The sequence below is a fragment of the Phoenix dactylifera genome, unplaced genomic scaffold (assembly GCF_009389715.1).
Source record: "Phoenix dactylifera cultivar Barhee BC4 unplaced genomic scaffold, palm_55x_up_171113_PBpolish2nd_filt_p 001465F, whole genome shotgun sequence".
NCBI lineage: Eukaryota > Viridiplantae > Streptophyta > Magnoliopsida > Arecales > Arecaceae > Phoenix > Phoenix dactylifera.
The window spans coordinates 5,022-77,110 of NW_024068779.1; the positions used below are offsets into that span (position 1 = coordinate 5,022).

Here is a 72,089-nt window from a genome sequence, read left to right on the forward strand (position 1 = left end):
CAAGGATGGCGTTATAGGCCGAGGGCAAGCGCACCACGAGGAAACCCATCCTCACGGTACTCTCTTGGGGGGCCAGCCCGACCGTAACCAGGAGATCGACCTTGCCCTCCACTGGAACTGAGTCTCCAGTAAATCCGACCAGTGGGGCGTTCATCCTCCGTAACTGCTTTTCTGTCATCCCCACTCTAGAATAGGCATCAAAGTACAAAACATTCGCCGAACTTCCATTATCAACTAGGACGTGTTTTACATCAAACTTGTTTACGGCCATAGAGATGACCACAGCATCATCGTGGGGAGTTTCAACTCCCTTGAGGTCCTCATTCGAGAAAGAGATGACTTCAGAGGTGCGGGGGCGCTTTGGAAGAAGTCTTTCCCCAGCTGGTTCTCCGGCTGGGGCCCCCCGATCTATGGTGTTGATAGTGCCAGCAATGGGTTTGTTAGCATTTGAATCTCCATGCTGCACGACGTCCTCCACTGGTCTTTTTTCTTCACGCCGGTTCCGCACGAACCGGTTGAGCACTCCTCGGCGGATGAGTGCCTCGATCTCGTCCCGGAGCTGGAAGCAGTCCTTCGTATCATGACCGTGGTCCCGGTGGAAGCGGCAGTACTTCTTGAGGTTGTGCCAGGCCCCGGGGTCCCGCATCGGGGGCGGGGCCGGAAATAATTCCGACCCTCGATCTCCATGAGGATCTCAGTCCGAGGAACGTTAAGGGGAGTGTAATTTTCGTACCTCCCGTTGGATATACGAGGCCGCGGTGGAGATCTCGGACGAGGCGGGGATCTTGGTCGGAGCGGTCCCCGCAGCCGGGGTGGACTCTTCAGACAAGGCGGGTTCTTAGCTCGACGCGGAGACGGGCTTCTGGGACGGCCGCGCTCCTCACGACGCCTCTTTTGCTTTTTGGATGTTTGCTCGGCCCCACCCCGTCTAGAAGCGACGGCTTCCTCGGCTTTTGCGTACTTCCGCGCTCGGGCCAGCATCTCGGTGAAGTCAACTGAAAAATTCTTCTCGATGGAGAAGAGAAACCTTTAAGACCGAGCTCCAGTCTTGAGTGCCGATATGGCTATTGACTGGTCGAGCTCGCGGACCTCCCATGTTGCGGCAGTGAAACGGTCCAGATATTCCCTGAGCGACTCTCCCTCCCTTTGCTTTATATCGAGGAGGGAATCTGAAGTCCGCAGCTGGGGTCGGCTGGTAGCAAAGTTGGTGGCGAACTGCCTGCCGAGCTGTTCGAAAGAGGAGACCGTGCCGGGTTTCTGCCCGGCAAACTAAAGCCAAGCTGCTACTCGAAGCGTTGCTGGGAAGGCCTTGCAGAGCATGGCCTCCGAGGATCCTTGCAGCGCCATCAAGGCCCGGTAACTCTCCAGGTGATCGAGGGGGTCGGTCATATCGTTGTAGGGCTCCACCTGGGGCATCTTGAACCTCGGCGGGATCGGCCCATCCTCGATTTGTTGGGAGAAAGGGGACTTCGTGGTAAACTCGAAGTCGCCCTCGTGTCTCGCCCGCCTGCCGTGGAGCGCCTCGATCTGACGCTCCAGGTTCTCGACTTTCTTGTCGAGTTCGTCACTCTGGAGGATCGCCACGACGGTCTGTTCGGGTGCAGGTTGCCCTGGGACTGACTCGACCTCTGACGGTTGTGGCCAGTCGCCTGGACCCCTCACTGGGGGTTCTCTCCAAGAAGATGCTCGGGCGTAGAGATCTTGGCCTTAGGGGGCCGGTCCACTTGGAGGGGGGACCGGCTGGATCGGGGCCTGAGGGAACGGCGCTGTCGGGACGCCCCTAGGTTGCAGGCTTTGGACAGCAGCAGCCAGGGCCTGAACCTGCTGCACCAGGGCATCGAATTATTCCGGTCGAACTTGAGGAGTCGAATCGGCCGGAGGTGGTGAGTTCTGGACAGAGTGTCCAGGACTAGGTGGAAGACGTCGGGAGGCATTAGAGGCTCCCTTGCTTCTCAGCTTCATGGCCGCGACTCGGGCCCTTCCTCTAGCGCCAACTGTTGCTGGAATTTGGACCTGGGGGCGACCGTCGGCTGAGGAGAAGGGGAGCTCCGGCGAGAGTCGATGAACGGCGGTCCGGCTAGCGTGCGACGTCCTCCGGAAAACCTGCAAGAAGCCGGTGGCTGGGGTTTCCGGCGCCGGCCCTCCGATGCTTAAGTTAGAGGGGGCAAGTGTATGAACGGGAGTAGTCAATATTCAGAGTTTTCCCTCCTCTTCTTTAAAGAGGGGGAGTTTTCCTTTTATAGAGGGGGCTGGGTTACCTATGATGTGACGGGGCAAACGGTCTGTAGTACAATTGGGCATGCAGTAGAAATCAATGCTCGATCGTGTGAAGCAATGTCGTTACTGTAGGAGATTAGGCCGAAGCTCTCAAGTCATCATGGAGTCATACCATCATTCATAGCCAAGCAGGTTTTCCGTAAGAGGCTTGATGTCCGTAGACAATAGGAGCCATACGCTTTAATTGTTGAGTAAGCTGAGTACCTGCAGGAGCCATACGCTTTGATTGTTGAGTAAATTGGACGTCTGTAAGAGCCATATGCTTTGATTGTTGACGAAAGCAGGGCGTGGTTTTTTAGTCGCGCTGCGGGGGGATGCGACTACAGCGCGAGTCGGGCGTCTTTGGGTCAGTAGGGCTGCTCGGGCGCTTCCGGGTCAGGGGGTCTGCTCGGCGCCTCCAGGTCGGAGGGTCTCGCAGTCGTGACGACTTATATTTTTCCCCTGACACATGGCATTCACTACAAAACTATCAGAAATAAAGAAAATTTATAATTTTTAGCTTTACAATCTCAAGATTCACACAACGGAAGATTGTTCAAAACCTGAAATAATTTAGGTGACTTATTAGACTTCTATAAGGTGTCATATAATTTGTATTATCCCATTAAGTTGTGAGACCTTCTCAGACTCCACAATTTAAGGTTTTTTTGAGACATAGGTGGTGATCCTAGATCCATAAACTAGTGACTTTGCCCCACGAGTAGGGTCCAATCTACATTTACACCACCATGTCTAACCTAGCATCTGGGGGTCTCAATCACCCTTTTGATCTAACGATTAGTTACAACCTATACTAACAAAAGTATTTCGTAGAAAGATAGAGTTTTGTGATTACCTGAATGTGAAGGGGTCTATTCTAATCACACCTCCCACCTATTTGGGTTCTTGTTTCCTCCTGATTAGATTAGAATTTTTAGGTTAGATCTAACTAGTAATTAAAAGGTAATTAAGCTAAATGGAGGGGATTAGACTCGATCTAGGTTGACCAATGGGAGAAGGAGAGAGTGACTTGGTCTAGGTCCAATTGGGTTTTGGACCTAATATACTTGATAGCAAGGGGATATCATGATATTAGGTCCATGAGTCAGGGAAGAAGGTATATTAGATGAGGGAGAGAGAGAAAATTCATGGAAGAGATGTGGATTATGTGAAAACAAATGAGGGAAAAGATAAAAACAGAAGAAGATAATGACAGAACAGAAAGAGGAAAAGATGAAAGAGAAAAGGCTAGAGGAGGGGTTGATGGCAGCCAGACCGTGGCAGTGGTGGGTCAATGACTAGCTAGCGGCAGTCGACGAGGGTGATGTCAAGCGGAAATAGACAAAACAGAGGAAGAAAGAGGTGGCTAAACAAGGTTTCAGCTGAAATCAGAGGGATAGGACTCGACATAGAGGAGAAAAAGGAGGGTGATGAAGGGGGTTCGTCAGCGAGTAGCAAAGGCAACGAACCTTCGTTAGAGGTGGCAGTTCTATCAAGGTTGTGACACCAAAATGTAGAACAGAAAAACAAAGGAGGATTTGAGAGAGGAGGAACATGGTCGTGATTGTGGCTAGGTAGTGGTGCTCAGCTATGGTGGAATGGCGACTGCTAGAGAGGATGAAGCGAGGAGGAGGCGTCAGAGCTTGGTGGTGACTCGATTAGGTGAGAAAGAAGGAATTGACTAGAAAGGTTTCGAAAGGGAATAAGCATGGTGGTTTCGCAAACGCCCACGAATTTGCCAACACTTGGGAGCAGCCCCAATGGTTGGGTGGCTACTCCATACCAACCTCACGGAGTCCATACAGGCCACGGCCATTCTACAATGGTCGTAGCTTTATCTCCTCAGCTGAGGCTTGGGTAGAGAATTACAATCGTGATCCTTTGTTTGGGGCTCTAATTTTTTTTTGAAATTTAAAGAGAATCTAACAAACCATTTGTCGGTTTTTAGTTGAAGTCTGGCCCAAATAACAATTCTCATAATTAGAATGAATTTAAAAATAAACAAGTCCAAGTTCGTTGCTTATCCCTATTGGTAAAACTGTCAATCTAGCCCGACCAAATCGAATTTATAGGCCTATTGGATCGAGTTGCACTGTTGTGTCTGAGTCTAACTTATATATAAAAAATAATAATTTTTGAATTAGGAAATGTTCTTTCTTGATTTTATCTATCATTTTTTACTAAGAATATCTTTCTCTTTATCCTAAAAATCGATTAAAACAAGCATATAACCCATACGATCTAGAGTACAATTTTTTGCTTCTTTTTCCAAGTATTCTTGAAATGCAATATAACAATATAATACTTTATAATAAATAAAAGGTTTCAAAGACTAAATTTTTGTTATATATTAAAAATCAAATTTAATGATGGCTGAATAAAAACTTCTATCATTATCATTAATACTATCAGTATAAGTTCATAGAAAAACTATCAGTATACAAAATCTAATAGTATATATATATTTATCAATATGGTAAAATGATATATTATTATAAAATAATAAAACTATGATCCAACGTGTATATAATAAGAACTAGAAATGTAAGGTTATTAGTGGTTGTACTTTTATTTTGGAATAAGATTATGATTATAAAAATACAATATAAATTAATGAAAAATACTTTTCATTAAAATCAACATACATTAAGCAAATACGTTTATTAATTTTTTCATTAATTTTTATATTAATTTAGTAAACTAATAAATTCTTGATTTAGTATGGTTTAAGAAGATATTATATTGCTATATTTTGATAAAGAACTATATTAAATGAAAGCTATATTTATTATCCAAAATAAAAAGTTAATAATAGAATATATATAGATAATAGAATATAGGCATATGTATGTATGTATATTACATATATTAGATAATAGAATATATATAAATACATTTGGCTATGGTCAACTGAATATGGGATTGGATCCAGTTTCCTCCCCAACCATAGGATGAGCATGGATCTCAAAGCCATTGATATCCTTGGTATTGTTATTGTATAGGGTAGAGACATCGAGAAACAGTAGAGAAGAGAGTAGGGTTATGCTCCTTGGCTGCTTAAAGAATATCACTCCGCTAGTTTAAGGTTTCTTTTAAAGTTTTGGATGCAAGGTTAAAACAAATCAATTGCAAGAGAAAGAAGAAAAGAAAAATATATAAAAAGAAAGGAATAGAAGGGACAAGAGAAATTACAATATTAGCGACAGAAGATAACAAAGCAAAAACATGTATAAATCAACATGTTGGATAGTCATATTTTCTGTCTAAATTTTCTTTTTTGCTGAGAAAACTACAACTAAAAGTTTTAAGGGAAGGAGCTTACCTTTAAAAACATGGTTATTTTTGGTATTATTTAAAATTTTTCAAGATTTCAAAACTTTCTCGCCATCATCATTCTTGGCAACCATTGCCGGCGAGAGGGTGGAAGATCTTGGCTAAAAAAGGAGTTGGAGGAGGGGCGAAGCAGAAAATAAGAGGATAGAGAGAAAGGAATAAAGAAGAGAGAGGAGGTAGAACAGAGAGAGAGAGAGAGAGAGAGAGGGAAGAGAGTTAGCAAATTAGAGGTAGAACCTAGAGTGGAAGGAGAGAGAAGGAAAAAGGGAGGCACAGATCACCAAGAAATGATGCAGAGAGTGGTAGAGAGAGAAGAAAGTAGCAAAAGAGAAGAAAATAAAGCGGTTATCAAGAGCAAGAGGTAAGGTGGAGAGGGAGAGGCATGCTTTCTAAGATAATTGCTTTCTTTCTTCCTCGCTGTAGAGAAACAGAAAGGAAGAGGTATGTTTTCTGAAGTAACTGCTTTTCTTATTTTTCTCGCCATTGGGAAATGCTAAAAAAAATTAATGATAGGTTAACAAATTGAGATATATTCTTCATGGAAGAATAGATAAGGAAAATTCGTGGAAGAGATGTGGATTATGTGAAAAAAATAGATGACAAAAAAGATGAAAATAGAAGAATATAATGATAAAAGGAAAAGAGGAAAAGAGGGAAGAGAAGAGGTTAGAGGGGGGGTTGATGGCGGCTAGACCGTAGCGGTGGTGGGTTAGTGACGAGTTGGCGACAGCCAATGGGGGTGATGGCAAGTGGAAATAGACAAAATAGAGGGAGAGAGAGGTGGCTAAACAAGATCTCGACTGAAATCAGAGGGATAAGGCTCGACATAGAGGGAAAAAAGGAGTGTGGTAAAGGGGGCTTGTCAGCGAGTAGCAAAGGCAACGAACCTTAGTCAGAGTGGCGGTTCTACCAGGGTTGTGACGGCAAAATGCAAAACAGAAAAACAAAGGGGGTTTGAGAGATGAGGAACATGGTCGTGGTTGTGGGTAGGCAGTGGTGCTCAACTATGGTGGCATGGCGACCACTGGAGAGGAGGAAGGGAGGAGGAGGCATCGGAGCTTGGCGGTGGCTCAATTAGGTAGGAAGAAGGAATTGAATAGAAATGTTTTTGAAGGGGATAAGCACGGTAGTTTCACATCCGCCCATGAATTGGCCAGCAACTGGGAGCAACCCCAATAGCTCGGTGGCTACTCCATACCAGCCTCACGGAGACCGCACATGCCACGGTCATTCTGCAATGGTCACAGTCTTATCTCCTCAGCCGAGGCTTGGGCAGATGATCACGATCTCAATCCTTTGTTCGGGGCTCTAAATTTTTTCCTAAAATTTAAAAGAAATCTAATAAACTATTAGCCGATTTTTAATTGAAGTCTGGCTAAATTAACGGTACTCATAATTAGATTGAATTTAAATATAAACAAGTCCAAGTCCACTGATTATCACTATTGGATTTGTAAATAAAATTGTCAATCTAGTTTGACCAAATTAAATTTGTAGGGCTATTGGATTGAGTTACACTGTTGTGTCTGTGTCTAACTTATATAAAACAAAACATAATATTTGAATTAGAAAATGTTCTTTCTTGATTTATCTATCAATTTTTTTTATTAAGAATATCTCTTCTCTTTATCCTAAAAATAGATTAAAACTAGCATATAACCCATATGATATACAGAGTACAATTTTTTGCTTCTTTTTTCAGGTATTCTTGAAATGCAATATAACAATATAATACTATATAATAAATAAAAGGCTTCAATAACTAAATTTTTATTATATACTAAGAATCAACTTTAATAATGGTTGGGTAAAAAACTATACAAGTTCATAGAAAAACTATAAATATACAAAATTCTAATAGTATATGTATATTTATCAATATGGTAAAATGATATATTATTATAAAATAATAAAACTATGATCAAACGTGCATATAATAAGAAATAGAAAGGTATTGCATCTAGAGGGTATTTAAATGCAATATAGTAAGGTTATTAGTGATTATACTTCAATTTTTGAATAAGATTATGATTATAAAAATGCAATAAAAATTAATGAAAAATATTTTTCTTTAAAATCAGCATACATTAAGCAAATATATTTATTAATTATGTCATTAATTTCCATATTAATTTAGTAAACTAATAAATTCTTGATTTGATATGGTTTAATATGATATTATATTGTTATATTTTGATAAAGAGCTATATTAAATAAAAGCTATACTTATTATCCAAAATAAAGAGCTCAACTAATAAGGTTATTAATATAGGCATATGTATGTAATTATATGTATGTATATTACATATATTAGATAATAGAATATATATATATATACATTTGGCTATGGTCAACCAAATATAGGGTTGGATACCGTTTCCTCCCCAACCATAGGATGGGCATGGATCTCAAAGCCATCGATATTCTCGGTATTGCTTTTGGATAGGGTAGAGAGATCGAGAGACATCAGAGAAGAGAGTGGGATTATGCTCCTTGGCTTCTTGAAGAATGCTATTCCACTAGTTTAAGGTTTTCTTTAAAGTTTTGGATCCAAGGTTGAAGGAAATCAATTACAAGAGAAAGAAGAAGAGAAAAATATATAAGAAGAAGAAAAGAATAAAAGGCACAAGAGAAATAGTAATATTAGGGATCGACGATAACAAAGCAAAAAACATATAAATCAACATTTTGGATAGTCATATTTTCTCTCTCTCTCTCAAAAAAAAAAAAATTGCCGAGAAACCTCTAAGTTTTAAGGGAAGGAGCTTACCTTTGAAAACATGGTTATTTTTGGTATTATTCAGAATTTTTCAAGATTTCAAAACTTTCTCACCATCATCATTCTTGGCAATCCTTGCCGATGAGAGGGTTGAAGATCTTGGCTAAAAAAAGAGTGGGAGGAGGGGCAGAGTAGAAATGAGAACATAGAGAGAAAGGAGTGGAATAGAGGGAAGAGAGAGAGTTATTAACAAATTAGAGGTAGAACCTAGAGTGGGAGGAGAGAAAAGAGAAAAGGAGACACAGATCCCTAGGAAATGATCCAAAGAATGATAGAGAGAGAAGAAAGTAGCAAAAGAGAGAAGAAAAAAAAGTAGATATCAAGAGCGAGCAAAAAAGAAAGGGTTAAAGAGGTAAGGTGGAGAGGGGGAGGCATGCTTTCTAAGCCTTTTTTTTTCCGTTGGAAAATGCTAAAAAAAATTAATGATAGGTTAATGCATTGAGATCTATTCTTCATCATATGGCTTGAGATCTATTCTTCATCATATGGCTAGGAGGTGGCCAGATCAGGTCTCAAATATCGTTCACCCAGAAAGAGACATATGCTTGCCCATACGTATAAGTGCAAACTTTTATTGCCAAACTGTAAAACCATGTATAATTATATCTGGATGCACACATTGACACATATCCAAACTCTGGCCACAAATCTTTTTGAAGGCCGAGTTTTTAATACAATAATTTTAAATCTATCCATACCCAACATTTGCCGTACTGTATTCCTGTCGAATGCCGAATGAATTATTGTAGTCGGATCCCTTTCATAAATTTTTTTAAAAAATTAGGCTCTATCTTTTTCTCTATTTCGACTCATACAAATATTTGATTCTTGTTCTTTCTGCTCTCTCCCCCTTAGCCGTGCACGGCACATGCCCGGTTGCTAGTTTAAATAAGATTGAATCTCGATCAAGCAACGGAGAAAAAGAAAAATTAATTACTCCACGGGAACGTCATTTGATCAATCATTCAACCAGCACTGCAGGTAATGGCAAAAAAGTGTTCAAGTGGATACTGGGACTACAGTGGGTAGAATGAGATACAGGATTTGGTGGTCTTTTTTCTGCTACAACCGATCCTATCATATGACATGATAACAAAATCTTACACCTACCGGGCAAGTGGTGGTTGCCATCATCATTAGATCGTTCCCCCGGTCCCAAAAAAACCCATCAGGATCCAATCCCAACTCTCGCATTCCATCAAATCCCAATCCCGCCCCCAAAAAACCCATCAGGATCCAATCCCAACTCTCGCATTCCATCAAATCCCAATCCAGAAGCACAAACAGAGAAGGGAATCCACAGAAAGGGGAGCAAAGCTAAAATTTCATTTCATTATACGAGAGATCAGGAACAAGAAAAGGCCATTCATGGTCATCTCCTCACCATCAGGACGCAGAACAAAACGGAGAAGATGAAGGACCGAGCGACCGAGGTGGCGGCGTCGAAGACGGTGGCGAACCTCCGCTCTTGCAGCGCCCAGATCGTCCCCGCGTACATCCCCACTCTCTCCACCATCGCCACCAAAAGCCCCATCAGCCGACCCACACAGAAAATTCTAGGGGAGATGGAATTGGAATTTGGAGAAAGAGATAGGGGACAGAGCCAGCTCGGGGAATTTATTGTGGTCTCAGAAGAATTTGGTTTCTTTCGGTAAGGTTTCTTCCCACATCGATTCGTAAAGGAGTTTTTTTATTATTACTATTATAGGATCCACGTTCTTTCCCGTTTTTTGGTAAGTTTTCCTACTTTCATAGATGTCAGGGTGTCACAGAGGACCGGGCCAATGGGATGGCCGCGTCCAACTATCGAGGGCGATGCCTTCCACATTAGGGATTTTACGCAAACTGGTTGCGCGATGACGTGTGTTCTTTTGATTGGAACAGTTTTCGGCATTCGGATGCCACGTCATAGAGCAACGGAGGATGCGTGATATCCGTGAGCGGGGAGGGGATTTTCCCGGTGGGCGTCGCCGGGGAAACGTTGTTCACGCGAAGGCAACGCGGCAACCGAAGTTACCAGCGAGGAACCTGCGAAGAAAGTTACGCCTCTTTTTAACCGGACAATATTAGCCGGTATTTAAATCTTTTTGTACGTAGTCACGGAGGGAGACATAGTAACTTCTTGTGTCTTAATAAGCAGGGGCCAAACTTGGAGTAATTCCTTTGTTGGATTAAATTATAAGCTCTAAAGTCACCATAGCAGTTCAAAAAAAAAAAATCATAAATATTTCAACAGCTTATTTTTATTAAACAAATGCTGAAAGCAATGTCTAACTCGCTAAATGAGACTGTTACCGGCTACTTGTTGGAGTGGTTATCAGTGAGAAATCTAATAGGGAGATTACATGGCAGCAATGCAGCTTTTCTATTTGATTTTTTTGGTTACATGGCACTATCACTATTTATTACATATACAACGATTTGAGCAAATAATGTCATTATCTGTAACATTATATATTAACCCTTGTAGTAGTTACTAAGGTCATTGTGACTATTTTATTTGGCTCCCTTAAAATCTAGTCCATTGGTTGCGGCTCACACAATGTCGAGGTTTAATCCTCACCTTCTACCTATACTCATCCTATCCAGTAGGATCGAAGCGAGCGCCTACACAACTCAGAATGGAATCTTGTCCTCTTAACCGAGGGGTAAGAAATAATACCATCAAAGTAAGGACTTAGTAGTCAAATTCATCAAATCTTCATTAAGTAATGATGTAGAGATTGTTTTTTATACCGAGATATTACCATTATTAAAACCTTATTCTAGACATAGCAATAGTAATCTCTAAATTGCAAAAGTTTCTTGAACTATAGGTTGAACTTTCGTGTTGACGAACAACTCTACAAAATAATTCTTAGATGATTGAATAAATCGTCAATAAATCAGTATTCACAAATTTTATGACAAATTAGAAATTCTGCTAGTGATGTTACTAGTTATTGTTGTTAATGGCAATTGTACTGCTAGTCTATTGTTTGTTTGTTAATAAACATATACACACATTAATATTATCGAATTTTTGATTTGTAGTGATTTCACTATTTAAAATCATTTTCAAACTTCAGCAAACTCCCTGCACTTTGCTCAAATCCAAATATGAGCTCCTAGCCAAATTGTTCCTTGATGCTATACTTACCATTGGGCAAAAGCTTGGGAAAGAACTTTGCACTGCAAGTGCAACTTGATTTTCAGACAAACACAACATACGCTCGCATTTGAGATCAACATAGAGCGTCCATTTAAAACTGTTGAAGGTTAGCTTATTGCAGTTCTAGCTTTATTCAATTTTACTCTCATAAAATATATCCCAGGACCCCGGATTGCCGGGATCTGGATAGAAGTCCTTTAACATATCCTGTCACTAGCAACCAAACTAAGCATCAAATCAGGTTAAGGAAAAGAACTTCACCTAATTAGTTCAAAGTTCCTTTCGATAAGTCATGCAATAGTCAAACTATAATATGCATAAGAAAGAGCAAAGGATTTGAACAAGGAATCTATCAGATTGTTCACAAATCTATCTATCTCTCTCTCTCTCACACACACACACATACAAAAATCTTAAATGTGGATTTCTATGTGCCCATAAATTAGTGTCGAAGCATATCTAAACACTTGTACCGAAAAAAGGACATATCTAAACACTTTGACTAGGCTTATGCCAATCTAAGCTTAACAACCAAGTCCCTAATTTTCCCAGTATAAAACTGACAGTTTGCATAATATGACTATTAAGCACAGCCGCCTATGGGAACGTCTATCTTGGTTCATGCAGGTTTCTTAGAAAGTTCAAACGACATGCATACAGTCATTATGTACTACGAAAGTTATCTATTTAGTCAACTCATTAAACAACTCTCATGCCAGATTGCTATGAAAAGAAAAGCGGAAGCGGAAATCTAATGGAAGTAGAAATCTACACTAACTTGAAATCTACACCCCGGATAGCACTTTACAGTTTGTTGCAAAATTTGATCTTAAGGAGAGTCCAACCTCCCGGCCAGAAATCATGGACAAGATATCTTCCTGAGTAATTCACTTTCAGGTGCCCAGACCTGTAAATCCAAAAGGTTTAGTGCAGTTTAATAAATGGAGCCTTAACATTATGCACATTTGGATGTTTGAGACATCCACGCAGTGCAAAATTTCCCTCCAGTTCTCATCCTGTGCCACTGAATTTCATTCTTGTAAATAAGAAAATTGCTTCATTTCAGCAGGATGCTACATTAATCTATTACACATGAATCTACTAACAGGTAACCACTATGCCAGACCCGAGCCCCACCGGCAAAAGATGGGAATGTTTGAGGTTTGGTAAATGAAGCTCAAAGTATAAAATGAGTCAGCATACCTCCAACAGTGACACATTTATCAAATGGAAATCAGCATAGAATGATTCCTATACTCAATTAATCGATGCCAACTGCATTCAGGTAAAACTGAATGCACTTTTCGCTTCTGAAGATCTGATAGAATTCAATTCAGCTGCCAACTTCTGTCCTTCCCCATCCTCAGTGAGTTCAAGTTTTGCCCTGCAGCCCCACAAAAGCAAGGAATGAGTTTATTCATGGTCCATTTCTTAAACTTCAAGACATTATTTTAAATTACAGGGGCCACTTAACAGAGCTGACCTGCATTTCTCTTGCAATGGAAGGAAGCCATTTCTCTCCTCTGACCTTTTTCAGTTCCAAAACTCTTTCTTCCTCTTTCTTGGTTGCTGCCTTTGCTGCAGCTTCTTTAGCTTCAAATCTAGCCAAAGATCGCTGGCATGCCTCTCTCGCTGCATCCATAATATTATTGCCATCAACAACGACAGATTGAAGTTGGCATCTGAACTGCACCAAAGAAAGGATGACTAAAACCATTATGAATATCAAAACCACAATCAAACAGATAAGTGTGTGATAAGACGGAAAATGGCATACCTTCTTTGATTTCTCATCAATTTCCTCTCCTGGTAGAATTCTTGGTTTTTTTTTGTGGTTGTACATGTGTATCTGGCAACATGCATCAAGCTTGAATTCCTAGTTTATGTTAGAAGTTAATATGTTTTACTGACAATGACAAACTAATATGAGTAGAATTAGATGAAAAATCATACCAATGGGATCCAAAATTATGCCAGGAGGTGCTTTTCTGAATAACTGAATGCCACCACCATTTGATTGAGGAATGTCATTGGACAGAGGGATAGGATTTATCACCATCTCAAGACTCTTCTCTAACAGATCATCAAGAAGCTTTTGTGCCTGTCCATGATATGCTAAAACTTGAATTCTCATCTTCACCAAGAAATAGAATTGCACCACACTTATTTGATCTTGAAGATGGGGTTGGTGTTGACTATTTAGGCAGGAAAGGAGATGTTTATTTGTACCGAGAGCAGTAGAACGAATTCTTTTTGTTCAAGTTTGGATTAATGTAATATCTCAAAGGTACTTATAGAGCTTCTTGCCAGCACATACCAAACACATTCTTTGGGAATCACTTAGTCTTAAATGTTACATAATGGAGATAACTTGCAAAAAAAAAATGTCACGGGTATCCATTGGTTAATAGACCTCCACCCCTCATGTAATCCCCAGTAGACCAAATAAAAGGAAGGAATTATCTGGCAAGTAATGAAAATGTTGAACACAACCAAATGAACTTATTTGATGTCATTGGAGAATTGAATAGTATGAAAATGATGAACCACAACCAAGGGAACTTATTTGACGTCATTGGAGAATGGAATGGTAACTAACATGAGAACTTCCTGAAAAAGTACAGGAGATACTCTAGTTGCAGTGCATATGAATTAAGCCCAGGTTTTCGATTCCCTAACTCCCTAACACTGACTGCAAATGAATTTTTGCTAGCATTCCAGTAAAGATCCTCGGTGTATATTATTTGAAAATGGTCTAGCACTAGTTAACAAGCAAATTTGCAATAAACTCTAAATCAGATTGTGGAGGAATGTTCTGGTATAATCATTCGCATTTTGTTTTACATTTATACTCAGATAATCATGGGGCATGCTTAATTCGATCATCTATTTTAAGCCCATAGTACTGTTATTTGCTAGGTCTTCCAAGCAATTGTTGAATTAGTAATACAAAATGATATCTAATGCAATATGAGGTAGCATTATGCAGGTTATATTAACTGCCACAGGTTATTAATCCATGCAGAAGAAAATATTTAGCAATATTCTTGTTATTTGAATATTACTCAATTTCTTGTGCTAGTCTTATCGAATATAGGAGAGTCTGAAGTTTCATCTCTTAGTATCAGATGATCAGGTGGCTCTTTGAGTTAATGTTATAAATGAGATCTCAATACAGTGGTAGATAGCATTAGACAGGTAATAATATCACCTCTGCAAGAGACTGCACAGCTTTTTAATCCATGTGACAGAAATTTGGCAACAGTCGTCTTATTTGAATACCATTCAACATCTTTGTAGAAGGAGTTAAAATTATTAGGCAGTGTGCATTGAAGCCTCCTAACATCAAACTCGTTATCAACAATAGTTGCATTTATCAGATGTAGGTTTTGGATACTAACAAACAATACTAGAATTTTCTGAATAAGGATTTATTGAACCACTAATATTTTTTTTTAAAAAAAAGAGCTTTGCATGAGCACTAAATCAAGAATCAAATCTGAGAATCGCAGAAGACAATTGATCAAATTAGCAATAAGGAAGACCAATTTAAGTAAATTATAATCCCGGAGGGGGACTCGATTACGGGGACTAAGTGGATTCGTGACGCCGGGCGACAGGGCAATGGTCACCCCCTACTCGGGGATATCCAGAGCTTGGGGGCTGGCTACAGATCATTCTAAATGGCCCATGTGTATCGGGAGGCGAACTCGGCAGCAGATTGGTCGCCTCTTTTACTGCTCACCACTCGAAAGAGGTTTTATGGACAGAGACTGACTCCGCTCCCCCACCCTTATGTACTCTTATTTCTTTTGATTCTGAAGGTAGAACTCATGCCAGGTTGATGTGAGTTACCATAATACCCCCCCCCAAAAAAAGTAGCCTCACAAATAACTCTCTAAATGTACCATCTAGATTCACAGTCGAACATTTTAGACTTTACTGGCTCGATCTTACCCCTCAAACAAGGTCAAACCGACCACTCAGAATAAAGCAAGGTAAATACTCAAGCTTGACCTCAGATGTAAATGCTGTACTTTACTTTTAACCCTCAAACAACATCAAATCAACTCCTCAAAACAAAGTACTCAAGTTTGACCTCACATGCATAAACTATACATACAAATAACTGAACTACACAATTACACTTACACAATTACACTAAAGGGTCCATATCCGACAAAAAAAATGCATACAGCCACAGTACAGAAAAAGGAAGACAACAGGTTATTGAAGGTTGAAGCATGTGGTATAGCCTTCATTCTCTTATTTAATTCTCAGAAGTTTGGTACTACTATCATTCCAAATTTTTCACAAAACTATAAACAAATGCAAAGAACACCTTGCTCAAGCTCAAATTAAAGCAAAGGGCATCTAAGGCCTCATCAGAAGATCTGAAAGGCCACTCAATCCTCTTCCACTATTAACAGTCTTCATTCGGTTTTTAAGAAGAAAAATCTTCATTTGCAACATCCCACTACACAACAGATGCCTTTGGTTTAAAACTTGATCCCTCTTATGAAGGTCATCTTTGGTAAATATTTCCCAAGTGGTTTCCAAGCAGACCTTTGGGTTTTAAAATCATTATTTTCTGAATTAAATTCTAGTCCAAGACAAAAGACTTCATCAAGCAATTAAAGCTAAAATTCCAATTCAACCAAACAGTCAACCTAAAGATCAACAAGAAAAAATAGTATAATCTGATCCCTGAAGCAATGCATTTTTGAAAATCCTTTTTTGTTTTCTTTATGCAACCCATGAAAAATACCTTTCAGTACCTATTTTAACTAAACTAAGTTCTACTAGTGGTTCAATCGAAAAGCTTCAGAAACCTGAAGGCAGCATCAGATATATAAGACAGAATGTTCCAGTCAGATGGACCCCATCGCTGTAAACCAACTCAGCATCAAATTAGTTAACTTTTTTTAGTCCCAATGAACTAAATAAAGTGAAAAGAAGCTGACCGAAACCATGGGTAGGGAAAGTAATAAAATTGGCGGTACTAGGGCCAATTAAAACAAGAGCGATTGTCTTGTTCATTTGACGATTATACAAGTAATATAGGTTTTATATGCTCCTTCTAAATATTTCATTTCACTTGGTCCTTGGAAAGCGACAACCATGAAATGCTGAACCATGTTGAACTAGCTAATTCGAGGCATAGTGAACCGAACCAGTTGGTTACTGGCACGGTTCATTTGGTCGATACAAAACGGAAGCCTTACCGCACCTACAGAGGGAGAGGGAGAAGGAGAGAGAGGAAGAGAGAGAGTTAGGGAGGAAGGGAGGGAGAGGGAGAGGGAGAGGAAGGGGGAGAGAGAGAGAGGGAGAGGAAGAGAGAAGCCGAGAGAGAGGGCTCAAAAGTCCTTATCGGAAGTTCCGAACAGGGGATCTTTTGTTTCATTTCGAAACTGAAGATCCCTATTTAAGTGAACTTGGTAAACCATTTGGCGACATCAATTTTGAAATTGGCAAAAAAAAGGTACATCCCCAAACAACATTGCACAGGCCTATATAGTACCATACCAGTTGCCAACCAGTATGGGCCCTGATACTAGTTCGGCGAACCTTAGCAACAATAATTGATTATTTCAAGTACATATCAGCTACATCTTGTGTACGCTATGCAATAATGGCTATCAAATCTGTAATTGAAGATTCAAGCATTGCAACATGAAGCAACAGATCCACGCAAGCATTCGGATGCATAGAGAAGCACATAAACTGATTATTTGATTGCCAATAAATCTTGTTTATCACATTAAAAGCAAATGCTTTGATAAAACGTTTTGCTTTAACAGGGATTGCATAAGAGGGGTTGAAAAAAGGTTCTGCCTGTGCACACAAAACTTGATAATTAGTAGTAGTCATGATTTAGCCCCTTGAGGTTAAATTTTTCCAAGAGCTCAGGAGTCTCATGAAGTCATGGTAAGAAGGGAATCACGCTACAGGGGGGGAAATTGGAAAGGACACTTGATTCATGATGGCAAAACATCATAAGTCAACAGGTCAAGAATCCTAGTCAACCAACTTGGTAGATGAAGCAACAAGTTTAAATATATTCTATATATTTTTTAGGAAGCTGTGCAGAAACCAATCATTATAATGTGCCAAAGAAAAATCTTAATTTAATTTAGTAATATGCAAGCATTGAATGAAAATCATGTCGAAAGTTGTAAGTAAAAGGTATTCATGGGTATAGAAGATTGCACTTCTTTAAGCCATCTGAGTTATGAGAGACTGTTTTCTACTAACACTTGAGCTTACCATATTTCAATATCATTCATTATAACTTCTAGTATCGCAGAGCCCAACACATTAGATGGAATAGTATTTGCTAAAGTCATCACACCTCTACTAGACTAAATTTCAAAGTTTACAGATAGACAAGCATTACATTATTCAAGAAATTCGGTTTATTTGCCAGCTAAACTAATTCCCGCATGAAATTGGATACCGGAAACGCACAAAAGGAGCATTCTTTAACAATTCCTTCCTTCAAAGCATGGATAGATAGGGAAAAATCTCCTTTTTAATAGAACGTGCAAGCCAAGCAAATTAAGAAGGTGTTGGACCTCCATTGGATCGATCCTAATCATCAAAAGCTTCCATCTTTTCACAATTAGCAACAGAATGATGGAAATCTCTCGAAGAAACAGAGGGAGGGGGGGGGGAGTTTATACCTTGATCTGGTAGAGCTTGAGACCAGGGGTTTGGGACTTCTTTAGCTGCCCGTTGCGGGGGTCGTCCGGGGCCGTCGAACCGCCGGCGACCGATTGGGGCGTGGCGGGGCGATTGGAGGTGGAGACGCCGAAGTTGACGGCGGCGACGGAATCGATGGCCGCCTTCCATTCGGCGTCGCCGTCCTCCTCCCCACTGCTGCTCGCCGAACTGCCGCCGCCCATTAAAATTTCTTTGGCTCTGCTGCTGCTCGCACGGGAAGGTCACCTTCGCTAGCGCCTGATGCCTGGTTTTGAAGCGGAAAAGCAAGAGGCATGGATTTCGGAAGATGAAGATCGGACGGTCGCTGAGAGTCTCCTCTTTTGGAGGGTTGGGTGGAGTGGCGTTGAGGGGGGAGCCCGGGGAGGGGATGAAAATATATTTAATTATTAATTTTGTAAAAAAATAAATTAATTTACAGATCTCTTGTAATTATATTTCTGATCTAAGTACAAAACTAGCGGAGGTCTAAATAGATATATATTGGATGTGAAAAATATGTATAAGATATTCATCAAATATATATTAGGCATCCAATAAATATATATTACTGGCCATATTTAAGTCAAGAAACAAAATTATTCAAGAATCCAAAAATAATTTGATTTTTTTTATAAAATTAATATTTAAAAAGATTTTTTATGCAAAATTCACTAATCATTCTTGTAAAATATTTAATATATTTCAAATTAGTTTCATAAGAACCTGTCACCCACCCAAGGTTTTCATCTTAGTAAAAAGAGAGTTTTATCAGGTCTCTCACTCTCTCAAGCTATATTAAAAATATAGATTTATTATATAAATACATACATAGTTATTATAATATTAAATAAAATATAAATAACATACATAACTATTGTAATATCAAATAAATTTTATACTATCACAAAGAATCATAACTATATTATAATACACTTATTTAATTATTAATATAATAATCTTTGATATCACTATTATATATATTATAATTATAATAAACAAGATAATTTGTATTTTAATAATTTTATTATATTTTCTATAAAAAATAACTAATAATCAAAGTTATATCATATTTTCTATTATATAATAATTATTAGTTATTATAATCATACATTTAATATATATTTACGATTAAAGCAATATACTTTGTAATTATAATATCAAGCAATTTTATAGTGATACATTTAATATAGTAATTATTCCTAAGCTAATTTAATAGTAATTTGATGTTATTTCTATTATATGATAATTATTAAAAAATGATAATTATTACTTTATAATAAAAAAGATATATTATTATATAATTATTGCTATAATGAGATAATAATTATTTAGTAAAATAAATATTGCTATCTTGATCATGATATACATATCTAGTTATGATTGTTGTATCATAATCATAATCATAAAAAATTTAATTATACTATAAATCCTGTTAATAATAATTATTAGTTATTACAATAATACTTATTATAAATATATTAGATCATGATACTGTAATTTGGCCACATCCATTTCCATCCGCCATCGGCTGCCATTAGATACACAAGTAGCGATGCATCCAAACTTACCGTACCTAATCCTCGACAATTGCTAGCCCATAGCCATTTTGACGGTCCTGATCTGCGGTACAGCGTGGATGTCCACGAGAAGCAATGGCTGAAGTTCTGAACGTCATGGATCTCAAAACACCCTGACGACCAGACAGAAACTGCCAATGAACCAAAGAAAAAAGGAGGGGGACTTGCCGTCACCTACGCGGCTAACGTTATCGACATTGCCGTCCCGCTTGCCCCGTTTGGTTGCGGCGCCCTCCTCCGATTCGCCTCCCTCGCTTCCCCTTCCCCCACCTCCCTCTTCCCCTGTTGCCCGAATTTCAGAAACCAATCGGTAATTTTCGCGCTAAATTCTCCGTTTATTTACTAATCGTCGTGGGGATTGATTTGTTCCTCGCTTCCCTTGCAGGTAATTTTAATTTCTGTTCTGTTATCCCTTTCGTTTTTTCTCGGATTGATCTTCGTGATAGAGAGTGGTTGACGGTGCTAATTTTCTGATTTTAATAGTTTTAATCGCATGGAACGGGTTTAATTGAACTGCGCTTGATGAATTTTGGCTGGGGTTTGTTCTTCTGACTCTTGTTTCTGAGAAATTAAAGGCTAGATTGATGCTAGAAAGCTATGCTTTGTCTCTCACCAAAATCTCGACGTTGAAAGGGGGGAAAACAAAATTTGAATTGCCGAAATAGTTTGGATCATTAATTGGAACAGAAACAATGTGGAAAATAGTCTTTTTTTTAAAAAAAAAAGATCGGACAAAGCTCGAGTTGCAGTTACAAGGTCACTAATTCATGTAATGAAAAGGTGAAAAGAGCAGTTTGTTTCATTTTTTTTACGTTTTTTAAACAATACTCATCTTCTGGAAGCTAACATAAAGTCTTTATATTTAAATTGGTTTCACTAGAACTGTCACGCGAAAAAAGCTATTTCTGTGTTTATCATAAGTAAAAACGATAGGTGAAAATTGTTATCAAGTGAATTTGGCCACTGATCTGGACTGTGAAAATTGGTGAAGATTCAAAGATTTCTTTGAGAATATATAACATTTCCAGAATCTACTGGTTTCATTGGAATTATCCATTGGTTCCTCGAGAAATTTTTCCCTCTTTTATAGTTAATCTGGATACTTAGGGAGGAGTTGCAGTGCTTTAGTAGAATGATGTGTGATTGATGCCACTAACACCTGATTTATCTACTTTTTAAACAGGTTTCAGGGTTTTGTGGTGTGCCCGCTGTACATATATTTTTGGCCTCTTAATTCGCACTAACAGAAATTTGCCACTATTTTTGGAATATTCTGGCAAGAGGACAACTTCTTGCTGCTAACATATTGGTTATTCCATTTCTGTATTTCTCTCAACCATGGCTGTTGGAGCTTCCCTGCAGTTGTTCCATGACTTTGGTGTCATCAAAAGATTTGGACAGGCTAACCAACTTAAGGTACATTATAGTTGTCAATTTGTTAGCTTAATACAACATTTGCATTTCAATTAATTTTTGACTTTGGTTACGTTTTTTCAGAGTTCAGAAATGAAGAGTTGGCACCACTTATCGAGTTTTTCCTTTTCCTCATGTGCTTCAGTATGGTTCTATTTTCTTTTTTATTTTCTCATATCTTTTCTTTATAGGCATAATTTGATCCTGTCCTCAATGCATTATTTGAGGTTGCTTCTTGTATTTCAATATGGGCTCGCTAAACTCTTTCTTTAAGTAAATTCAAAAATGACTATATTGCATTCTGATTGATTAAGTTTTTTGACAACAGTTGAGTATATCACAACTTGAATGCAGAAGTATATAGCTGCTTCTTTCTTTTTCCTTATTTTTCCCCCTAAAATACTTTTGTATCTTTTTACAACTTTTATACCTTTTTTGTACCTTTTTTTAAATGAAATTCTGCAGAGGAAAGGATTATCTTGTATGTGTTCCAAGTTCCAACTTGATTATTCCTATTTGTTGTGGCTTCTCCATGTTCTTGTTTTACCTCTGAAGCCTTGAGGTTGTCAATTTTTTACTTTGTTCTTTCCCTTCTTTTGGTTCTTAATTTTGTAAAATTCTAGGTTTTTGGTAAATCGAGTACTTTATCTAAGAATCATGTATAACAACCCAGGATTTCACCCAAAAGGGCTAACTGGAAAGTGTCATTTAGGTTCCTTGATCCTATATAAGTATCTAAGATCTATCCAGCGAATAACCGATGTGGGACTAAACACATGCCCGCATGGGTTCTCACATACCTCCTGTTTAAGCTTTGACATCTTCGTCAAGCTAAGGGTCCAAATCCATTCAAATTTAATTACAAGCACTACGATCAGCTCGTGGTCAGCTTCAATGAGCATGTGTTGTAGTGTTTCCTAGTCCACATGGACTATAGGCCGGGTCCGTTCTGATATCATTTGCATCAACTTAGGACCTTACCCAAAAGGGCCAGTTGGAAGGTATTATTTGGATTTCTTGATCCCATATAAGTATCTAAGATCGACCCAGCGAATAACCGATGTGGGACTAAACACATGCCCGCATAGGTCCTCACATCATGAGTTGTTAAAAGAAAATATTTTATAAATTTTTTCCTATCTTCCTGCTACATTATGCAAGTCACCGTAGTAAAGTGCTGTTTATTCTTTCCTTATACACATGCAGCTTAAAGGAGATCTAAATATTTTTTGTGCAGCGACAAGATGTTTGGAGTCTACATGTTTCAGACAGGATAAACAAGCCAATGCTCTTGATCCCTTATAGATACAATGTTTTCATTTCCCGGTCTTTTGCTATGCCAAGCTCTGTACATGAATTCCCTCTTCTGAAAAGTACCACCTTGGCTTTGACAAGGTATACCCTCAAGATTTAATATTTATATATTCTGATGTATCATATTTATTTATATCATAGTTTGCAGAACCTGACTATATCGGTCCTTACTGATTATACCAGTATACCGAATTGTACCAATAACAAATCGATACTCAATACGACTCCTGTACTGAGTGTTTGTATCAAGAACTGGATTGTATTGACACTATACCAGTTGGGTACCAATACGGGTACCGAAACTGGTACTGCAAATGTTGATTTATGCATGCGATACTCTGTACTTATCTGTTAATACATGTATTTAGTTGTCTTATTTATGTTAAAGACCATTTCTCATGTGGCAAAAGGAAGTGTGGTGCTTAATGCAACAGAAAAGGAGCCTAATAAATTGGTTATGATCTTTTGAACAAAATGATATGAAATATTATGTTAAAAACAAAATGAAAACAAGGAGAGAGTGCTACAAAAAGGATCGCTCTAGTTTTCTGCTGCATGATTGCATGGCAAAATAGTAATGTAATATTTGATTGACTGCTTAGCTTGGTTATATGCTTCGCTATTACTCCTCACACATGCCATACATTAAACTTTCCTACACATCCACCAACTGGCCAGTCTACATGTGACTTTCATATATGGAAACTTGGCAGAATAACTCTTGATTCTGCCTCCCATGCTGGTAGGACTAGATTGCTGATGCAACTATGAGGATGTAAATTCTATATTTTCTTCTTATTATTTTTTAGTTCTTTGGGAGTGATTGGTGTGTGATAAGGGTCAGATGAGATGGGGTTAAGTTTGAGTACATGCATCTGTGTTTTGCTTTTAAGAGCTCATACTTTACAGTGATCATTCTCTGGTCAAAGAGGTGACGACATTGTCTCTTAGGGAGTATTCATATGCAAAAGCATAAAATTGCCAAGTTTTTTTTTCTTTTTGTTACATCGACGTATATCATTTGGAGTCTTATTTTGAGGGAAAATGTCTTCACAGATGTCATAAGAGTTTTAAATTCGAGAACTGAATTAAGAAAATGAAGTAATGTTTTTCCTCAACTTACTTTGCTTAGATCAAAATCAGTTCCAATCAACTCCTACAAGATTACTGTGTTCAAATAACAACCTAGGTCCTCAAGTGCATATTTAAGGATAGCTTATATAGTCTCCCAGATTTAGAAAATTTCCAACTTCCAGGACCACTAGATTGTGATCTGCATACATCTAGACGTGACTTGTTTAAATGCTTGTGTTTTCACATATGTACACATACGAGCTGATATTAAGGTGTGTCCATTATCTACAGTCACATAATGCATTTGTTACATGATTGCTGAACTTAATTCTCATTGTTTTGATTTCTCATTGGTGTTATTGTAGATCAGGTATTTCTATATATTGTTATAACTCCACTTATTGATTGTTCTATTCCATATGTGAACATTGATATACATAATTTGACCTGAATTTGTCATATAGGTCATATAATGCACTCCTTGCAAGCCCTTTTACTCCCCAGTTAGTCCCAGCAGTTGGAATAATTGCTTTTGCTGTCTGGGGTCTTGGACCATTCATGCGTTCCATTAGAAGTCTGTTTCATGTATGTGTTTTATGCTCAGGTACTGCATTCATCAATTTCATAGCTTTATTACACTTATTAGCTAAGCAATATGATAAATTTTGTATCCTACAGAATGACAATAACTGGAAAAAGAGTAAAACATATCATGTCTCTACCTCATATATTCAACCACTTCTGCTTTGGGCTGGAGCAACACTCATATGCAGGTATCATGACCTTAAATTTTGTGTTTCCTGTAGAACTATTCTTATAAGCAGCACGCTGTGATTTGTTGTGGATATCTGCACTGATAACAACTGGTTGTTTCAATCAGGGCACTTGATCCAGTCGTTCTGCCATCAGAAGCAAGCCAAGCAGTGAAGCAACGCCTTTTGATCTTTGTGAGATCATTATCTACTGTGCTGGCTTTTGCATATTGTCTATCAAGGTAAGCTGTTGCTGGATCAATCTTCTATCATTTAAAATGATTTTTGTTGAATATGGATTGTCTATAGCTGTATACCATACATATGCAAGCTGTATACCCATGTATACATGAAGTGCTAGACTGCTGCAATGACATCCATCTGGATCATTCACATAGAGGCTAATTGCTATATTGCAACATTCCAAGCCACCATCTTTTAATTTACCAAGTTACCGTAATGGATGCACCATTAGAAACTAGTTGTTGTTGCGGATTCTCGAGACTCGAGAGTATTTTCTGCTTTTATCCTTCTGCCACCTGTGCCATTTCTGATAGTGTCCTATTGAATGGTGGACTTAAATCTTTTTTACTTTTCCAGCAAATACCTTTTTCCTCTCAAATGCATACTGTCCATGGATTCTTTGCATCATTATGACAGAATGACCCTTGTGGTTGTCCCAAATACCTTTTTCCTCTGAAATAAATACTGCCCCATCGAGACTCTGCATCATTACTACAAACTGATACTTGTTCGTCATGTTTCAGTTTCATGAAACTTTTTGTCCATTAAACTTGAATATCCCTTTTCTATATATTGTTGTTTCTGCGTTGTTTTTTGTTTTTTTATCTACAAGTGCAAAAGTACATTTCACATGCTTCTGTGCTTGCCATGTAAGCTTCTTTTATAGACTTAAGCTGGGTTTGATTAAAACATCTGCTTGCATGTCAAACACAAGCATTTCACATAGATGGTGATTTATAGAGTTGGAAAAATTTTATAACTGTTTCTATTTTGTGGTCTGACTAAATTGAAGTAGTCATATATCCTTTGGTTAAGCTGTCAAATAATAAATATCCTTTTTTTGTATATATCACCCATTGTACTGAACCTATCTTCTGAGGGCGAAGAAAGGAGTGAGATAGAAGGCACACGAACTTGGAAGAATTGAACATGGGGGACATGAAGCAGGAGCAAAAGGATTGCTATAAATGTTGAATAGACGAAAATTGCATGTCAATTGTCAACCAGATGATCATAGAAACCAACCAGATGAAAAAACTCCTTGACATAATGACTTTCTATCATTATTCTTAAAATTTGGAACATTTACATACCAAAAAGTAAAAATTGGAGCATCTGTATAATCTTTCCTGAATTCTTGACAGAAAGAGAATTCAAATCTGTATCTATATTGCTTTCTTAATTATTCATCGGAACATAATCAAAGATCTAAATGTTGTCACTGTCATCATCCTTAACCTTGTTGTTGTACATGATTGTGTCCTCATCAGGAAGAAAATGACCACTGAAGAAATGTATCCTAAATCTTCAATTTCTCATTTGTATACTCTTTAAAATGGGAGCTACTTCAAAGCTGGATGCTTGAGGAAATGCAGTTTTCTCCATATCTAATTCTATCCACAAAGAGTTGATTACAAGAATCATTGTGATCATTTCCTTAATATGTTTTTTACTTTTCATACTCCATTTTCCAGTCACATTGCTCATTGGTGTATGTTGGTCACATCACCAAAGACTTGGAGCATGTATCTGCCAACCTGCATCATCTTTGGTCGGTCAACATTTTAATGATGAGCTTTGGTGCTTATTTTGCAAGTTAGATTCCTCTATTCTCCTTTCACTCACCTGTAGTTATTGTCTTTCTTGAACATCATAAAGTTTCTGTCTCTACCTTAAGGTCTTTCCTTTGTTTTGTAAGTAGTCTGTCAAAAGATAAATCTGGCCAAGTGCCTATCTCAAGATTTAGTACCAGAATGATAAGCATGAATAGGCAGAACATAAAAAATAGACTTGCAAGAAATTGGAAGAAAAATAAAAAAGTTCTCTCAGTATGAGATGATTTCTGTGCAGCTCAATAGTAACGTTGTCTTGCAAGTCATTGTTTACTTTGTTGTGGGAGCTTGATGCCAATATGTATAGTCCCATCATCCCATGTGTACCATCAAACAAGTTCTTTTTTTGAGGTTCAGAGGAGCATGTAGTGTTTTAAGCTGATTTATCTATGTTCATGGGTTTGGCATGCTACATGTTAGCCATAGAGGCTAAGAGGAGTGTGTCTAACTTGTTGTATATAAGCATCAAGAAACATGTACGCAGCATGCAATTTGTTTATTTATTTATTTTCTTTCTGGAAAACCATTTGAATTGACCTTTTCTTTTATATGACTCCTAGCTGATATTTCATTTTGCATGATTCTTTTTTCCTTCATTGCTTGCTTTAATTTATAGCTGTATGTTGCTGATCTAGACTTTATTTTAAAATACTAGCCTACGAACTAGTATTCTATGTTTGGTACTTAACCTTGTTGTTTCCTTTGCAGCTTAATTCAGCAAACACAGAAATTCTTTAAGGAGACAAGTGGTTTTGATGACACAAGAAATGTATGTTTCTGTTATAATTTTTGCTAAGCAAATTTCTTCTTTCTTTTCTTGAACTCATAATAGTTTTTCTTTTTCTTTATTGTTTTGGGCTTAAGTGAAGGACTTACTGCTTGGCTCTATATGTGCTATCATGATTGCCAAGAGAAGGGAAAAGCAATTTCTATTGGTTTTGAACTTTGAAAGTTTCATTTAATATTCAATTGTTTTGCTGTCTCTAAATTTCATAAATTTTGATGTAGAGGTTGATTTTGGAGGCAATTATGATAACAAGATATTTTTATTCTTGAATATGCTTGTAGTAATTAAATCTTGCTACTTAAAAGGGTTGCTAGTTTCATAATCAGTCCACAAGGGCCATATCTGGAATTACAGAATGAAATCTTGTTGCATTTCAGTTGATCAAGTATCTTATGGTGTAGATTTATGTGCCACTAATAAATGATCTTAAGAAGGATCCATTATCTCCCCCCCCCCCCCCCCCCCCCCCCCCCCCCAAACATAAAAAAAAAGAAAAAAGAAGTCTCCATTTTTAAAATACACAAGCTTTTCATGTAGTTTTATTCTTATGTTGATGGAGCTGTTTTCTTTTCATTGTGTTTATTTAATTATCTGCTTGATTGCAGATGGGTTTTGAATTTGCTGGTAAGGCTGTGTACACTGCAGTTTGGGTTGCTGCATTTTCTTTATTCATGGAATTGCTGGGGTTTTCTACCCAGAAATGGATTACTGCTGGAGGCCTGGGAACTGTCCTCCTGACTCTTGCTGGCCGCGAGGTATTGCCAGAATTTAGAAAAGTACCATACTGCTGTAGTGTCTTCCCTATGAGGTGTTGGTCTCAGCCTTTTTGCTGATTTGGTTGATAAATCATGTATGGTGCAGATATTCACAAACTTCCTCTCGAGTATAATGATCCATGCAACACGTCCTTTTGTTATGAATGAATGGATTCAGACTAAGATAGAGGGTTATGAGGTTTCTGGTACCGTCGAGGTTAGTTTTAAGACCACAAGTCACAACTAATATGTTGTTTCAATCTTGATGGTAGTTGGTGATGCTTGCTTTTTTAAGTCCTTTTTCAGGGCATGAGTGCATACTATTTTCCCTTTTAGCATCAGTTAGGAAATCAATCATGTTGTTTATATACATATACATAAACATTCATACATACATACATATATGATACATATACATATATGTATACATACATATATACATGTACATTTATATACATTATATATATGCATATACATGCATGTGTATGTATATATGTATATGTATACATAGATATCTTTATATACATATATCTTATTGCATACATATACATGCATATATACACATGTATATGTAGGTGCATATGTACATACATACATACAGAATGCAGAACCGTTCCGAACCGTCCAGTTCGGGGCGTACCGAGCCGTGCTAGTGGCGAACCGAGACGGTTCCGATATTCAAAATGGAAAACTGACAGGAGGTGGAGAGGGAGAAGGAAAGAGAGGAAAAGAGAGAGGGGGAGGAAGGGAGGGCCGCCGAAGGGCGCCAGAGGGCTGGAGAAAGAGCTCTGCCCTATGGACCATTGCGTCGAACAAAATAAGGGTCCGTTGGGGCTCTTTTTTAATCTGAAAATTTTAAGTAAAGTCAGTAAAGAGGCTCAAATTTTAAGTGAAATCGGCAAACTCCTTGTCGACTTTACTTAAAATTTTTAAAATAAAAAAGGACTCTGATGGACCCCTGTTTTGTTAGAAACAGGGGTCCGGAGCGTGGAGCCCTTGTTCCAGCTCTCTTGCACCCTTCGGACGCCTCCAGCAACCCTCCCTCCCTCTCTCTCTTTTTCTCTCTCTTGTTCTCCCTCTTCCTCTCCCTCGCCTTCTCTGCTATGTCGGTATGGGCACGACACGGAACGACACTGGGGCGTACTGAACCATGTCACCAGCTGGCCAGTACGGGCTCCGGTGCTGGCACGGCAAACCTTGTGTATATGTACATATACATGTTTACATATACATATATGTATACATACATACGTGTGTGTGTGTGTGTGTCTCTATATATAGACATAGACACATGTATGTATGCATGTATACCAAGGTTTGTGATTTCAGTACTAGGAAATATACTTTACCGGTTTAGTATGGTACAGGTTGGTACGGTAAGGTATACACCCTGTATCGAGATAGCTCTTGAGCCAATTTTTCTCACATTTTATTATGGTACTGCCCACAAATGGAGAGTACAAGCCGATACGCATCCTAGTTCACCTTAGTATACCTTTGTACGGCTCGGTATGGGTTGGTATGGGGCCTGTATCAACCCAAATAGTGTTTTTGTACCTGTTCTGGCCTGGTGCTATATGGTTCGGGGTGATATGGCAAACAACCAAACTCTATTTTATATGTATGTATATGTAAATCTATACATATACATATATATAAACATGCATATACGCACATACATACCAACATGCAGAGAGATATTGATATAGGGCGATATGGTAAACACTATTGTATATGTATGTATATGTAGATATGTACACATACATGGAAAAATTTATAAACATACATATATGTTACATACATACATACATACATACATAGAGAGATAGGTACATATATTTCCTTGTATTCTATGTGTTGAATAAATAAATGTATATGTATCATAATTGATGGTAGTTGCTATTTACTGCCTTTTAGATATTATTATATGCAATCTTATGCAGCTACTTCTAATGAAACTTTATTTTCCCTTCAGCATGTGGGTTGGTGGTCTCCAACAATTATAAGAGGTGATGATCGTGAAGCAGTACATATTCCTAACCACAAATTTACAGTAAATGTTGTAAGAAATCTCAGCCAGAAGACTCATTGGCGTATTAAGACCCATCTTGCCATCAGCCACTTGGATGTTAGCAAAATTAATGTGAGGACAGTTCTGCTGATTATGTCTTTCAGTGAATACTTCTCGTTTCATTGATATTTTTGGCTTTTATACCTCTCTCTTTCTCTCAAATATGTTACCTTCACATGCCTTTTGGAGCAGAATATAGTCGCAGATATGCGGAAAGTCTTGGCAAAAAATCCTCAAATAGAACAGCAGAGGTTGCATAGAAGAGTGTTTCTAGAAAATATCAACCCTGAAAATCAAGCTCTTTTGGTAAACACACTTTTAAGCTTTTAAAATCTTGCCTCTTTACCATGTTGTATAAGTAAACTCTAATTGTGCTCTGAAGCTTTGATTTACTATAGTAGGTGATTATTTGCCAGTTTGTAGGTGTTGTATAAGCTAACTTCTTAAGGATAGGGTAAATAGTATTGAGTAGAATCAATAGAAGAAAGGTAATAAATTGTGTTTGCCAAGCTTCATGTGCATGAAAATATTAAATTTATTTAGGTGTCCTGACCTATCAGAATGCATGGACTCTATCTGCAACTCTGCATTCCCCCATTAGATGGCAGTCTTATCACATCTTGTCTGTCTAGATTTATTAATGCAACCTCGACCTTTTCTGAAGTATCAGTTTCTCATGTATCAAGCAAAAAATATAACCTAATTCTCCCATTCTGAAACTCACGCTCGAATATTCAAATCGTTCCTTTTTCACAAGGATAATTTCTTGTTATCTTTAAAATTCTGTCTAGAAAGAATGTGATCACAATTTATAAAGCATGCATGCTTCTACCTAGTTAATTAAGCTAACTTTAAGCAGCCATTCTTGTACTTTTGCTATCAGATAAGAGCACATTAGGGCAAAAAGAGAATTTTGTCTTCCCATTTCAAACACAGGCCACATTGCGAAACATTCTAAAGAAGCTTCTTCACATGGTACTCCTTGCAACCTTAAATTTGCCATGAATATAGAATGTCATGTTAATATGTACACTAATAAGTAAGGTTCGCCGTCTCGGTACCAAACTCCGTACCGGTGCCATACTAGCATTGTATCGGTACGGTTCAGTACGGGATTTTTTCGGTGTACTGAGTGTTTGTACGCCATCCGTACCAGATACCGGTACCGAACCGGTACAGTACGTTCCGTACTGGCTGATTCGGTATTGGTACAGCGAACCATGCCAACAAGCTTTCTATATCTTTAGATATGCCGCTTTACAAAATTTTGATATTAGGCAGACACAACTTTTGCTGCATGAATAAGTCTAGCATTGGCCTGCATTATGTTGCATTAATCTATATGCCTAATCTCTAGCTAAAGTTTTCTCCTAAAGGGACCTGTACACTAATCAACTTCATGGATTTCAAAAACAAACGATACTCTTAAGGTGACATGATCTCTATATCTCTTGAGGTGCTAGGTGCTAAAAAAGTGCTCACCTGAGGAAAGCAGGTCACTAATTTGTGAAAAATGCAATAAATATTGTTTCTACGTAAAAACAATGCAAACATTGTAACATTATTCATTTAAGTTTCAACATCCTACATCATAATTGTCTTAGACATGAGCTATCATGTCTCGCATCAAAAAAAAAAAAAAAAATCAAATCAAAATACCACTTCACAAAAGGAAGTAAATGTAAATCATTAGACATCTTATAATCGCTTCATTGTTCAAACATGACAACAAAATGCCACTTCCCATAACATGTTTCTGAAGAAAAAACATAACAAAAAATTGCTAGACATCCTAGAGTAGCTTCAAGCCTTCAAGCATCATCATCAACATAATCATTGATTCCTTCATCAGTAGGTTTATAATCGTTAGTCACATTGTCTGTCCTTTGAATTAGCCTCCTCTTCAAAATCCGGTTAAGTTGAAGCTATTGCACTTGCCACGATCTTGCATGAGGCCTAGTATTCCTTTAGCCCTTCATTTATGAGGGCTCCAATAGACCAAAATGCCTCTCAGAATAAAACTAACAGAGCTTTTAAAGAATGGGAAGAAAAGGGACAAGAAGAATGTTGTTGGAGATTGGAGACGTCCTTTCTCGAATGTCTCTTGCTTTATCTCAAGCGGGCATCGCTTCAGTAACCTGCCTCACCTGGGGACTATCGAGGCACTCCAAGGCTACCTCCTCTTGCCCGAGATCATAGGCGAGCACCTAGAAATCTTTAGTAAAGAATTTCAGTTTTTCATGCTATCCTCGAAAGTATCAAATTAGCTGAACCTCACTTTCCACTTTCCAAAGTTTGAAACAGGGTGACTGGGTAATTTTCTGGACAAACCAAAGAGGTATATTGTTGCCTAAAAGTTAAAAAATGAGCTTTTCCTTCTCCACATCCACCATTGGATAAGAATGCAGAAGGGAAGACAACTCTCCATATCAATGTTCTGAAGCCTTTCTTGCACAACACCTGTTTTGGTGTCCAGGTTACGGGTCAGCGGAAGAAAACTGTCAATATCAGTGTTACCTGGCTTGCACAGCATATGTTTTAGCGTTCAGGTCACATGTCAGTGATTCAACTGCAGGTTGATCCATTAGCCCATCGCATCATAAATAAATAAACATATAAAAGTAGTAAAAATTTCAAAATATAAAATAATAATGATGATGATGATGAGTTCATCATATATGTTACATATATGCCAAAAAATAAAAGAATATTGCAAGTTATTTGCACAAAAAATAAGATTAAAAATGTAGATTAATATCTCCTACCAGCAATACCCTATAAGAATAATTTTGGATGACAATGATGATGAAGGAAATTAGGACTTGGGATGAAGCTTTTACCATGGTTAAAATAAAGTCCTAATCCTATATAGTAAACTAGTAAAGTAATAACGTTTAATTGTTTTGTGTTATTTCAGCATCTTTTAAGTGATTAACCCGGACAGATCAAAAGTGGGTTGACGCGTCCAGGTCGAGTCATATGGGTTTTTGGGATTTCTGGATTTGGGATCGACCTGACCCATGCATGTTTCCAGGTCATGGGTCGACCTGGTCAACTTGCCCAGATTTTAAAAAAATTGATCCATATAAAAACAGTGAATGCCTATAATTTTTTGTCAATCATAATATTAATGATCAGGTTCTGATATTCTGAGTGCCAGGCTATCAGCACTGCATCACAAGATATGATTTGCTTGCTTGATCCTACGTTGAATGATCAACTGAAATTTTATTTTGAATCAAAGAAAAGAAAAGAGAGATTTTGATGTAAATGGTTTGTGCTTCTGTTGGATGTAATCCTAATACCTTTTCTTCAGGCACCACATGATAGTCTTGCAACTGGGCTTCAAATGACAACATGAGACATGCTGATTGCATGTCTACAAGGTTGTGAAAGTTTGACGTTCCTCAGAAGAAAATATTACTGCTTTAGGATGCCCATTTTTGAAGAATCTTTAACTGAAACATTCCACAAAGAATTTAGCACATATAATGAACAAATGGTAAAAAAGTTTCGAGATACAACCTAAGGGTCTTGAGACATGGATTTAAGCATATAATGTCAGACAGTTCAAAAGTTAAATTGAAAGCTATAAGGAGAAATTAAAGTTTAATGGGCTATATATGTATTCATTTATACATAATTTTTAAGTTAAATTCTAAAACATGTGATGGTAGAGGGGGCAATGGGGTATTATGGGTTGGGGGGAGGAAGGTTAGTGTTAGTATAGAGACAACAGTATTAATGTAAATGCAAGTAGTTGCAGTTTATTTATACTTAATAGTATATCATTAAATAAAATTTCTTTTCAAATAATATTTTGCTTGAAAATCTAATGGCAGTTTTGGTGGGAAACTTGACAGACCCATATCTTCAACTTGCTCTCTGAGTATAGCTTAGATGAAAAAGTAGCTTGTATGCCAAAAAAGTAGATCTAAAGGATAAAGCCTTGCCTACCTATCTAACTGTATCGGCAGTCATGGAAAATCTTTTGGCAATATAGGATTAAATGCGTACCTTAAGGAGGCTAAGATTTTTTTTTTTTGTCTAACGGGTGGTGAAGAATCATTTACCACAAAATTTGGACAAACACTGGCAAATTGATGTAAACAAAAGGAGCTATACTTTTAAAAAGACTAAAAATGATCCTTGTGAAGGTAATATCCATATTTATATCCAGTCAGCTCTTATAGTATTCATATTTATTATCAGGGCAATATGTAGATAAGCTGAGCAAAACTGTAAAAGTTGGTAGATAACAACCACCCATAAAGAAGAATGCTACTTACCATTCTTTTGACAACAATATTTCCTGCATTCCGATATTTATGATGCCGACAAGAATGTACGATATGATGTTTTTTATGATTTTCTAATGTGATAATATAAATTCTTATTGTGCTGTTATAAAGTGGAAACTTTGCTCCAGTAAACATTTCTTCTTCATTGCCAATGTTGCTTATATTTCATTTGAAACTCCTTTCTGATTTCATTTAAACTTTAACTGCATGGTATAGTGTAGTCTTTTCCAATGCTACATACAAAAGTTCACACGCAAGAAAGTAAATGTTGTTATTCTAATGCTCAACTATGAACTTTACATTCAACATTTACCTCTTAAGATTAAATGAAAGTATTTTTTACATCTCAATCTAGTTAAAAGATATTAAACAAGATAAATCTAAACCTGTCAAGTATATGAGAATTAATCTTATTGTATAATTAGTTTAATAACAACAAAAAGTTCCTTCCCAATCTCTTGCCCAATCACATTCATCATCATGGTATGCTTACGTCTCTACTGTTTATAAAAGAGCGAATAGAATTTTTGTCCAGAAATGTCATGGCTTTTTAGTCTAACTAAAGATATCTTGGTCGTCTAAACTGCTCCAAATATGATTACTTTACCAAAAAATGGACTGCCGAAATGATTAAAATTCCAAAAACCGGAAGAAAATTGTGACTAAGTTACAACTATATGTTTTGATCACTTTTTGAGCCAGAAAACATTGGAATTCATTGAGTTCCATGAGATATCAATTATGGATCTTGTTCAATATGTTTGATTCATGAAATCCAATATTTCTGTTAAAAATTATACTTTTTCATAAATCAGTAGAAAATTGTCACTAAATTATGGCTATAATTTTCAGCCACTTTTTGACCTGGAAATCACTAGAATTTTGGTTGAGAGCCATCAGATATTGATTGTAGATCTCAAGGAGACCTATCCAATAAGTCTAAGAACATCAAAAGCTGATATTCTCATGTAAAGTTGTACCTTTTGAAAGATTATTGGTTCCATATAGACAAAGGCAGATTCGAACCATTTGATCTAAGGATGGTGTAACTGTCCCAAACTGGGCGGTTTCGGCTGTTCCAAGCCGTACCGGTGGCTCACCAGTACGGTTCCGGCAACGAAAACGAAACCTGTTGCCGGAGGTGGAGAAGGAGAAGGAAAGAGAGCGAGCAGGAGAGGGAGGGAGAGAGAGAGCGGGATGCCGGTGGAGGGCCGGAGGAGGCCGGGCCATGTCTGGTTCCTCTGTTTCGAACGAAATAGGGGTCCGGCCGCGGCCTCGCACCCGCGGCCTCCGTCGGGCTTTCTCGCTCTCCCTTCCTCTCTCCCCCTTCTCACTCTCTCTTTTTCTCTTCCACGGTCTGCGTGCCGTCTCCTCTGTTGGTATAGGCCCGGCATGGCCTGTACTGACTCGTGCCGCCGGAAAACCGGTATGGTGCCTGGTATCGGTTCCGGCAACCTTGATTTGATCTAACATATCTCTAAACAAAAGTTGTATATGAATTGTAACATAGTAATCATATAACTATACTCCTTACAATAATACAATAGCAATAGTAATGTAATATAATGGAGTAGCTTGACCTTATGCAATGTAATAATTATATCAAACATTTTTTATATTCAAAACTACAATTCTATCTCAAGCAATAGATAATATAATTTGATGATTTTTTACAATTGTGTTAATGATGATTATAGATTTTGGTTATATTTCTCCTTCTACACATGCATTTGCACGAACACTTCACTAATCGGTACAAAAATATGTGGAACTAACAATCTTTAGGTAGTATCAAACCTTCGTTTGAGTATGGTAGTACAAATCTGGGCTTCAAGTTAAACTTATTCCTGATCTTGTGCCTGAGGAAGGGTATGGCTCAAACATATAACTAATGTGTTTTATTTTATAAGATATTAGGATGTGCATGTATCTCCCCTAAAGTGTAGTGGCCCTGATTATATCTGATATACATGGGTATACAATAACTAGCTCTAGAATTCCAGATTCCTTTGTGTGCTACATCTATAGGTATTGGTTTAAAATTGTATTTATGTTTCTATCATTATTCCTTCAGTGTTGATATCATTTATATTCTTTCAATTGTGTTTCAGATTCTCATATCATGCTTTGTGAAGACATCACATTTTGAAGAGTATCTCTGCGTCAAAGTAAGAAAATAAGAATCTCTCCCAACTAATCTATTTAAATGATCAATCTGATAATTTTTTTTAATTTTTCTCATCATTGCAAGCATGATTGTTTGAACTGCCATTACATGCATGAACTGTAAACATTTTAATCACATAGTTTGTCTCATGTTTATTAATGTTAATATGGATAAAAGGGATTTTTCGCCATGCAGAGCTGGGCTTGGGGGTCATTTCATATGATGGTCTATGTACATGGATTTTATGTTATGTTTTTGAGCTGCCTTACAGATTATGAAACAGGTGGGTTAAGTAATAAAATATAATATTTACTGTGGAGACACATGAGAAATGCTATGTCAAGAGATGACCTTTTTATATTAGTAGAAATAGATCACAAGAGTATATTCTAATACCATTTTGTAAACATCAAAGCCTTGTTCATATTATTCTGGATGGATATTTGAAAACATGAGAAACTCCTTTAGTGGAAATATGGGAACGAAAGTTGAGACCTAGCAGCATACTGATCCTATCGGATGACAGAGGACCCGATGAAGTGTGAAAGTATAGGCAAGTCAGCATAGGGATCATTTTAGCAAATATTAGACACTAAGGAGAGGACAGTCTCAATGAGGTTAACAAACTGGCTCATACTTAGCTTTAAGCTCTGCATCAGGAAGTCATAAACCCGTTGACAATTTCTGAAGTAAAATTCAACCTCACAGTTGCATGTGCTGGCTCACAGCTTGGATCTTCAGTCCAAATTAGTTCAGGCTCTACTCAATTGTACATACACATGAAAGAAATAAGTCAATATCTACCTTCCATTTTGGAAGTTTGCAATATGAGCTCTAGGATAAGGTACAGTGTTGTGAAAAGGTTAACACAGATGGACTGATTATCCAATACCTGTCAGAAGTAGATGATGAGGATTTGGATTATCAAGCAATATATCCTGGAAAATGCATGTTGAGCGGCAGAAGATATTGGATCTGGATTTAAGGCCTTGGAGATGGCGTCATTGGTCATCTCTTGCGAAAAGAGTGCACAGATTGGTGGAACACCACCTACTCACCTCTCCCAGCTAGTCAGACATCTATAGTAGGGTGATATTATGTGGCATGTGGTGAAAGTGTCGGCCATAAGAGTGAGAGAATGGAAAGAAAAATATCTTAAGGCGAGAGACAGCAGTGAGAACTGAACTGGAATTAGAAGTGTTCAGGCCCCTATAGGCCTGATAATTTTTATAGTGAAACTTCACAAACTATAGGCTGAAGATAGATAAGATGGAGGTTCAACAAACACTCGAGTGAGGTGGGATGGATATAGGAAAAAGAAAAACACTTAGTGCTTGTTTGGAAAATCCAGCAGGATTGGGCTGGATTTCCTATGGGAATTGGGCCTGTTAGCCTGCCAGCCTCTTTTTTTCTAAAGGCCCGTCTTACTCTTGGCCTAAATCCCATCTATGGGCATGTTGGACTATATAAGTCTTTTTTCCCCTCCCATAGGATTTGAGCTGGAGAGGAATTGGGTTGATATGGGCCTTATTTAAATAAGATGTGTAATCTATGATCCAACAGCCAGTTGGATTTTCTGTTGGATCATGGACTACACAACTTATTTAAATAAGGCCCCCATCATCCCAATCCCACTCTAGCCCAAATCCTGTAGGAGAAAAAAAAGAGACCTTTATAGCTTTTTCTTTTTTTTTTTTAATCCTGCCGGCCAACAGACCTATACATGGGACTTAGGCCAAGACTAGGATAGGCCTTCAAAGAAAAAGGGGTTTGGGCAGAGGCTAACAGGCCCGATTCTCATAGGAATCCAGCCCAATCCTCTTGATTTTCCAAACAGGCCCTTAGAAGTTACAAAATGAGGGAGAAGGTGGTAAGGAAATACTTGTGAAGTATTAAAGAAGGTAAATGCTAACAAACAAAACCAGCACTGAGAAAAAAATGACTGAAGATGTGAAAATGAGTTCCTATTAAAGTGATACAAAAATAGCAGTAGAGGAATAAGATTGGTGTTGAATTGGGTGATGGATTTCTTAGTGAGAGCAGCTGACTGGAATGGGATCACTCCGAATGAAGATGAGCCTAAAACATTTCTCCTTATTTCCTTGTAAAATTGATGGTTGGAGAAAAATAAAGCTAAAGTTATTGAACTCATATGTATCATTCATCAAGGGAAGCTTTGAAATCAGAAACTACAGACGTTTTATGAGCTGGTAATTGATTTGCTCATATTGGTGATGTTATGGTTGCTGTACTCAAAGAAGCAGTGCCAAATATGCCTCTAGAAAGATCAGAAGTCGGTGTCTTGACTGGATATCTACAATATTCAGCTGGGCATGAACAAAATCATTTGGTCCCAGTTAAAATTTTTGAGTTTTTGACAACTATAGGCATCTAAGTTTGTCAAATTCCATTGAATGGCAAAGTGTGTTGACAACTACAAAATTCCAGAAGCAGTCTCAGCAAGTTGGGGAGATGATCATGAGAGTCTGATACCATGAAATTTGATACCCCTCTGCTTAGCAACTAAAGGTTCTGGGTTCAAATCTTTGGTGGTGCATCTTCAAGTATGAGAACCTAGTAATTATAGTGTGGTTCATCTTCAAGTAAAATACACTATATGGACAATTGATTTGATACGTGTAATAACTAATAGTTGGCGCATATGATGCACATGAACTTCAAGCATGAGTATTTGATGGAAAGCTATGATCCCATCAGAATATAGTATGTTGCGGTACATGCAATGCATATGAGTAACTGAAGAGAAAAGAGCATTTGATGGATGGATGCCACATCATTTGATGAGATGTTATTCGTAATAAATGTGATTGATTCAAGTGGATGGATTATATATATTTGATGGATGGTTGGATTTAAGAGGAGAGAGGATTTTGTGGAATAGACTCCAATATTTTTTTACTGAAATGCCAATGATTAGATTTTTTTAATTCAAGTCTTTATTTTTAATTATGGATTGTTATATACATCCAATATTTGGTCGTAGACTTCTATTCATCTTAACTCATTAGACTTATGGGGAAAAAAGTAGGGGGCACTCATTGTAAGTGGTGTATCGAAGGAGATTGTATCAATCAAGGTCTGCAGGATCGGTACTGGGACTCGTACCAGTTTGTGACTAGTTCAGTATGATACTAGTACGTATTGTATCGAGCCAGGGCATATTGAACCTATGCGAGAGAGGCAGAGAGGAAGAGAGAGGAGGAGGGAGGGAGGGAGGAGAGGGCATATAGAGAGGGGAAAGAGGGAGGAGAGAGAGGGAGGGAGGGGGGAGAGAGAGGGAGGGGGCTCACAGAGGGGGGGAAGAGGGAGGAGAGGAAGAGAGAGAGAGAGTGAGGGAGAGGGGCTCATGGAGAGAGGAAAGAAGGAAGAGAGGGAGGGAGGGAGGAGGGAGATGGGGGCTTCCCTTGGCGTCGGTTAGCATGGATCAACGTTGAAGGAGGGGGGGTAGAGAGAGAGCGAAAAGAGAGAGCAAGCACTTTCTTGAGTATTCGGCTGAATGCTGGTGGAGGGGGTTATAAACTGAATTTACCCACTAAACTGTCCCGATTTGGTGTTAGTTCGTTCGGTAAGCCGAACCACCCGATTTAGGTTAGTTCGGCGAATGCTGATATTAATGTTATAGGGTGTGGTCGCTGTAACTGGTATATTGACATAGATGGTATTAATGCATTGAGCAGGGGCTTTATGGTGACATGTTAACGCCATTTGCGGCTTTTCTAACATGCATCATACATGTCCAAGATCTAGTGAAAGTATTTTGCATCACAGTTTTTTCAATATTTTTGAAATTATGGAGAAGGAACATTCCATGATGGTCATGATTAGATGATTGGATGACAATGAATATCTATGATCCATTTCAGAACAGAAAATTTGATGAAGTTTATGCTTTTTTCTGCCTCCTATTTTGAATCCCTTATAATGCAGGAGGTTGCGAGTTATTTGAGAATTCTCGATATTTTTTTTTGGGGGGGGGGAGAGAGAGAGAGAGAGAGAGAGAGAGAGAAATATGGAATATGTTGACATCTCTCTCTCTCTCTCTCTCTCTCTCTCCAGCCTTCCCCTTTTTCTTTTATTGCACAACTTCCACAACTATCCTATTTTATTTGAATGTTCTTTCTTTTCTTTTCTTTTGCCTGGATAATTGGGTAGCCTACAACAGCTCAGATGATTTTGTGGAATTGAGAATCTCAATTTTTTTGATGCAGACTTTCTTTTTTCTTTTTTCTTTTTTCTTCCATTGTTTGTTTGCTTTCTTTTCTCTCATGAGATCACGTGAAACCATCAAATGCCAAATGGATGACAATTTTATTGAGTTTCCATTTTTTGTGCTAATATAATGCACGCTCCTTGAAAATGAGTTGTCTGTTGGAGAAACTGCTAGGCTCTCCCCACACCTTGCTCTAATTTAGGCATATTTTACAGTATAATCGAGGAAGAGATAATGCTTTTGTCCCTTTTTCTCTATAATTTGTTGCTTTAATTTCCTGATGAGAGTCGGAATTGAAAAGCCTACCTAAGTTTCTCTTTCATTCTAGTATATTGCTTATTCAAATGGACTGGGAATTATAGAGCCTATCCAAGAAGTATTCCATATCTTTAAGGCAATCTGTATATCTATCAAGTATTTTAATTCATGCAATCACAACCACCCATCTTAAAAAAAATGCAATGGAGCTATTATATAGCAATAGATAATAGCCATAGGCTTCTCACATGGTATGTGAACACAGTTTAGAACCAATCTGTGTTTTATGATTTGTTGTACCCCAATATAAAAAAAATTATCTCTTGTGATTTGAGCTCTTTTTCTAGTTTAATTAATTGCACTGGGAAGAGCCTTGGAAGCTTTGTTATTTTTTTAAAAATTTTGTTATCATATGTAAAACCTCTAACCATGTAGATCTTTACCGTATCAACTATTAATAAAGCTCAGGTTTGATCAATTAACTAGCAGAGATTTCCAAGGTTGCCAATTAGTGCAGTTGGTAAAGTCATTGGGGGTTGGGTGCCAATGGCCTGAGATTGAGTCCCACCCTCAACTACAAATTTGGCCAGGCTTTCCCTGTCCTAGATCTTAAAAAGAGAGGTTCCAAGATTTCTAGTATTGCAAACTACTGCCAACTTCGGAGAGTGAACGTGAACTGTAACTTTGACAAGAATCCCTGAACAGTGGGCTGCCCATTTGTCTATACCCCCTCTCTGCATAAAATGTTTAATAGTTGATATCTTTTTTCTTCAGTTAGCTTCCCATATTTTATGAACTTTCGGCATTATGATACAGTGGCACTTCCAGTTCTTGTTGTTGTCAACCTCATATGCGCCTTTCGCTTCTGAAGAATTTAGTATTGTTTCTCAAACAATCTTAGATTGCTTTATCAAGCTCAATTTGAATATGATAATAACAAACTTGATGGATTTTGGTGAAAAATGAAAAACAATAGGAAGCGGTTTTGCTAGATCTCCTCAGAGTCATCAGTCATCACCGGGCCAGGCTTGCCACTCCAATTCGCACCGTGCAGAAAATATATGGTGATGCAGACATGGAGAACATTCCTTATTCTGAGACCATTGTTACCCGTTCTGCTGCTGCCACCAACCGCCCGTTCCTTCTTATTGAGCCCTCACCAAGAATCAATGGTGATGACAAAGCTAAGCCCCGTACATCACGGACTAATGGAGAACAAACTTCGAAAGCTACTTCTGCATCAGGGCCCAAGGTCACTCCATCGTCTGAAGGCACAATCTTAAACAATTCAGACAAACAGCTACAGAAGAAGAAAAGCTCAGGAGACACGCCTTCCAAGAGTAATAAGGCTGATCCTGCAACAGCACCATCATTGAGTTCCCAGCTTGAAGGCTTGGACTCAGTAGGATCGACCTTTAAAGCTGGTGGTGAGAATCCTATGTCCCCAGAGGCTGTTAGCGAGCAGGTGGATGGTACCAGTCCAGTTCATGCTAAAAATGAAGGTGAAAGGGTGCCTACTACAACACCCCCAGTAGCCAGGCCTGCCTTTGAAGATAACATTGTCCTTGGTGTGGCTCTTGGGGGGTCAAAACAGACGCTTCCAATTGAAGAAGGGATGGGTCGAGCAGCTTCTTCATCAGAGGCAAATGACTTGGATAAGAAAGGGTCTTCGTCCTCTACAAAGGATAAGAAAGAACAGATTCCAGCAGTCTCTAGTCAAGCAAAAGTAGACACGAAGGATCAAGAGAGGTGACATCAACAAAATTTATTGAATTGTTTGATGGCATTCCAAAGTTGGTATATTTGTTTCAAATCTGTTTTCTCTAGAGGCTGGTAAAATGCTGTTGTACATTGTTGTGATAATAGGAATGATTCTCGTCTACTTTCAAAAAAACAGAAGGGTAATGATTCTTGTCATTGTTCTCAAGTATTAAAATTTTAATTGCCTGGTGTTTTTGTCTTTTTGGGCTGCCTTTTGGCAAAACGTAACTGGGATCTGATCAATTGATCAATAACTTCGATCATGATAAGTGTTTGAGCTTATGAAGATCATGTGTATTCTCTTTCATACCTTTCGTTTTTTTTGGAGAAAGAATTATCATGCTTTTAAAAGGATGTGTGATTATAACTTATATTTCGCAACTGGTGTTCCAAGTGGTAGATGGATGGTTGGTATGACATATGTTGCATGCCCTAACAAAATTCACAAGCTTTGTCACACACACACACACACACACACACACACACACACACATATATATATGGTACGGGCAGAGAATTAGGTGGAGCATAGAAGATTTACCAGATGTTGGGCAGATGCAACAAAAATATGGAAAAAATATATTATCTATCTTAATAAAAGGAGATTTAAATTTTCAAAAGATTCTATGACCAAATTTGTATGCTAAGATATCATAGCTTTTCTAATTAAAACTTCATTAGATAAATGTACATCAAGTCTGATCAACCTGCACAACTTGAAGAAACAAGTTTGACTGTCAGCAACACTGCCTACAGGATCCTAATTTGGATGGTGACTATATTTCTTTAAGACTGAGGTTTGCTCGTTATTTTAGCTTTTTTAACCCAAGAGTACTTCTTCAAGAGTATCTATATTCATCTCTGAATTTTCATAGCTCCTCCCATTTTTTTTTGTGTTTAAAATGAGGTCTCTTCCTTGTAATCTATCTAGATGGAGAAAAAAAGTTGCGCAAATTCTCACCTTGGAAGTAGAATCTCATATTTTAAGCAAAAAAAAAGTAGAATCTCATATCTCATCTCTGATTGGTGCATTATTCTTTCCCTCTTTTTCCCTTGTATTTCCTCTTTCTTAATGTTCCTTTTCACATTATAGAGATTTCTAGAGACAATCACTTGGCAATCCCAATTACTTGGTATTGGGACTTTAAAGCCACAAGAAATAAAAAGTTGTGAATTTGCTATGTCTTTAGGTTTTATATTGGTTAAATTTTTTTATCAGATAGTATAGTTATTGTTTTGGATTATCTCCTTAGAATAGATGCAACTTATGGGTGTGTACATTGGAATGTTTTGACCTATTTTCCATCTGGCATACTCTGATGTTATTGGTATATACTTGATTAATTATATAAGAACACATGACTAAAATTGATAAAAATTATGTCTGATATTAGCATATATTTTTATCCTAGTGAAACTTAATATACATTGAATGGATTACGAAAATTGAAAAACTATGAATTACAGCTGTGGCTACTCTTGATAGTAGTTCTAAAGGATATGCTTTCAAAATTGGATTTCTTTGCTATCCACATCACATGTGTTTTGAGCTAAATAAGCTGACCATGAATTCCGAGTTCAAGAATTTGTTTTGTTTTGATAGTATAAAATTTCAACCTCTTTCTCAAGCCAATAAATCACGTTTGCATGGTTTTTCTTAGTAACAAGAGGATAATTTTAGTTAACAAGTAACCATTAACATAAAATTCCAGTTATACATCTTCTGCATAATAAAATATAAATGCATTTAACTAAACTAATAATTTTTGTTTGTTTAGTTTCCTCCACCTTCTGAAAATAAGCTAATGAAACCTTATATCAAATATTACAACAGAAAAATTGAGGAAGTTAGTAAATAATCTGATATAATGAACAAACAAACTCTAGATCGTTGACTCATGTTAGGTAAGAGTTTACATAAATTCACCATATAGAAATAATTCCCATGCAATATATGATCAATCGTAGGAGATCCATGTGTACTATCGAGCATTCACAATAAATTCATGAATTCAGAACAATTTTATAAATCATGACTTGATGCTGGATATACCAAAACAATTTCACTTGTCTACAGTTTCAAGTGCACATTGTGGACCTATCTACCACTTCTCAAGCTTCACCTAGATTACATATAAAGTGTGTGCTCATCCTAATACCCTTAAATGACTTAAAATTATGATAATGACTCACTTATTTACATATGTGACATCATTTTAGCCTCCGTTTTCTGCCCTTTTATTATGATTAGCTCCAAACAAATCCAAAATATTTCTTCTATACCTTAACAGTATATGTTAGCCATTCTCTATGTACGATAGTTAATAATCAATTATTTTTTCATTTTTCATAGACAAAGCTATGATGGTGGTTGCACTTTCTTGCTTACATGAAGAGTTGGAGGCTCAATCGATCCCAGTTCAGTACGCCATGCCTTTTAAAAAGAATTCTTCCTTCGATTCTCACCTCAAATGCTAAGACCGGAAAACTAAACGACATCCCTCTTGGAATGAAGCTATGCAAATTATTAGTAAAAAAATAACACTGACCGATCTGTATCAAATCCCTAGCATTTGTCTTCCCTCCTAAATTTAAAGCCCCCAAGCTTTGAATGTATGGTACGTATGGGTACCTCACTGATCATATCAACACCTTTCTGATAGACGCCTACAAATACATGGACAAGGAAGCTCTCATGATGTATCTTTTCCAAATGTCTTTGTATATGGATGTATTAAGTTGGATTATGAACCTCACTAGGGATGAATTGCAAAGCCCTCACAAAATCTTTTTCCTATTCAGGAAATGATTTAGCCTCCAAATCCAATATCTTCCCACGCCATCAGAGCGAATGAATGAATATTTGGAAGAAGATGTCACGCCCCAGATCCAGAGCATGACATGGCCGTGCTACCGAGGGATACAACCCATGATAATACGAAGTCCAACGTTTCATTTAACTTCCAAATTCTTCTCAAACAAAATATAATAAATAAAAATTCAATTTCATTATCCATTAAATGCAACCAATGTTAGTTTAGAGCATCTAAATCCAAACATAAATACCAAATCCATATTCCTCAATATTCAGAAAATCATTAACTACAATTTCACAGTCAATTTAAAATACTAAAATTCTTCTACAAAATCGTCATATTTGCTAGCGCGAACTCTAAGCCTAGACCATCCTTCATTCTTATTGACCCTATTCGTCTGGAGAGAAAAAAATAAGAATAGAAATATATGAGTGACACAGCTTAGTAAGTAATCCTTTCACTATCTTACCAGATCAAACATAAGTTTTTGCATGAATTGATGCAGTATATAAAGAAAATAATAACTATTACAAAATAGAACATATCATAGTATCATATGATAAAGTAAGTCATGAAGTTGTTCATGTTTAAGTAAATCATCAATATGTTGTAAACATGGTTCTAGGTGTATAGCATAAATAAAATCGTAAATCATTTACCATTTAACCATCAAATTACTACTCTCAGACTAAATTACTAGGTGTATAACATAAATTACTATTATTCCCGTGACAGCCCGTAATCGACAAACATCAACTACTATTACCTATTGGTAGGATCGTATGTCAACTACTATTACCCACTGACAGGATCGTATGCTAACTACTATTATCCGATAGTAGGATCATATGCCAACTACTAATATCCACTGGTAGAGTCGTATGCCAACTACTATTACCTGCTAGTAGGATCATATGGAACTGGATGTCGATCTATATCACTTTCGGGAGCCATACCTAGCTATTTGAGAGCCTTTTTGTCATAGTTCTTAGAACAATTTTTTTTTTGAGTCATATTTCTTAAATCATATGTTTTTGAATCATACATGAATAAACACTAAATGGCTTTATAGAGTTCATAGTCAATAAATAAGCGTTCAACAGTAGAATAATTATGAAATTATTCTTTTCATAGCAAAAATACTATTTTTCATAAATTTGAAGTTCATAGTTCATAAACGAGACGTTAATATTAAAATATTCATTAAACCATTATTTCGCAATAAATTATAATACTACAGCAAAAACTATAATTGCCGACTCTATATTGCCGATGCTAGGTAGAACCGTCGATAAATTTTTTTCGGTGACAAAGATTACCAACGCTTTTAAAAAACATCGAAAAAAATAGATTTTTCTGAAGCTTTGCTTAGCATCGCCGGAAGCCACCCATTACCGACGCTTATAAGCATCGGCGAAAGCCAAAATCCAATGATACTTATAAGCGTTGTCGAACTCCATTCGTCCCCCAAACAAAACCCGACCCCCTCCATCGATCAACCCCAAATCCCTAACCCACGCCGATCGACCCTCTCCTCATCCCCTTTCACCGATCTCAGCCCTTCTCCTCCGCCGACCGATCCGAAATCACTCTCCTCCACCGCATCTCCTTCTCCTCCTCCCCTTCTCTGTTGGCCTCCTCTCCTTGGCCAACTTCCTCCTCCCATTCTCCTCCTCCTCCTAAACTTCTTACTCTGCACTCACAGGGCATTTGAATTTTGGAGCCGGCAAGGACAAGGACAAGGCCAGGTTTGGTATCTTCTTCTCTTGCTTCGATCCTTAAATTTTGAATTTTTTGGATTTTCTTTTGATTTTATAATCGAATTGTTTAGGAATTTGTTCTTTCTCTTGTTTCATGTTTTATCTGATTATACAATCAAATTTTGTTTGTTTTCACTCATTATTGGAACTCTACCCTTTATAAAGCACTGATATGATTATCTAGGTGAAGTTACTGCTGAACTCCTTTGGAAGCATTATTGTGTTATGCTAGAATAGAATACTTGCTTTATCATGCTGAGCTTCTTTTGAATGTGGTAAGGTATAATGGAATTTACCTCAACATGCCCAACTTTCTAATATGATCATCTTCCCCCCTTCTTTTGGTTCGATATAATTTGCCACCATGGACGTATATGAAACAGTCTTCACTTATTTTGTCAATAGTTATTCTAGGTGATAAGGGCCCAGGTAATGATATTAATTTTTTTTTGCAGCCTTTAATAGAAGAATTGAAATAGTTATGGAAGGGTATTGATGCATTTGATGCTTTCACTGGCCAAACTTTTAAATTGCATGCAGCTCTTATTTGGACATCAATAATTTTTCTGCATATGCTAATTTATTTAGTTGGAGCACTATGGGGTGTATTGCATGTCCTTCTTATGGAGATATAACCCATTCGTATTGGTTAAAATATAAAGAAAAGTTCTGTTATATGGGCCATCGTCGATGGTTAGAAGCAAACCTCATTTCGATTTCAGAATGATCTATTTGATGGTACCACAGAGTTGTGATTTGCCCCTATTCCACTAACTGGAATTGAAGCTCTTAGACAAATGTATGGCACCAATTATATACCCGGTAAGATCTCCAAATGTTCGAAGAAGAGAAGAAGAGAGGATGTTGATAGCTCAATGAAGGAAGGGTTAATATTAGATATTTTTAAGGATCCTGACAACTTTTTCGAGAATGATCACAATGCATATGGACAGAAAAATGACGATGACATAATGGTAGCATCTACACAGAAACAGTTATGAAAAAAAAGAAACATTTTTTTTTATTTATCTTATTGGGAGTATAATCTTCTTCGACACAATCTTGATGTCATGCATATAAAAAAGAATGCTTATGATAACTTGATTAGAACATTGTTAAATCTTGATGGAAAGACCAAAGACAACTTGAAAGCGCTTCTTGATCTGAAAGACATGGGCATAAGACAAGAGCTTTATCCGAAAGAGCTTGCCAATGATAAATTTTTTATACCTTCTGCATATTACACAATATCTACTCAAGAGAAAGATCTTTTTCTAATAATTCTGAAAAATATGAAGGTTCCTATTGGGTATGCATCGAATATTTCACGATGCATAAATCTTAAAGTAAAGACTTTCAAATCTTAAAAGTCACGATGGTCAAATTTTGATGCAAGATATTTTTTCATTGGCTTTAAGATCGTCAATGCCGAAATAAGTTCTTGTAATTGTTTCTTAGTTGTCATCATTTCTTAAGGCATTATGTTCAAAATTTCTTGATCCTAAGAAACTTGATCAATTGGAGTCTAATGTTGCACTTATATTATACCATATGGAAAATATCTTTTCTCCTGAATTTTTTACCATTATGTTTCATCTACTCATTCACTTAGCGGCGGAAGCTAAATTTAGTGAACTGGTTCACTACCGATGGATGTATTCTATTGAGAGGTGATGTATCTAAACTCTAATGTCCATATTTATAAATCATATTGGTGTTGATATTGATCTTAAAAATTTCTTGTTGAAGGTTTCTTGTGCATTTAAAGGATTATATACGCAATTCAGCCTATCCCAAGGGCTCGATTGCTGGAAGATATATTGCTGAGGAGTGTTTGACATTTTGCTCGAGATATCTTGAAGGTGTTGAAATTGCTTTCAATCGGCTCAAATGAATTGTGATATTATAGAGAATGCAGAAGTTTACAAGTTCTCATCTGCTGGAAGAGTTTTGGGGACAGTCAAAAGTGTTGTTCTTAACCAAAAATCATTGGCACAGGCACGTCGCTATATTTTACTTCACAGTGATATAATATCCGAGTATCGCAAGTTAGTATGGTTATAATATTTTGAGCTGTAATATTAGATATAATATTCTTAACTAAAGAGTTTCTGATCGTGCAAAGAATTTTCAGTAAATTAGCAAAGCATCAACAATAACATTCATCCTACTTCAAGGATTGAGGAAAGATGGTTAGTTGAGTTATTTCCTGAATGGTTATTCAAACAGGTTGGACATTTAATACATTAGTCTTTTTTTAATTTCTGTAGACATTATCATTGAATAATTAATCATTACTTCTATAATTTTTTAGGTATCCACGATGATGGAGATAAATTGTTCTGATGAATTAATAGTCATTGCTTGAGGTCCGAACAATATTGTTAATAGATATGATGGGATCATTATAAATAATTTTAAATTTCATATTAAAAAGTGAGAAATTTAGAAAAATCCAAAATGGTGGGGTTATGGTTGAGACGGACGGAAAAACTTATTATGATGCCTTAACAAATTTTTATGAGTTGGATTATTATGCAAATTTTATGGTAGTACTATTTCGATGTGATTGGGTGGATATAAACTCATTTAGAGATTTGAGGCAAGACATAAATAGCTTCACACTTGTAAATTTTTCAAGGTTGATATATAATAGTGTGCTATTGAAAGATGATCCATTCATTTTTTTATCTCAAGCTCCACAAGTATTTTGTGTATAGGACTCAAAAGATAAAGATCAGTTTATTGTTATTAAGACTAAACCTAGGCTTGTATGATATGAAAAAAGGGTTGGAAGAGGAGGATAATAAGACTTATACTTAGTGTATGCCTTTTAATGTTGTGCCAACTGATGAACTAATTGCTACGAGTTTGGTTAGGACGGATGTTGAATGAAAGAGTACAATTTCTTAATAGTAAAAAATTTTTACGATGTATACATTGAATGAATTATTTTTTATTAGCAATTTATTTAGTATTTAATTATTATTTAACTGATATTGATTTTTTTTTCGTGCATACTGGGTAACAACATGCCTCGAGGGAAACTGTTCAGAGATGTGGAGTTCCAGCAGTCTCAGGTGGGATCTTCTTCTGCTTAGTCAGTCCCTATGGTCCTAGCAGCCCTATAAGCCCCAGCATCTTGAGTTCAAGTCTCAGCACGAGTTCCAATCTCAGCACGAGCCTCCTGCTGATTATCCAGGCGAGGAGGTTGTTATGGATGACTTACAGATCTAGGGTAATTTGATTTAAGTTCATATATTAAGTTCTATTACAATCTAATTATTTTAATTAATTTGCCTTCAATGCTTTAATGGATATTTTATTATATATAGATAGACAAGGGAGAGTGAGTGTGAGGATCCGTATAGGCATGTGTTTAGTCCCACATCGGTTATTCGCTGGGTAGATCTTCGGTACTTATACAGGATCAAGGAACCTAAATAATACCTTCCGGCTAGCTATTTTGGGTAAGGTCCTGGGTTGATACAAATGGTATCAGAGCGGATCCGACCTATAATCTATGTGGACTAGGGAATACTGCAGCACGGATCCATTGGGGCTGACCACGGGCCAATCGTGGTATTTGTGATTTGATTTGAATAGATATGAACCCTTAGCCTAACGAGGACGTCAGGGCTTAAACGGGGGGAGTATGTAAGGACTCGTGCAGGCGTGTATTTAGTCCCACATCGATTATTCGCTGGGTAGATCTTGGGTACTTATACAGGATCAAGAAACCTAAATAATACCTTCCGGCTAGCCATTTTGGGTGAGGTCCTGGTTTGTTACAGTGAGGGTGACATGGGGATTCTGTTGAGTAAGAGATGTGTGGCAGCTTTGTGAGGATAAAAAGATCGTCATCCGATGCAACGAAGTAGGGCAGCCCATCAAGAAGGCTGGAAGCCTTTTATCAAGTTTTCTAGGATCGGTTGCGTGTAAGGGTCAGTTGTGTTCGCTCAACTATCAAAAATGAAATGATATGCTTCCTTCGTATAAAGTTGAGCTACTTAGAGTTGTACAGGTAAAGATTTGAATTTATATTGTTAATTTGATACCTACTGTATGTTAATTTGCTTACCATCATAATTTTAATTTTTTGATTTAATATTGTTATAACATTCTTTACTTTGGTGTAGAGAAAGTTTATGCTCCCTCTAGAATGTCATGATTAGGTACTAAAGTCCTTCAACCGCAAATGGAAAGAATATAAAGCAAAGTTGAAGGCGGACTGGAAGGATGAGGGTATGATAGAGGAGGAGGTTGCTCGTATTTGTTCTCTTGATGTATACCCTTATCAGTGGAGGGAGCTTGTTCACTACTAGTTTTTCGAAAGAGGACAGGTTGTATACTCTCTCAATACCTTATAATATGTTTAATATATTTAATATATTACATTGTTTACTTTTTTTTGCCCGACATATTTCGACATTGGTAGAGCTGCATGAGTATCTCTAACAGTTCCTCACACTTCAGACTCGAAGAGTTATGTGAGGCGTGGAGCTGAATTTGTAAGTTTCTTTAAAACTCTTTGAAACTCTTGTATCATAAGCATGCATCATGATATATAGCTTGCCAATATACTTTTTATTATAGATGGAAGAGCATGGGAGGGAGCCTGGTGAGGTGGAGTTTTATAGGATGACTTATACCTACCGAGATGACAACTTTGTCCCAAAAAAATCGAGAGATAGAGTTGCATGTATTCATCTTTGATTTATGCAATAATTTTTTATTAGTTTTATTTTTAAAAAAATTAATATGTGATTTTTTTTGAGAGATATAGGACACGGCTATATCCCTTATTTCAGAGCATATCAGAAAGTCATTTTCAACCGGCGACATCAGTCGTATCGAAGCTCAGGTGTTTACCAAATTGATGGGCTCGGAGTGTTATGGTCGAGTGAGGAGTTATAGCATTGGAGTTACCTTCACTCAGTTGTTTGCAGTGGGTAGTGTGGAGTGATTGATTATAACCATATTTGATTTTGATGAGCTCAAAGCATTTGAGTATATCTTATGTTTACTAATGAATTCAATCTAGTGTTTCAGTGACATTTTAGTTAATTTATGGTCAAGTGTCTCTAGATTTGGTTCAAGACAATTTGGATAAGTTAAGAAGCCTATATGAACCAAAGTCTGAGACTCGAGTCGACTCCGGGATATTACGAGTCGACTCCAAGCGTATCAGAGGCACTGGCACAGGCTCGAGTCGACTCCTATGCATTACGAGTCGACTCCGACTGAGAACAAACAGACGAACAGAAAGGTACAACTCAAAACCTGTCAGCGAGTCGACTCCTGAAGAGCGCGAGTCGACTCCGATGCTTGCCGAGTCGACTCCAGGCTAGTATGAGTCGACTTCAGGGAGTCACAGACAGAAAGTCAGAGAAGGTATTTTAGACCCTGAGAGCCGAGTCGACTCCTGAGGAACGCGAGTCGACTCCGATGGTTGGCAGGTCGACTCCAAAGGAAGCAAGAGTCGACTCTCAGTGTAATACAAGGCAAAAGTCAGAGAGCAACTCTCGGACACTGAGGGCCGAGTCGACTCCCGCAAAGGCCGAGTCGACTCCGAGACAGCGCGATCCCAAAAAGACAGAAGACAGTATTTTTGTCTCTGAGACGCGAGTCGACTCCAAGAAAGTTCGAGTCGACTCCAAGAAAGTTCGAGTCGACTCCAAGGCAGCGCTACTCCAAAAAGACAGAAGACGGTTTTTCGGATACTGAGAGCCGAGTCGACTCCGGAACAGTTCAAGTCGACTCCAAGACTGCACGAGCCAAAAGACAGAAGATCGAAAGTTCAGGCTCTGAGCGCCGAGTCGACTCCCAGAATTCACGAGTCGACTCGAGTGAGCCAAGTTGAAGAATACATCTATGGATTCCTTGGGATGAGTCGACTCCAAAAGTGCCAGGTCAGCTCCAGACTTTGGGGAGTCGACTCCAGGATAAGTCGAGTCGACTCCCAGTCGAGAAGACCACTTTAATTCAAATCCGGAACAGTTGTCGAGCCGACTCCAGAAAAGCATGAGTCAACTCCTGCTACAGCCGAGTCGACTCCAGATCGCGTGAGTCGACTCCGATCCCAACGGACACATTGTCAGGATGCGTAGAATGTGCAGAACGGCTAGTAAAGTGTGTCTAACGGCTAGTTTCCGATGGAAATGGCTTAAATAGCCACAGTGAACTGTAGCAAGGTAGAGAAGTAACATTCCTTTCAAAGAAAACACAATAACTTCATCTGCCAAAGAGATTTCAACGAAAAAGAAGGAAGAGAGCCATTAACTTTATTCAACCTACTCTTTCCAGCATTAAAGAAGTCTCCATCTGCCTTCAAGTCTTCAAGACATTCAAGAGGAGACCCAGAGTTCAAGAAGCCCTCCTCCTCATCGTCATAAAATAGTTTGAGGGCTCTTAACTTCTCTATTGTTTATATTGCTGAATATATGCTTTCCTAGAAGCTGTACTTTTTCTCTTTGTTCTTTCTTTCCATTTGGTTCTTACTTGATTCAATCAGGAGATTGAATCAAGGGTATATAGGTTTGTTGGTGAGCCTAGGTTGAAACCAACGTGTAAGGGTTCGATTGTGATCCCAGGAAAACAATCGGGGTGGTTCTAGTCGGTGAGCCTGGGAAAACCGACCGAGTTCGTTGTGACCTCGTAAAACAACAAGTTTGGTTGTGAGCTTGTAAAACAACCGGCTGTAATCCGAGGGGTTATAGTGAATTCCCAAGTGAGGCTTGGGGAGTGGACGTAGGAGCAAGGGTTAGCTCCGAACCACTATAAAATCATTGTGTTTGTGATTGCATTTGTCTCTCTTACTTTCATTTCATTCACTGCACATAGCATCTAATTAATCAACTTGCAAAAAGGATTAATTAGTATCTCACAAACCATTTAATTGTAATAATTATTTTAAAACCCAATTCACCCCCCCCTCTTGGGTTGTCTATCTGGGCAACAAGTGGTATCAGAGCAGGAACTCTATTACCCAGAGAGTAAAAGATCAAAATGACAACCCCATTTGGATCTTCCCACATTGAGGGCCAGTCCACCCAAAGACCCCCATTCTTCAATGGATCCGACTACTCATATTGGAAGGCTAGGATGAGAATATTTATCCAAGCCCAAGACTATGAGATGTGGACCATTATACTAAATGGACCATACATCCCATCCATTTATGTAGAGGGTGTCACTGTACCCAAACTTGAAAAGGATTGAGATGACAATGACATTAGGAAGGCACAACTCAATGCCAAAGCAATGAATGTGCTTTACTGTGCATTAGATAGAAATGAATTCAATAGAGTCTCTACTTGCAATTCTGCAAAAGAGATTTGGGATAGACTTGAAGTGACCCACGAGGGCACGAATCAAGTCAAAAAATCCAAAATAAATATATTAGTTCATAAGTATGAATTATTTAAGATGGATTCTAATGAAACAATCACTTGCATGTTCACTAGATTTACTGACATTGTCAATGGCCTAAAAAGCCTTGGCAAAAATTATACTAACAGTGAGCTTGTCAGGAAGATTCTTCGCTGTTTACCAAGGTCATGGGAAGCCAAGGTGACGGCAATCCAAGAAGCTAAGGACTTGAACAAGCTTCCACTTGAGGAGCTTCTTGGATCCCTGATGACGCACGAGCTCACAATGAAACAACACAGCGAAGAAGAATCCTCTCATAAGAAAAAGGTAATAGCTCTCAAATCTACTTCTTCTAACAAAGATTTATCTTGCAGTAGCAGCAGCGAAGAAGAAGATCTTGAGGGAGATGATGATGAGGCTCTTCTCGTGCGCAAGTTCAGAAAATTCATCAACCGAAAGAAGTCCTTTCATCAAAGGAGAGGCCCCTCAAGTTCCTATCACAAGGAAAAAGGTAAGGAAAGGGAAAATGAGGGAATCGGATGCTACGAATGAAGAAGCCAGGACACTTCAGAGCGGACTGTCCTTTGCTCAAGAAGGCCAGCAAGCACAAGAAAAAGAAAGTCCTCGTCTCCACCCTTTCGGACTCCGATACATCATCTTCATCGTCGGATGAAGAACAAGAAGAAAAGGCCAATTTCTGCTTCATGGCAAATGAAAATGAGGTAACATCCGAAACGCATCTAGATTTTACCCTTGATGAATTGTATGATGCATTCAATGAATTAATGGTTGAATATAAGGCTATAAATCTTAAGAATAAAGAGCTAAAACTAGCCAATCAATCTCACCTCCACAAATACGATAAATTAGTTAAGGATAAGGACTTTATCACTAAAGAAAATGTAGAACTTAAAACAAGAAATCAATTGTTGATTAAAAAAACTAATACCTTAACTAAGGATAATGAAAAACTGACTAAGGAAATTTCAGAACTTAAAAACGATAAACAAACAATTAGAGATAATCTCACAAAAGACTTAAACATTCTAAAAACAGAAAAATATGAACTAACTAAAGAACTTGAAAAATACAAACCTTTGGTTGAAAAATTTACATATAGTTCTGAAAAATTGAATATGATACTCAATAGTCAACGAGCTGTGTTCAATAGAGCTGGTTTAGGGTATAAACCTAAAAATAAGCAAAAACTACTTAGTAATTTCTTTGTTAAAGCAGGGAAAAGTAAATCTAAGAAAATAGCATGCTTTTGCTGTGGAACATTAGGACATAAAGCAAATGTGTGTGATTATAGAAAAGAAAAAACTAAAAGAAAAATTAAAAGGGTTTGGGTTCCAAAAGGAACCAACATTACTAACCATGAAGGACCCAAGAAAACTTGGGTACCTAAGATTATATGATTTGCTTGTGTAGGAGTGTCTTGCAGCCAAGGTCGATAAAAATTGTTGGTACTTGGATAGTGGCTGCTCAAGACACATGACGGGTGACAAAGACCAATTCTTCACCCTTGAGCCTAAGAAGGGAGGTGCTGTGACATTTGGAGACAATAGCCAAGGTCACATCATTGGTATAGGTAAAGTACAAATTATCCCTTCAACTTTTATTGATAATGTTCGATATGTTGATAGTCTTAAGCATAATCTACTTAGCATTAGTCAATTGTGTGATAGAGGTTTTGATGTTTTGTTCAAACCATCACTATGCATCATAACCAACTCAAATGACAATAGTTTAGTTTTTAAAGGAATAAGACGTGGAAATGTGTATGCTGTAGACCTTGAGGATCTTGCCAAACATAACCCATGTTTAGTTGTTAATGAAACTAAGGATAATGATGCTAGTTGGTTATGGCACCGTAAGTTAGGTCATGCAAGCATGGACACAATATCAAAATTAGTTAAAAGAGATTCCGTGATAGGTTTGCCAAAACTAAAGTTTGAAAAAAATAAAATATGTGAAGCTTGTCAATATGGCAAACAATCAAGGAACTCCTTTAAATCCATAAATTGTGTCTCTACCTCTAGACCTCTAGAACTACTACACATGGATCTATTCGGACCAACTAGAACCACAAGCCTAGGTGGAAGTAAATATGGTCTAGTTATTGTAGATGATTATTCTAGATACACGTGGGTCATGTTCTTAGCTCATAAAGATCAAGCATTTTCAGTTTTTAAGAAGTTTCATAAGGAAGTAACAAATGCTAGAGATACTTCAGTCATAGCTATTAGAAGTGACCATGGTACCGAATTTGAAAATCATTTATTTGATGAGTTTTGTAGTAAAAAGGGGATAACTCATAATTTTTCTGCACCTAGGACACCACAACAAAATGGAGTTGTGGAAAGGAAAAATAGAACTCTAGAGAAAATGGCTAGAACTATGTTATGTGAAAGTAACCTCCCTAAGTACTTTTGGGGAGAAGCCATCAATACCTCTTGTCATATATTAAATAGAGTTTTATTGAGACCCATTATAAAGAAAACACCTTATGATCTTTGGAAAAACAGAAAACCAAAAGTGAACTATTTTCATGTTTTTGGATGTAGGTGTTTTGTTCATAATAATGGGAAAGATAATCTAGGAAAATTTGACTCCAAATCTGATGAGGGTATATTTTTGGGGTACTCTACAACTAGTAAAGCCTATAGAGTTTTCAATAAAAGAATCCTAGTTATAGAAGAATCTATACATGTTGTTTTTGATGATTCTAGTGATACCTCTTCTAGTAAGAAAGTTAATCTTGATGATGATGCTGAAATTCTTGAAGAAAAGATTGATGAGATGACATTACAAGATAATGAACAAAAATTACTTGGAAATGCATCATCAAGTCAAGAGGCTATTATGGATCATGAGTTGACTAAAGCTTGGAAGTATGCTCACGGGCATCCTAAGGAATTAATTTTAGATGATCCATCTCAACCTGTTAGGACTAGAGCTTCCCTTAGGAACTTAAATAATCATCTAGCTTTTGTCTCACATTTTGAGCCCAAACACATAGAAGAAGCTGAAAAAGATGTAAATTGGATAAATGCAATGCAAGAAGAATTAAACTAATTTACTAGAAACAAGGTATGGAATCTAGTTGAACGACCTTCTGAATATTCAACTATAGGTACCAAATGGATATATAAAAACAAACTTGATGAAAATGGAATTGTAATAAGGAATAAGGCTAGACTAGTAGCAAAGGGGTATAATCAAGAAGAAGGTATAGATTTTGATGAAACCTTTGCTCCTGTAGCTAGACTCGAGGCAATTAGATTATTATTAGCATTTGCATGCTCTAAGGATTTCAAGTTATTTCAAATGGATGTAAAAAGTGCATTTTTAAATGGGTATATTAATGAGGAGGTGTATGTAGAACAACCTCCTGGTTTTGAGAATCATCAATACCCTAATCATGTGTATAAACTGAACAAAGCACTTTATGGTTTGAAACAAGCACCTAGAGCATGGTATGAAAGGCTTAGCAAATTCTTACTAGAACATGAGTTCTCTAGGGGAAATGTAGATACAACATTGTTTCTAAAGAAGAAAAACAAAGATATGTTATTAGTGCAGATTTATGTTGATGATATTATTTTCGGTGCTACTAACAATCGCCTCTGCGAAGAATTTGCTGACTTGATGCAGAGTGAGTTTGAGATGAGCATGATGGGAGAGCTGAACTATTTCCTCGGGCTTCAAATCAAACAATCTGAAGAAGGGATCTTCTTCAATCAAGCCAAATACATCAAGGAGATGCTTAAGAAGTTTGATATGGAGGGAAACAAGTCAATCAGCACACCCATGAGCTCATCATGCAAATTAGACCAAGATGAATCAGGTAAATTTGTAGATCAAAAGTTATATAGAGGTATGATAGGATCTTTATTGTATCTCACTGCAAGTAGACCTGATATCATGTTTAGTGTATGCATGTGTGCTAGATATCAGTCTAATCCTAAGGAATTTCATCTAATTGCAGTCAAGAGAATCTTTAAATACCTAATAGGAACAAAAAATATAGGTCTATGGTATTCTAAAGAATCTAGCCTGAACTTAATAGGATACACAGATTCAGACTTTGCTGGATGTAAACTTGATAGAAAAAGCATCAGCGGGTCATGTCAATTCCTAGGAGAAAACTTAATCTCATGGTTTAGCAAGAAACAAAACTCGGTTGCATTATCTACTGCTGAAGCTGAATATGTTGCAGCCGGGAGTTGTTGTGCTCAAATCATGTGGATCAAACAACAATTGGAAGATTATGGCATTAAACAAGATAAAATTCCCATTAATTGTGATAATACAAGTGCCATTAATCTAACTAAAAATCCAATTCAGCATTCAAGAACTAAACATATTGAGATAAGACATCACTTCATAAGAGATCATGTACTGAATGGTGATGTGACACTTCAATTTGTTTGCACTGATGATCAATTAGCTGATATCTTCACTAAACCCTTGAGTGAAGAGAGATTTAGTGTGCTTAGGAAAGGATTAGGAGTGATTGATCCATCCTAGTGATATTCTCTTCTAGTTCATTGACTTTGATGATTAGATTGTGCTAAATATAGAGTTTCGCATCTATGATCATCAAATCAGATCATAACTTAGTGATTGTCCATCATTTGGTACGATAATAGCATGATTTTTAGGTGCGTGCCAGAGTTCGAGACGACTCGAGTAAGTTTCAGAGTCGGCTCATACGGGAGAGTCGACTCGCACATAGACGGGAGTCGACTCGAGATCGATGGCCGCATAAGGAGAGTCGACTCGCCCATAGACGGGAGTCGACTCGAGGTCGATGGCTCATGAGGGGGAGTCGACTCGCACATAGACGGGAGTCGACTCGAGGCCAATGGAAGCATAAGGGGAATCGACTCACGCATACTTTGGAGTCGACTCGAGGTCGAGTCGACTCGCGACTCAGTGGAGTCGACTCGAGGTCGGGATCCGGATTTTTAACCCTAATCCAAGCGTTTAATCAACACTTCTATTCACCGCCTCCACTGTTCAAAAACTCTAGAGCCGTCTCCTAGGTCGTCTCCGACCGTCGTTAGGGCTTTCCCGTCGACCTTCTTCCGTCCCTTAGGTTTTTACCCCATCCCTAGGTCAAGGATGCCTCGTAAAGCCGTTGTCCCAAGCCGGAAGAGGCCCCAACCTGCGAGCGGCACCGAGCGACGGTCCAAAGCTCGGAACGATCCCGTGAGGCCACAACCTTCGGCTCGTTCCCCGCCGAGGCCGGTTCTCTTGCGTCCGTGCGCCGGGAAGGCGGTCTCCACCGGGAGATATGTCAACTTTGACTATCTCTCCCGGGAGGGCTTCACCATAGGAGATAGGTTGAAGGCCCAGGGTTTAGAGTTCTTTTGTTCCTTGGATCTCCCCACATACCCCGGTCTAGTTAGGGAGTTCTATGGAACCGTGCATAGGGGCAATGGGGGTATAGAGGAACCGTAGCGGGTGTCCCATTATTTATTTCGGAGGATTTCATAGCTCAAATCCTCCATCTTCCCCAAGTAGGGGTATCTCCTACACACCCCGAGGATAGGACTGAGGCCCTTACGGCCATTTTAGGGAGTCCACCCCAGTCCCCACTAGACGAGGTGTCCGCTGGCTCTCTTTCTGTTGAGATGCGGCTCCTCCTGAGCATTATTTCTAGGACACTATTCCCTAAAACCGGCCGTTTTGACTTTGTGTCTGAGAGGGACCTAGCCCTCATGTATTACATTCTCCAAGACACACCTATTAACTTCCCCAAGATGATCTATAGATACCTATGTGAGCCACTAGATAGACCTAGGCTCACCCTTCCTTATGGGATGATGTACACCCTAATCTTTAGGGAGTCCGGGATCCCTATTCCTGAGGGGGAACCCTCTCGCGGTCTGCGATGGACAGATCGCATGGGTGAGGGAACCCTACACAGGATGGGGTTTCATAAGGTAGAGGGAACATGGGTCAGAAAACCATCTTCCTCCACACCTACTACCAGACATTCCCCCAGTCCTGACCCTGATTCAGACTTCCCCACCTTTCCCTCCACCTCAGCACCCTCCACCTCAGCCGGACCCTCCTCCTCTACGCCACCCACTCAGCCGATGGAGGTCCGGATTTCTCCTGAGCAGCTCCGGGAGTTGCGGCAGGAGATTGTACGAGATCTTCGGGATGATCTTCTGAGAGAGCTCAGAGGTTCAGTCCCTGCCCCCTCTTCTGCATTGGTGCCTTTCCTATCAGCCGTGACCGAGATGACGGCCCATCTGCGGGAAGAAATCTACAATGTCAGAAGCCTGATACAAGCCCAGTTCTCCAATATGAGCGATGTCACAAGCAACACAAGGAAGATGCGAGATGACATCCGACACGATATGGGCACCCAGAGCGAGGGGGCTGAGCGTCTGGCGAACGTGTTGATCGCCAAGCTGGACACACTCTAGGAAAGTGTGACGGAGCTCTCCTCGATTCACAGCAGAGCTACCTCGGCGATTATCACACAGTTAGGGCACGTCACAGATGGGGTCACCCTACTCATGGAACAGTCCAGACTGCCCAAGGGAGCCACATCCTCCTCCAAGAAGCCCTAGCTTTACTTATTGTATTTTTGATATGTATTTACTGCTTTACTTATTTTTGATATGTACTTACATATACATCAATACAATGAGTAGACAATTCTCTTCAATATTGTGCACATTGATCTCTACTTGCTTGTGTGCTCTGCTTACTTCCTTTTTGATGCAATGACAAAAAGGGGGAGAAATATATTGAATAGACAAGTAAAGAGAATTAATGAAAATCAATAAAAAGAAAACTTTTAAAATACACAATAATTTGTTCTTAGTGCATTCGATACCTCGAGGCTCATTATCTCTCTGTTGGGGCTCCTAATGGAGTAATCTCCAGAATCTAATCAAGGGATATTCGGAGATTAGTTGAATCATACTTAAGAACAAATTGGCAGATTTTTCCTCTAAAAACCAAAAATTTAAGTTCAAAAGCTTCAATGCACTAAAAGGAAATTCTGAGATTCAAAACAAAGTCGAATGCATGTGTTGAGGGGGAGAATCTGAATTTTTAAGAAAGCAAAATCATTAAAAATAAATAAGCCAAACAATTGATTGCATAATATGAAGGCTTATATAATTCCAAATGAAAGGGGGAGCCTTAACTTCAAAATTTATTGTTTCACACCTTTCAAGTTTGGATAAATTAAAATGACTAGACACTTGAATTCATTTTCAAATTTTACTATAATTCTCCTTGTTTGTTGAGCAATTCACTTTACATATACTCAATGTTTTGTCATCATCAAAAAGGGGGAGATTGTGGAGTGATTGATTATAACCATATTTGATTTTGATGAGCTCAAAGTATTTGAGTATATCTTATGTTTACTAATGAATTCAATCTAGTGTTTCAGTGACATTTTAGTAAATTTATGGTCAAGTGTCTCTAGATTTGGTTCAAGACAATTTGGATAAGTTAAGAAGCCTATATGAACCAAAGTCTGAGACTCGAGTCGACTCCGGGATATTACGAGTCGACTCCAAGCGTATCAGAGGCACTGGCACAGGCTCGAGTCGACTCCTATGCATTACGAGTCGACTCCGACTGAGAACAAACAGACGAACAGAAAGGTACAACTCAAAACCTGTCAGCGAGTCGACTCTTAAAGAGCACGAGTCGACTCCGATGCTTGCCGAGTCGACTCCAGGCTAGTATGAGTCGACTCCAGGGAGTCACAGACAGAAAGTCAGAGAAGGTATTTTAGACCCTGAGAGCCGAGTCGACTCCTGAGGAACGCGAGTCGACTCCGATGGTTGGCAGGTCGACTCCAAAGGAAGCAAGAGTCGACTCTCAGTGTAATACAAGGCAAAAGTCAGAGAGCAACTCTCGGACACTGAGGGCCGAGTTGACTCCCGCAAAGGCCGAGTCGACTCCGAGACAGCGCGACCCCAAAAAGACAGAAGACAGTATTTTTGTCTCTGAGACGCGAGTCGACTCCAAGAAAGTTCGAGTCGACTCCAAGGCAGCGCTACTCCAAAAAAACAAAAGACTGTTTTTCGGATACTGAGAGCCGAGTCGACTCCGGAACAGTTCGAGTCGACTCCAAGACTGCACGAGCCAAAAGACAGAAGATCGGGAGTTCGGGCTCTGAGCGCCGAGTCGACTCCCAGAATTCACGAGTCGACTCGAGTGAGCCAAGTTGAAGAATACATCTATGGATTTCTTGGGATGAGTCGACTCCAAAAGTGCCAGGTCAGCTCCAGACTTTGGAGAGTCGACTCCAGGATAAGTCGAGTCGACTCCCAGTCGAGAAGACCACTTTAATTCAAATCCGAAACAGTTGCCGAGCCGACTCCAGAAAAGCATGAGTCGACTCCTGCTACAGCCGAGTCGACTCCAGATCGCGCGAGTCGACTCCGATCCCAACGGACACATTGTCAGGATGTGTAGAATGTGCAGAACGGCTAGTAAAGTGTGTCTAACAGCTAGTTTCCGATGGGAATGGCTTAAATAGCCACAGAAAACTGTAGCAAGGTAGAGAAGTAACGTTCCTTTCAAAGAAAACACAATAACTTCATCTGCCAAAGAGATTTCAATGAAAAAGAAGGAAGAGAGCCATTAACTCTATTCAACCTACTCTTTCCAGCATTAAAGAAGTCTCCATCTGCCTTCAAGTCTTCAAGACATTCAAGAGGAGACCCAGAGTTCAAGAAGCCCTCCTCCTCATCGTCATAAAATAGTTTGAGGGCTCTTAACTCTATTGTTTATATTGCTGAATATCTGCTTTCCTAGAAGCTGTACTTTTTCTATTTGTTCTTTCTTTCCATTTGGTTCTTACTTGATTCAATCAGGAGATTGAATCAAGGGTATATAGGTTTGTTGGTGAGCCTAGGTTGAAACCAACGTGTAAGGGTTCGATTGTGATCCCAGGAAAACAATCGGGGTGGTTCTAGTCGGTGAGCCTGGAAAAACCGACCGAGTTCGTTGTGACCTCGTAAAACAACAAGTTTGGTTGTGAGCTTGTAAAACAACCGGCTGTAATCCGAGGGGTTATAGTGAATTTCCAAGTGAGGCTTGGGGAGTGGACGTAGGAGCAAGGGTTAGCTCCGAACCACTATAAAATCATTGTGTTTGTGATTGCATTTGTCTCTCTTACTTTCATTTCATTCACTGCACATAGCATCTAATTAATCAACTTGCAAAAAGAATTAATTAGTATCTCACAAACCATTTAATTATAATAATTATTTTAAAACCCAATTCACCCCTCCCTCTTGGGTTGTCTATCTGGGCAACAGGTAGATATACTTAAGATGCCAGACAGAGTAGTAGCACTACAGAGGTTAATATTCTAAAGGCAGAGATACAGGAGACGATACAGAGCCATCAGACAAAGATATAATCTTTGAGGGCTCAGCTTAACCAGATTACATCTTTGTTGTATAAGTTTGTCCTTCCTTAGGTGAATAACTACATCTATTTGAACATTTTACATAAGTATTATATTTTTTTAATGATCTTAATGATTTTCGTATTCTTAACTTCTTAAATTTTTATTTATAGGTTCCTGATACTTCATCTGCGCATAGAGTTGATGATGCCATTGACCCTGATAGCTTTTATTTAAGAGTTTTATATGTATATTTTTTATGTTTTTTGAAGTACATTGTACATGTAAATTGACAATATGAATGCAATTATATTTGACAATATGAATTTTTTGAAAAATATGTTTAATTGTGACATATGTATATGCCTTTTGTTGTATATATGTTTGAATTTGTATACAGAGTTTTAATTTTTTTTTAAAAAATACTCTAACGATGCTTTAAAGCGTCGTTAAAATTAGGAATACGGTCCAATTATCGATGCTTTAAAGCGTCGCTAATGCGCCTCTAATTAGCGATGCTTTAACGTCGTCGCTCATTAGCGACGCTTAAAGCATTGTTAATTGCCGACACTAATAAGTGTCGCTAATTAGCAATGTTTACAAGCGTCGGTAAAGCATTGCTAATTGCCGACGCTTCTTAAAAGTATCGGCAATTATTTTTTCTACTCTTACATAGGCGACGCTTTAGAAAGCGTCGGCAAGCTCTTTACTGACACTTACAAGCGTCCGTAAAGACCTTAAAAAGCATCGCTAATGCCTCTTTTTCTTGCAGTGATATAAGTTTCAAAATATCATATGCTTGATTTTTAATTTTTTAAAAAATATGATATCGTCAACATTTAATATTATAAGTACAAAAAATATATGAAAATTTGCAAATTAATAAGGAGTGTCAGGTTACTTACAAGTTCAAAAATTAGTAAATAGTATAAGATTTACATACCTCTTTTGTCTTATATTATCAGACTTCGTTAGGTGACTTCGCTAGACCTATTTGAAATATTAACAATAAAATTAATTTTTAAGTAATAATTTTAAATAAATAATTCGAGAAGACTTGACTGAGCGTACGGTAGTTTCGTGTGGGTAGGTCTAGATATTTCGCTCAATGAATCGGACTCAATCAGGCCAAGATCAATCAACATGGTTCATCAATGGAAGTTTCAGAAACATTCAACAGAGCTGAGGTGATCGGTCCAGTAGGTGGCCTAGGCACCAGGGCGGATCAGGGCCTTTGCAAGGGTCAAATTGGATTCGTAGATCTGGTCGACAGGATCCGATACTAGTTCCATAAATATTCTAGAAAGAGAAAATGGAGAGAGGAAGAGAGAGAGAAGAGAAAGAGAGAAAATAGAGAAGAGGGAATAATCCTTTCTCTTCTTTTTTTTTTTCCTTCACCGATAACAGGTAGCCACGATGTCCCAATTGCCCACCTGGCGGTAGCCTCAGGTGGCTGTAACTCTGGCCAAACTTGATGGCCGATGGTGGCTAATCATGGCCGAAATAGACGTGCTTTATTTCGGATGAAGCTTTAGGCTTTCCGGTGACTCTTTCTGGCTAAGAACCTCGAGAACATAGTTTAAAATCAAGAAAACTCAAGCCGCATTTTTTGATGGATCTCAGGAGAATGGAAATCTTAAATAACCAAAAAAACCAAGCTTTTACAGTGAACTCCTTGTTTTGCCTGCGGGGGTGATGGGAAGTCGGAACTCGGCACTTTAGTCGTAGCGGTACGATGCCTCTCACTATGCTTTTTTCTTTTCACTAAATTGGCTAGAAACTCCAATTAATAAACGGTCTCGATTGGACACGACTTTTAACGTACGAATCGAGTATCATACTTACGTTTCGTATGGTTCTCCGCGAGTCACTGTAAACAGAAATTCTCGGAGCTCCATCAAAATCCCCAAATCCATGGCGAAGTGGAGGAAACCCTAGCTCTGGAAAAGAGGAACCGAGAACTAGTAGAAACCTAGGTTTATCTCCTCGTTCTCTTCGGAGGCACCATATTGAAGTCGAGATGGGGAAGAAGCAGCACAGCAAGGATCGGATGTTCATCACGAAGACGGAGTGGGCGACCGAGTGGGGCGGCGCCAAATCCAAGGAGACGTCCACGCCCTTCAAGCGCTTGCCTTTCTACTGCTGTTCGTAAGTTTCCTCCTAAAACCCGAGAATTCCCTAATTGTTCTCGAATTTTGAGGCCTTCATTTGTTTTCCGCTCTTTTTCTTAATTTTCTCCTTACGTTGGGATTTTTTTTTCTTTATTTTGATGAATTGTAGGCTTACTTTTACGCCATTTGAAGACCCTGTGTGCACGGCTGATGGGAGTGTATTCGATATAATGTTAGTATCTTCAGAAAATTGCAATTTTTTTTTTGTTGTCTAGATTGTTGGAGTTATCAAATTCATTGTTTTTAATCGGCGAAAAATACTTTCGATTTTCATTTGAATGTTCGGTGCAGGAATATACTTCCTTATATTAAGAAATACGGCAAGCATCCGGTCACCGGAGCTCCTCTCAAGCAAGAACATCTCATTCCCCTCACGTTCCACAAGAATTCTGATGGTAAATTCCTGTTAATTTATCTAGGACGGAATGAAAATTTTTCTTCAAGTGGGTTTTCCCCTCATCAATAGTATTTTAGTAATGCTAATTTGCAGCATATAAGAGTTTTTTTTAGGATAATACAGTTTCTAGTATTCAGTGATAAATAAGTCACGGTATTTAGTTTTTTATATATTTATTTTTTTTTTATCTGCAGACTAGGCAAGGTTGCAAGTTTATAAATGTTTATTTTATATATATATATATATATGTATATATATATATGTGTATATATATATATATATATGTGTATATATATATATATGTGTGTGTGTATATATATATATGTGTATATATATATATATATGTGTGTGTGTGTGTATATATATATATATATGTATATATATATATGTATGTATGTATGTATGTATGTATGTATGTATGTATGTATGTATTGGTATCATAAGTATGGATTGTATTTAGATGCCACGCCATATAATTGGGAACAAAAGGTATCAGGATCATAGTGAGCTACATATGATGGTGAGCATACCCATGCAATTGGTGGTCTACCACTCAATGTTGGTGATCTTAATAGTGGAACAAGACCAAGCGTGGTAGATTAAAAAAATGTCATAAACTGAAAATGTTTTCTGTTTGCCCAAGATATTATTTTGTTAGAGTTGTTAATCATCAATTCCTAGAAAGCACATATTAACTGCTGCTGTCTCTAACACTTTGCCTATTTGTCAAGTTAAGGTTTACACAGCTTGGAAAAGTTTGCCTATTCACCCTGTTTGCTCTTTAGTCTTCACAAATAAAGGAAGGATGACAAACATTCATTGTAATGTAAAAAAAAAAAAAAAACTTTGTAAATCCGAGACTTTTGTATTTTCAAGGCTTGTTTTACTATCACAGGTTAGAAAATTGAATGTTTGGGTGGCTCTCGTGTAATTGTAACCATAATTTGACAGTTGGCTAAGAGCTTTTGCTTAATCCATCCCTTTGGGAGGTCATATCTTAAGTAGGACTTGGCAGCGCTTGCAATTAACAACCACATTTTGAAGAGCAAGATCATCTATTATCTCTTTATACATATGGACAGAACTCTCAAATAATTGTAGGTCATTCAATGGTCAACAAAGAAGAAGGAAAATTCCTTCTTAAAGAGAGAAAATCTGCGAAAATAAATTTACTGATCATCCAAGGTTGGTCAGAGTTAATGCCTCAGAAAGGAGTCTCAAAATAGGAAAAGAAAAAAATATTTCAAATTTAAGTGGATTGACTCTAATGCCTTATCCATGTGTGCGAATTGAATTCCTAATAAAAATGAAATACATTGGAACACTTTTTTCTTTCCTTGAGATGTGGCTCTTTGAAGGTGCATCTCCATAATGGTACCTTCTTTACTTCTTTAAAATTAAAATAGGCCTATGTGCACACATCCCAAATCACACTGCCACCCACACTTTCATGTGCAGTGCATGTGGCAAATACTAAAGTTTTATTCATTCAGAACACGGAGTATGATGAATACCATAAAATGACTCCCTAACAAATTAATGGAAGTTCAACATCCAAAATTGAATACGACTGTGTCTTCTCTGAAAATTCTCATTTATAGATATGTGGCCACATACTCTTGGCGATAACCTTATGTGAGGAATAATCTCGTGATTTCTTTTGGGGGAATAATCAGATTTTAATTTGACATGGCTCAAAGAAAGCATCTATGTATCGAAAATATATGGTCATAAAAATTCATTTAGTGGGTGTTACTTCTATTAATAAATTTGATAAACACATTAGCATGTCGGAAAAAAGGGTATTTTGCATATATACCTCTGCAAATATAACTTATTTGATATTTGCTCCTTGAAAATCTTTATTCACATATATACTCTTGATTACACCCTACTTTAGGCAATTTCCCTCTTCTTAGATTGACTGTTTTTGTCAATAACTAGCTATTTTAAGTCTAAAATGCCTTTATTACCATTTGCATGAGTACCCCTAAAAAGCTGATGCACAGGTACATCTCTCCACAAGATAAACAAAGGTTGAAAATTTTTCAAGGATATTAACTCAAAAGGTAATAGAGTCATTTATACTTAAACTAGCTATTTATTTTAATGTTGGTACTAAAAAATTTAATGAGATGGGCAACATTGCAAAAACATGGTAAAATGTGAGGTATATATGGTTGTAGTGATTTTTGAAGGACAAATATGCAATAAGCCATATGTGCAGGGCTACATATATACACACACATATAAGCAAAAAGTCCTAGAAAAGATGTTAGAAACAAAAATATTCAATTAAAAATATGCAATCAATAAGAACATGAAGTACAGAAATTCTTGTATTTTCTTGAGTTAGAGCTATAGAGAATATATGGATTATTTAATAGAATGATAAGTATATAACAGAATGGAGAATTTTTGAGAGGTTGGTAATGAGCTTGGAAAACGCTCGTACTCAAACTCTTGATAATTTTCTGACTTCACACAATGTGAAGGAAGGGGTTTGCAATTGGTTAAGGAAAGGAAGGAAAAACCTTCGGGTGCCCTTTATTGTTATTTTGAATCCTTTGTTATAATGTTTTTTTATTTCATATCTTCCTTTTTTATGAAAATAATCTTACCTTTGGTTTTCTTTCAAGTTTTCTTTTGAGTGATGACAATAACTTCTACATGTTTACATTTGGATTTCTTTCCAATAAATTTCCTGATGAACAAAAAGAAGGGATTCCAGGCATTCAAACTATTAAGGTCATTTGAGCCATTCCTTGTGACTCAATTTATTTATCAACATTGTTATTCTGGCATTTGGATTCATTTCCAATAAATTTGTTTAAAAAATAAAGAGTGCAGATGCTCAAAGTATCAAGGTCTGGAGTCCTTACCTTGTGAAGCGGTTTATTTATTTTAAAATTCTCACAAGCCATAGGCATCTGATGCAAATTTTGTGGTTTCAATATATATTGGGTACTTCATTTGCCATGTTTTTTCCCCTTGACTAAATAATAACTGATATCTGAACAATGCAAGATTTATGAGATCTTTGTATTCTATACTTTTACTTCATGGCTTTCAGATGATTTATTTTATATACTTGGTGATCAATAGGTTACTTTCATTTCACCATAAAACCTTGCACGTTCAACTTCATCATAAGTACAAAGACATCTTATCCATGTTTATGTTTTCTTCCACATTCATATAGAAACATATGATTACTCATCACAAGCAATAACTATGAAGTTTGAGAACTCCTTGGTATCCATGTGCTCAAAGATGTATTAGCAAGAATCAAATTGGAACATTCTTGAGCGACTGCTTATGTAAAAGGGGATAAGGGCCACCATGTGTAAGGAATCAGAGACATGGAAGAGGGAGAAGAAGTAATTAGAGGAATCTAGGAAACTCGAGGTAGTTTGAGATTCGGATGAGGAATATAGGTTCTGCATAAATATATGAAGCAGGATGAATGTGGGATTTGATTTGGATGGTCAAGATGATCGAAACTAAGCTGGCATAATTCAACTCAACTAGGCATTAACCCCAAACTAGTTAGGGTTGCTTACATGAATCCTTTTCCTCCATTGTGCTTGGTTTAGGGCCATACTCGATGTTGAGATATCAAGTACTATTTCGTCCCATATGATTTTCGGTAGGGGTGATCTTTGATCTTGATAGTCAAGAGAAATTGCTGGCGCTTGAGTGATATAGTCTTTGGTTCGGGAGTAGAGGGAGAGAACCATTGTAGATTCCAGCCGAGAAGACCAAGACAAGGATAAGGATAAAGAATGTCATATATCTCAGGAGCTAGATCAGTTCTCGATGAACAAGTCAGAATTGCCTTAACAAAAATGGATGGAATTGGACCTAAAGAATCCATTCAGGTTCGTTATCGATTAGGTATCAGTGGGAATTATCTCTATCCCTCTTTATTCTTTTTACATGTATCATAAAATTTCTCTTTTGAATTCATGTTCATAGTATGTGACTATAGTTTTATGCTAGTCGTCAACCTACAGCAACCCCCCTCCTTTATCCGGGCTTGGGACCAGCTATGTAGAAAGGTATTATACATTGGTGGAATTATTATCTAAACTAAAGTCAAAGGTCAAAATGGCTTGGGGCTGGAAATTTTATTTGTAATTTATGCATCGTATACAGTGGGACGTGACATGTGCAAGCATTAGATTTCATTCTTCCTTTACAGTTGCTTTCTATTGTTATGAAGTAATTTTTATGCTTTGGTAACAATTAATGCAGTTTGCTCCAAGGAAATGTTCAGAAAGGGGATGGGATGATCTTTTGTGTTTAGATTGTAGAATAGGAAAAGATATCAGATGAATAAGAGAGGAGAGAAGGGGTTTAGAATCCATAGTAACTAACCTTTCAAATAACTTCCACTGGAAAGGTCTCAACCCCTATATAGATAAAGCGATCTTTTCTTATTTCCAACCAACTCAAACCATATGTGAAACTCAAACTAGTTTCAGAATTAGATCCTATGGCTCTTCTAAACTTTGCCATAGATATAAAACCTTAACTTTATTCTACTTTAATCCTATTATGACCTATTTCCTATGGTACTCCAAAACTATGCTATAGATAGAGTGGTGCACCCTCTTGTGTGATTACATGAGGACCTCTTCGAACAACTTGATTTTGCATCAAAAATAGTAATCATGAATTCATAAATTGCATCATAGTTCTCATGAAAGCTCCTTTTTAGTGACTTAAACATTCCTTTTGTACTGATTTTGTATAAATCAGATTCCTTGTGCATTTGTATAACCATGGATTTTGGGTGATGCTGTTTTATGACTGTTGTTGTCCCTTCTCTTAATCGCAGGGGAGTACCATTGTCCTGTTTTGAACAAAGTTTTTACGGAATTTACTCATATAGTTGCTGTGAAAACTACAGGAAATGTATTTTCTTTTGAGGTAAGTTGTTTTTAGACAGGGATGTTTTTGACATATTGCTTTAACAAGTTTATCTCACTGCTCGCCTTCAAGATGCAGGCTATTAAAGAACTAAACTTGAAAACCAAAAATTGGAAAGAGTTACTTACAGATGAGCCTTTCACTAAAGATGACTTGATAACAATTCAGGTAATTGGTTAGAAAGCATATGTTCTCTTCTTCCACCATGCTTATAACTGGATCAACTGTTAACAGTTTTCTGCTTGTGCTTTTCCAGAATCCAAATGCACTTGATAGCAAGGCACTATTGGAATTTGATCATGTTAAAAACAGTCTTGAACTTGATGATGAAGGTGTGGATCTAAATTTACATTGTTCTTGTGACTTCTGAATCTTTGTTTTCAGGAAATTGAGATAGATTTTTTCATTCATATCTTTCTTTTGTCAGACTTGAGGAGAATGAAAGAAGATCCATTATATAATATAAATATATCTGGTGATATCAAGCAAATGCTGCAGGAGCTTGGGACTGAGAAGGGAAAGCTAGCTGCACTTCATGGTGGAGGTGGGAGCAAAGCACAGAATGAAAGAGCTGCTGCACTTGCTGCTATTTTAGCTGCAAGAACTCGTGTCAAAGAGGACTCCAAGTCCAGTGCAAATGGAGAGTCTAAATCCACTCAAGGATTCAGTATTGTAGATGCAGCATCTGCTGCAGT

The 72,089-nt window shown here is 37.8% G+C and overlaps 4 protein-coding genes across 8 annotated transcripts in view; 3 read left to right on the plus strand and 1 right to left on the minus strand.

Moving 5' to 3' along the window:
• Nucleotides 1–7,990: 7,990 nt before the first annotated feature.
• Nucleotides 7,991–10,713, plus strand: LOC120108651. Of its 2 annotated transcripts, none has more exons than XR_005509918.1 (2): nt 7,991–10,019; nt 10,253–10,713. XR_005509918.1 is itself a non-coding variant. In XM_039122319.1 (2 exons), exons 1-2 carry the CDS (start codon nt 9,781–9,783, stop codon nt 10,197–10,199), a joined length of 315 nt encoding a protein of 104 aa, XP_038978247.1. In that variant the 5' UTR covers nt 9,454–9,780; the 3' UTR covers nt 10,200–10,233. The 2 variants fall into 2 exon arrangements, 1 of the variants encoding a protein (XP_038978247.1); XM_039122319.1 differs by lacking the exon at nt 10,253–10,713 and adding an exon at nt 10,124–10,233 and having other exon boundaries at nt 9,454–10,019.
• A 1,742-nt stretch (nt 10,714–12,455) lies between these two features.
• Nucleotides 12,456–18,602, minus strand: LOC120108650. The gene is made up of 4 exons (XM_039122314.1): nt 18,203–18,602; nt 13,473–13,620; nt 13,003–13,226; nt 12,456–12,903 (listed from the first exon to the last, which is right to left on the minus strand). The coding sequence occupies exons 1-4, from the start codon at nt 18,422–18,424 to the stop codon at nt 12,892–12,894; spliced, it is 606 nt and encodes a 201-aa protein (XP_038978242.1). The 5' UTR covers nt 18,425–18,602; the 3' UTR covers nt 12,456–12,891.
• Nucleotides 18,603–19,925: 1,323 nt separating this feature from the next.
• On the plus strand, nt 19,926–42,845 carry LOC103720763 (mechanosensitive ion channel protein 2, chloroplastic-like). Of its 4 annotated transcripts, none has more exons than XM_039122315.1 (14): nt 19,926–20,183; nt 20,982–21,214; nt 21,296–21,355; nt 22,449–22,606; nt 24,064–24,184; nt 24,278–24,372; nt 24,480–24,593; nt 26,916–26,976; nt 27,600–27,749; nt 27,856–27,966; nt 29,725–29,892; nt 30,013–30,126; nt 36,233–36,289; nt 41,754–42,845. In XM_039122315.1, the coding sequence occupies exons 2-14, from the start codon at nt 21,137–21,139 to the stop codon at nt 42,528–42,530; spliced, it is 2,064 nt and encodes a 687-aa protein (XP_038978243.1). In that variant the 5' UTR covers nt 19,926–20,183; nt 20,982–21,136; the 3' UTR covers nt 42,531–42,845. The 4 variants fall into 4 exon arrangements, with proteins under 4 accessions (XP_038978243.1, XP_038978244.1, XP_038978245.1 ...); XM_039122316.1 differs by having other exon boundaries at nt 19,926–20,108; XM_039122317.1 differs by lacking the exon at nt 21,296–21,355 and having other exon boundaries at nt 19,927–20,183.
• A 22,952-nt stretch (nt 42,846–65,797) lies between these two features.
• Nucleotides 65,798–72,089, plus strand: part of LOC120108652 (peptidyl-prolyl cis-trans isomerase CYP65-like) — an 8,891-nt gene continuing 2,599 nt past the window's right edge. The window contains 7 exon segments of the mRNA XM_039122320.1: nt 65,798–66,039; nt 66,172–66,234; nt 66,354–66,457; nt 71,303–71,394; nt 71,473–71,562; nt 71,651–71,726; nt 71,822–72,089. The exon segment at nt 71,822–72,089 is cut by the window's right edge and continues 106 nt beyond it. Of these exon segments, the coding sequence (XP_038978248.1) occupies nt 65,912–66,039; nt 66,172–66,234; nt 66,354–66,457; nt 71,303–71,394; nt 71,473–71,562; nt 71,651–71,726; nt 71,822–72,089 (821 nt within the window). The 5' untranslated portion in view covers nt 65,798–65,911.

What these genes read in the sequence shown, in the direction of transcription:
- LOC120108651 (XM_039122319.1), top strand. Translation starts at nt 9,781, where the DNA reads ATGAAGGACCGAGCGACCGAGGTGGCGGCGTCGAAGACGGTGGCGAAC. An exon ending in GAAGAATTTGGTTTCTTTCG is followed by an intron (nt 10,020 to 10,123) that starts GTAAGGTTTCTT and finishes CTACTTTCATAG; the next exon opens with ATGTCAGGGTGTCACAGAGG.
- LOC120108650 (XM_039122314.1), bottom strand. Translation starts at nt 18,424, where the DNA reads ATGGGCGGCGGCAGTTCGGCGAGCAGCAGTGGGGAGGAGGACGGCGAC. An exon ending in TCAAGCTCTACCAGATCAAG is followed by an intron (nt 13,621 to 18,202) that starts GTATAAACTCCC and finishes TATCATGGACAG; the next exon opens with GCACAAAAGCTTCTTGATGA. An exon ending in CATAATTTTGGATCCCATTG is followed by an intron (nt 13,227 to 13,472) that starts GTATGATTTTTC and finishes TAATGGTTTTAG; the next exon opens with TCATCCTTTCTTTGGTGCAG.
- LOC103720763 (XM_039122315.1), top strand. Translation starts at nt 21,137, where the DNA reads ATGGCTGTTGGAGCTTCCCTGCAGTTGTTCCATGACTTTGGTGTCATC. An exon ending in GACAGGCTAACCAACTTAAG is followed by an intron (nt 21,215 to 21,295) that starts GTACATTATAGT and finishes ACGTTTTTTCAG; the next exon opens with AGTTCAGAAATGAAGAGTTG. An exon ending in TGACTCTTGCTGGCCGCGAG is followed by an intron (nt 27,750 to 27,855) that starts GTATTGCCAGAA and finishes TGTATGGTGCAG; the next exon opens with ATATTCACAAACTTCCTCTC.